The 65374-nt window shown below is 37.2% G+C and overlaps 5 protein-coding genes, 1 long non-coding RNA gene and 1 other non-coding gene across 9 annotated transcripts; 6 read left to right on the top strand and 1 right to left on the bottom strand.

The window, feature by feature from the left end:
• Positions 1-7438: 7438 nt before the first annotated feature.
• On the top strand, positions 7439-8056 carry LOC145158378 (uncharacterized). Its single transcript, XM_079077286.1, has one exon. The coding sequence runs from the start codon at positions 7439-7441 to the stop codon at positions 8054-8056; it is 618 nt and encodes a 205-aa protein (XP_078933412.1).
• A 468-nt stretch (positions 8057-8524) lies between these two features.
• LOC145160693 (uncharacterized) lies at positions 8525-10430 on the top strand. Its single transcript, XR_013738201.1, has 2 exons — positions 8525-9848; positions 10133-10430. It is a non-coding gene; the product is annotated as an uncharacterized LOC145160693 (long non-coding RNA).
• Positions 10431-22015: 11585 nt separating this feature from the next.
• LOC145160692 (BTB/POZ domain-containing protein At3g44820-like) lies at positions 22016-25525 on the top strand. Of its 2 annotated transcripts, XM_079079976.1 has the most exons (6): positions 22016-22392; positions 23179-23312; positions 23432-23501; positions 23599-24205; positions 24294-24838; positions 24908-25525. In XM_079079976.1, exons 2-6 carry the CDS (start codon positions 23263-23265, stop codon positions 25262-25264), a joined length of 1629 nt encoding a protein of 542 aa, XP_078936102.1. In that variant the 5' UTR covers positions 22016-22392; positions 23179-23262; the 3' UTR covers positions 25265-25525. The 2 variants fall into 2 exon arrangements, with proteins under 2 accessions (XP_078936102.1, XP_078936103.1); XM_079079977.1 differs by lacking the exon at positions 22016-22392 and having other exon boundaries at positions 22855-23312.
• Positions 25526-25806: 281 nt separating this feature from the next.
• Positions 25807-30497, bottom strand: LOC145160691 (replication factor-A carboxy-terminal domain protein). 2 transcript variants are annotated; one of them, XM_079079975.1, is made up of 3 exons: positions 28589-30497; positions 28275-28429; positions 25807-26234 (listed from the first exon to the last, which is right to left on the bottom strand). In XM_079079975.1, exons 1-3 carry the CDS (start codon positions 28932-28934, stop codon positions 26226-26228), a joined length of 510 nt encoding a protein of 169 aa, XP_078936101.1. In that variant the 5' UTR covers positions 28935-30497; the 3' UTR covers positions 25807-26225. The 2 variants fall into 2 exon arrangements, with proteins under 2 accessions (XP_078936101.1, XP_078936100.1); XM_079079974.1 differs by lacking the exon at positions 25807-26234 and having other exon boundaries at positions 28257-28429.
• LOC145160690 (serine carboxypeptidase-like) lies at positions 25883-28177 on the top strand. Its single transcript, XM_079079973.1, has 9 exons — positions 25883-26247; positions 26345-26513; positions 26629-26748; positions 26813-26956; positions 27031-27181; positions 27273-27358; positions 27438-27687; positions 27781-27914; positions 28065-28177. Exons 1-9 carry the CDS (start codon positions 25937-25939, stop codon positions 28164-28166), a joined length of 1467 nt encoding a protein of 488 aa, XP_078936099.1. The 5' UTR covers positions 25883-25936; the 3' UTR covers positions 28167-28177.
• On the top strand, positions 29041-29113 carry TRNAF-GAA (transfer RNA phenylalanine (anticodon GAA)). Its single transcript has one exon. It is a non-coding gene; the product is annotated as a tRNA-Phe (tRNA).
• Positions 30498-34717: 4220 nt separating the features above from the next.
• Positions 34718-36682, top strand: LOC145160689 (protein RETICULATA-RELATED 1, chloroplastic-like). The gene is made up of 6 exons (XM_079079972.1): positions 34718-35451; positions 35518-35840; positions 35917-35986; positions 36067-36146; positions 36226-36293; positions 36368-36682. The coding sequence occupies exons 1-6, from the start codon at positions 34954-34956 to the stop codon at positions 36559-36561; spliced, it is 1233 nt and encodes a 410-aa protein (XP_078936098.1). The 5' UTR covers positions 34718-34953; the 3' UTR covers positions 36562-36682.
• Positions 36683-65374: the final 28692 nt, after the last annotated feature.

Below are 65374 nucleotides of genomic sequence, written 5' to 3'. Positions count from 1 at the left end.
ATAGGTTTTTAAATAAATAAGTTAATTTATTACATGAAAATAATGTGTGGTATATGTAGAACATTCTATTAGAATAATGTTATATGTTGTTAGTTTTCAGAAGTTTATACGTAATGAGCTTTTTAAAATATAACACCACTTGATTATATCAACAACAAATATAAATATAGAATATAATACATAACAATAATCAAATCTAGAATATTAGTCATGGTAAGAAAACACATTCAATTACATCATCATTTATAATTGTATATTAGAATATTACACTTATAAATTATTAAAAATAGAATTATACACTTCAATAAGATATCAGTATTATCAATATAGAACATATAATAATAGACTATATCATTAAATATGTGCACTATATCATGTATCATATTCGAAACGAAATATGGAACTAATTGAGTAGTTCAACAAACAAAAATCAAAGTAGACTATAACATACTATATTATAAAGGAAACATTTTTCCTTTCACCACATTCATTTGAAACTCTCATGCATTTTTCCTTTCACCACATTCATTTGAAACTCCCATGACTTTTCAATTTCTTTCTAATAATAATTATAAGTTGGTTAATAAGGTTAAATAAATATCAAATCTAAAGTGTAATTATATATAAACTAAATTTCAATATTAAAATAATATCTTTACTTCTACTTATAAAGTTATGTTTATTAACTTTTAACATATTATACTTAATTTATTAGTTTTAATATATTGTTGGATGTAAACCATTATCATTTTAAAGATACAATTTTGGAACAATTTGTATAAAATATTTAAATTATTAATTTGAATATAACATTACAGGGTCAACTTAAATATAAATTTTAGTTTAACTTAAACAACCCAAAGAATATTTTCTAAATAGTTAAAAGTGATTAAGTGTAGTGTCTTTCTAATAATGATTATTAGTTGGTTGATAAGGTTAAATAAATATCAAACCTAAAGTGTAATCATAAATATACTAAATTTCAATTTTAAAATAATATATTTACTTCTACTTATAAAGTTATGCCGTTAAGTTTTAACATATTATACTTAATTTATTAGATTTAATATGTTGTTGTATGTAAACCATTATCAGTTTAAAGCTACAACTTTTGAACAGTTTGGACAAAATGCTTAAATTGTTAATTTAAATATAACATTACAATGTCAACTTAAATATAAATTTCATTTCCACTTAAAAAACCAAATAATATTTTGTAAATAGTTAAAAGTGATAAATTGTAGTGATAAATGCAAAAACTAAATTGTAATTTCAGTTTAACTAAAATATTTCCTAAAGATATTTTTATAATCGTTAAAAGTTTTCAAATATGTAGCTTAAAATAATTTACAATAAGAATAGTTAAAAATAACTCTATATAAATGATTATACTGTTACCTTTAAAATCAAAAAACAATGTTTGATGTTTTAAATAATTATAATGATAGAAAATTAAAACATTAAGCAAATAAATTTTAAAAAATAAATTAACAATAACAACAACTATAAATAGCATTAAACCATATGTTATATTTAATTTTATTCATGTGTAACTCGCGGATAGAAGTCATTCAAACGATTGAGATTATGCAGTTATAATAGATGTATATATTATCATATAATTAAAAATAATCAATATATTATATCAATTTAGTATACGAATTATTATATCAAATTTAACAACAACGTTATTGCTATATTTAAAAAAACATATATTTGTAAAGATTTCAACTATATAGGTGTTTCTGCGCAACGTGCGGACATTCGCCTAGTTATATATATGTACATGTAGAATATCCAGAATCCAAACTAAATAATCATTAGTTGAAATGAGTTCATTGCTTGAGTGTGATTCTTCAGCGCCATCATTAATTTGACCTACAAAAAAGTATTCCATTAATATTTATTATTGTATAAATATTTACAAAAATGTATTCTAAACTTAATTTTCTGAATAAGTAAGGACGTATGAGTAATGTTTTTCAATTATTCTAATCAGAATAATATACTATGTACTATGTAATGTAATAAAAAAATTATGATGAAATGGGACCAAGTACCACTTCTGCTTCATGCTAAACTGGTCCAAATTCATCATTTACTTCACATGATACTGACAAGGAGGATAGTAAATAATCTAAACCATTCACTCAAATAAACAAAATAATAAAAACAAAGAGGAAACATGTTTCAAGCTTCAAGCTTCAAGCATCAACATGGTCTGAGATTTTCCTACAATGATTACACCAATCTTTCATATATGCACCATTTAGTGTACTTATCTAAATATGATGGAAAAAGAATAACATTTATATCAACAAGAATATGATTTAATCATTTAGAGGCAAATCAAAGGGAAAAAAACTTTTGATAAGTATCCAGTTCCATTTCAAGGTTAGTGAAGGTGCATGATCACTTGATTTGATGTAACGATTTTGTTCTATTGTGCTTATCTTCAACCTATATATGAAAAGTTCACACTTCAGTGCCATAATATTGCTACTAGATAGCAGTTAATTAGGAGCATGTCTAGAGTTTAAATGCATTAGAACTTAAGTTATGATTATTCTCTTAGGCATTTCATCAAACAGTTGGCGTATCAAATAATTACTCCAATTCTTCTGTCCTCAAATAGATGGTACATCAATTGCTACTAATGATGAGTTGTTGAAATTGTTCTATAATGGAGAAATTGTTCCTTATTGATGATGAATTGAAGAAAATCGATCCTTACTTATCCTTCTGTGCTTTGCAATTTGCGATTGAACAAAATTGATTAAGAAAATCATGAATATATTGACCCATTTTTGCAATTACAATTGAACGACTCCAACTCAAACAATCATCAGATGAAGAAGAAATAAGATGAACTAGCAAATCACTAAAATCGTGAATTTAATAGCTGAGATTTTGATAGGAGAGGATAATTGATAAATCAATGAATGTCAATCTCAAAATCACGTTGATATGGTAGAAATACATACCTATTCAAGGCGATGAAGATATTGATTTTGTGAATATGATGATTTTGATATGAAGGATAATTGATCGATCAATGAATATCTATCCTATAGCAACGATGACCAGGCATGAGACTTGAAGATCGAAGGAGATAAAGATCCTGATTACGTGAATATGAAGCTAATTTTTGTAACAAGTATGGTGATGACCTGTTTAACCTAACAATGACTAATCTGCCCTTAATTAACAAATCAGGTACATTAATAAGTCTTAATCACGTTTTTTGATAAGCCATAGGATCAATTTTGATCAAAGGCTAAGATGTTGTCCCTATGTCTCACAAAAAACTATTGGTCTCAAATCAACCTCTACCTATATATATATATATATATATATATATATATATATATATATATATATACTTAATAAAAACCTCCCTTAAACGTCATGTGTCCATCTTATACACAAGCAATATGTCACGTGTCATTCTCTCCACCTATTTACCCAGTTTTTTCCCGCCTATTCAATTAAATTCAATACCAAATCTGTTTCCCTACAATTTAGCAGTTGATTTTGGGGCAGTTTCGGTTTACTCATCTCTATCTCTATTCTTGCATTGAAATGAAAATTGAAAATCAAATCAAATCAATTTAGATATCGAACATGCTTAAATTAACCAATTTTTTTTAATTAATTTATCTTTTTCCATATATATATATATATATATATATATATATATATATATATATATATATATATATATATATATATATAGGGTTAAGTTCAAATGAGAACACTATTTAATGTGAGAACGTGAGAACACTACTTTATGTTACTATTCTACTATGAATTTAATATGTATAGTATTGTAGTAATTATAATATGAATATATTCAATTTTATATTGCTATTCTACTATAAAATTTATATATATATATATATATATATATATATATATATATATATATATATATATAGTAATTTAGTAAATTCTAATGTGAATGTTAAATATGTGATTGTTCATATATTCGGTGATAAATAATGTCATAAAGTTGTACATACAAAATTTTAATGTGAATATTAATGTGTGATTGTTCGTATATTTGTTGATGGATAATGCCATATCGTTGTATATACAAAATTCATAGTAGAATAGTAACATAAAGTAGTGTTCTCACGTTCTCACATTAAATAGTGTTCTCATTTGAACTTAACCATATATATATATATATATATATATATATATATATATATATATATATATATATGATGCATACTAGGAGATCAAATCGATTTCAATATTATCTTCGAATAAACTTTTCACTTATAAATACCAGACACGTAAAATACTTTCCAACATTTGTCGTCTGTCTCAGATCTAAAGAATCTAAACCCTGAAAGACTCGGCATGGTAAATCATCCCCGTTTTTCTATGTGCAAATTTGATAAATCGTGTATTGTTATTTTGATTCTTTATGTTAATATATTTTTCTCCTTCTGTCTCTGTTAACGTTGTTATTATACAATATGTTAAAAACTATTGATTTTCTTAAGTAAAAACCATTGATTATTTTCACAATTTTGCAGAAAAATAAACTATATTGTTTATTTTTACTAAAAGGACGATTATGCGCTTTTGTGTATATGCAAAAGTATCTTCACAAAAACCTATTTACTATTTTCACTTTTTTGCAGGAAAAATAACGATATTGCTTCTTGTGCCATATCATAAAATATATTTAACAGGACTGGGCATTATCCTTTTCTGTTTATAATTCTTAATTTTTCTGTTTATGTGTTATGTAATAATAATAATAAAATATTCCACATATTTTTATTCACAGGACTAGACGATTATGCATATGTTGTGTATATGCAATTATGAGATATCATGTTTTCTACTTTTTAGTTTACATTATTTTTTGCAGGAAAAACAACTGATATTGTTTCTTTTTACTATAAAATGACGGATATGCCGTTTTAGTATATTTAATATATACTAATAAAAAATATTCGATTTTTTTTAACAAAATTGACCTAATAGGCCAACCTACTTTTGCATATGCATATGTTTGTATTATTTTACTTTTCAGTTTATGTGTTATAGAATAATAAAAAGTTAAACATTTTCAAAAAATAGTTATTAACATAACTGGACATTATCTTTTACTGTTTTTAATTCTTAATTTTTCTGTTTATGTGTTATATAATAATAAAAAAATATTGCAAGAAAAACAAAGATATTGTTTCTTTTTATTATAAAATGACGGATATGCCCTTTTAGTATATGTATATACTAATAAAAAATATTCGAACTTTTTTTTAACAAAATTGGCCTAATAGGTCAACCTACTTTTGCATATGCATACGTTTATCACAAAAATCATTCAGATTGCGTGTAACATTTTTGAAAAGTTGACTTCTTTTAACAAAATTGTTATTACAGCCTCTATCTGTTGTAATATTTTTTATTCACAGGACCGGACGATTATGCCCTTTGTGTATAAGGCAACCTACTTTTGCATATGCATATGTTTATCACAAAAACTCATGCCCTTTTCTGTTTTTAGTTCTTAATCTTTCAGCGTCTTACAAAAAATGGTTATCAAGTTTATGTTTTTGTACTTTTTTTTTTGTAGATAAGCATCAAATCTTACCTTGACAGCTGATGTGGATGTAACTAGGGATGACTTGACTTTCAAACTTCGTGTCATAAACCTTTGACATCAAATGTCTTTCTACAACCAGGGGCGGTCCTAGCTAGGTGCCCGGTGTGGCACCGACAACACCTAGCTTCCGTGCATGTAGTAGAAAAAATTTCGTTTTTTTTAAATTTTTACCTATTGTGCCACTACGTAAAAAAAATCGTGCAACTACTAAAAAAATTGTGCAACTACGTAAAAAAATATTGTCACTCTATCGGGAATTACCAAACAAAAAAATAATAATAACGAGCCCAATGTTTTAATCAATTATTGTCTAATAGTCCAATTGCCTAAAGCCCAAAATAAAACTTAATTGGATAAATTAGCAATTGGGCTAATTGCTTGTAAAAAAGATAGCCCAATCCTAATTAATTGAGTGTGTAATTGTTGATCGGTACAAGGAAAAAAAAACACGATTACACAGATATCGACTAGACGACTCACGACTACTCGACTTCCTGGCTCCTGCGTCCAAAATTCATTCGATGGGCGATGGCTACTGTCGACATTCATTGACTCGTGACCTCACAATCCTTGGACCTTGATCGATTTCATTTTTGTATCGATCACAATCCTTGATCGATTTCAACAATAGTCAATCACTCAATCTCTTGAAGCAAGTATCGATCAACTTCTCTCTTCTTTCAATTTCTACTGTTTTGGTTAACAAAATCCACTTCAAAACCCTACACTACAATGAAGCAAGTAAGTTTTACCAATTCATTTAGATATTTGAAATTGATATGTTTTTTTGAAGTTATTGATTGACTTGGGTGAAATTGATTTGTTTTGTTGAAGTTATATTCTTTGCTTAGGTTATATTGTTATGTTTTTTATTGAATTGATTGTTTGATTAGGTGAAATTGATATGTTTTATTGAATTTATTGTTTGATTAGGTGAAAGCAACTTGTTTTATTGAAGTCATTGTTTGATTAGGTGTAATTGTTATGTTTTTATTGAATTTATTGTTTGATTAGGTGAAAGCAACTTGTTTTTATTGAAGTTATTGTTTGATTAGGTGTAATTGTTATGTTTTTATAGGTTAAACTAAGTGGTTTTTTTACCAAAAGACAAAGACCTAATCCTAATGAAAGTGGTGAAGAATGTTCACAAATACCAATGGTTTGAAAGCTTTGATATTACAAGAGAATGACACGCCTTTTTATGTACATTGCTTTGCACACCAACTTCAACTAGTAGTTGTGGCTGTAGCAAAGAAGCATCATGGTGTTAGTGACTTTTTTGAGCAAATTTCGTTGGTGGTTAATGTTGTTTGTGCCTCGTGTAAAAGAAAAGACTCACTACGAGAGCAAGCAAGAGAAAGGGTGCAAAAAGGCTTGTGTAGTGGTGAACTTGAAACCGGAAGAGGGTTAAATCAAGAGACTACACTTGTTCGAGCGGGAGAAACAAGATGGGGTTCACATTTCAACACACTCACAAGTTTGATGAAGTTGTTTGCGGATGTTCTTGTAGTTTTAGATTTTGTGAAAGAGGAGGGAGGGTCATTGGCAAACTGTCAACAAGCATCTGGAATCTTAGCATATTTTAAATCATATGAGTTCGTGTTTTACTTACATATGATGTATGACATTTTACACCTCACGGGTACATTGTCAAAGCAACTTCAAAGAAAAGATCTAGACATTTTGGAAGCGGCTTAGATGGTTAGAGGGACAATGGAGGCATTGCAATCTTTTAGAAACATAGGGTTTGCTAGCATTTTGCCAAAAGTATCCTCTTTTTGTTAAACACACGAAATTGATACTTTAGATATGGAAGAGTTGTATATTGGTGCGAGAAACCGTAGGACTACAAAGACTAATAGGTTTCATTTTGAGGTTGAAATCTTCAACACGGTGGTAGATATGCAACTTACAGAATATCGGGATCGATTTAGTGAAACAAGCACCCAATTACTAGAATACATGGGTGCTTTGAGCCATTGTGATTCATTTGCACAATTTGACAAATCAAAGTTATTGAAGTTGGGTAAGTTATACAAGTATGACTTTGATGATTCAGATATGATAGACCTCGAAGGACAACTTGAGATATTTTATCACTCTTGCATCAAAGATGAGCGCTTCACTAGTTTGAAAGGAATTTCCGACCTTTCTCGTTTGATGGTTAGTACGGGGAAGCATCGGTCTTATCCTTTGGTTTATAAGCTTTTAAAGTTGGCTTTGATATTACCCATAGCGACCGCAAGTGTAGAAAAATATTTTTCAAAGATGAAGCTCTTGAAGACCGACTTGCGTAACAAAATTGGCAATGAATTTTTGAACGACGCATTGCTTTGTAATCTCGAGACGGAAGCACTTGCGAAAGTTGAGAATGAAAAAGTAATGGAGCGGTTTCAAAAGATGTCTGCACGAAAAGGACAAATTTAAATTATAATAGATCTATGTTATATCATGTTTAACCAGAAAAAAAAAATTTGTATTAGATGTTTTATATTATGTTTGACCGGATTTTTTTTTAATGTTCTATATTATGTTTGACCGAAAAAAAAAATTTGTGCAACCTCTACTACTAATTCCTGCGTCCGCCCCTCTATCTACAACAAAGATGAAATTTGGTCAGTTGAGTTGATCTTAATGGATGAACATGCATCTTACAGAACATATAAAACTTTTAATTAGTAAAGATTTTATTATCATTTATCAGTTTTCAATAAATAAGTTACAATTTAATTAAAAAAAAAATTAAATTTCTCATCTGTGGTGCCTACAGGTTATAACCTAATATATATATATATATATATATATATATATATATATATATATATATATATATATATATATATATATATATATATATTATTGTGATATAGTTATCATTCCTCCATACTTATCTCTTTCCTTGTATTTAGGTTTTGTATATATCTATTATGTATTTTATTGTTTTCCCGTGAGGATATGTAATCTCGTGTGTATATATACAACCCTTGAGAGGCATAATAAAAAACAAGATTCTGCAATCACGGTTGTTTTTATGGTATCAGAGCAAGTGATCTCGATCAAAACAGAGTATTCCCCCAGATCTGTTAACAATCTCGTCACTCAACCTTCATCATGACAGGGGATCCAAAATCATCAACGACAAAGGTAACTGCAGTAGATCCAACATCTCCTTTCTATCTACATCCTTCCGATCATCCAGGTTTGTCAATATGCCCTGTGATCTTAAAGGGTGATAATTACCAAGAATGGAGCACAACCATGAAGAACGCCTTCCGAGCCAAGCACAAGATGGGTTTTCTTGATGGCCGTATCACCAAACATGATGATGCATCGGCCGAAATTGATGATTGGTACAGTGTTAACTCGATGCTTATCGGATGGGTTGTCCAATCAATCGATCTCAGTTTACGTTCGTCTATTACTTATACTGAAACTGTACGTGAGCTGTGGAACGATTTGCTTCAACGATTCTCGGTCGGTAACGGACCACGAATCTTGCAAATAAGGTCTGATATCTCTCGTTGTCGTCAAAGTGGTCAATCGGTTGCAGCCTATTATGGAAACTTGAAGAAACTCTGGGATGAACTTGCTACATATGTCCCACCAAAAACCTGCACTTGTGGCAAATGTTCATGTGACTTGAGGAAACACATTACCCAGGAACGCGAAGAAGAATGACTGCATCAATTTCTCTTAGGTCTCGAGGATGATACGTTTGGAACATTGCGTTCTAATGTGATGGCTCAAGACCCACATCCGCCTCTTAATCGTGTCTATGCCCTCTCTATTCAAGAGGAACATCATCAAACCCTTATCAAAGATCGTGATCTTAATAAAACTGATGTTATGGCTTTTTCTGTGCAATTTGGTGGACAGGTAGCCCGACAACAAACATCCTCTCGTCCAAAATGCAACCACTGTGGACGGCTAGGTCATGATATTACTAAATGTTACAAACTTCATGGCTTCCCAGAAGGGTGGGTACCATGAACAAGTGGTCGTGGTTCTTTCACACCGCAAGTAGCCGGACGCGGGCGTGGACGTGGGTCATCAGGTGTTGCTAATGCTGTCCAACACACTTCTGTGAGTCCTTCAATATCTATTACTGATCAAGACAAGGCTGCATTTGGTAATACTCTTACATCTGATCTGTGGAATTCGGTATTGCAAATGTTTCAAACTATTGCTACACAATCAGGCTCCAATGGAAAAGAACCTGGTAAGAATTTGTCTTGGGTTTTGGACACAGGCGCGTCCTATCACATGACAGGAAATCACACTCTTTTACACAATTTGGTCTCTATACCTCCAGTTTCTGTCAAACTACCTGACAGTCGCTTTGTTATCGCTCATCAAGAAGGCTCTTTAGTGATTTCACCATTAGCTAAAATTAACCATGTTTTATACATTCCAACTCTGGATTGTAATTTAATCTCTTCTGCTCAGTTAGCTTCTGATGCAAATTGTCTTGGCATGCTTACTAAAAGACTATGTGTTATTCAGGAACCCATTTCGAGGACGGTGGTTGGTGTGGGTGAGCAACGGGGTGGAGTCTACTGGCTTGGCATGATTGGAGATACTGGTCAAGTTTGTCATACTTCAGCTTCATCTACATCTGCTCTTATTTGGCACCAACGACTTGGACATCCTTCGCCAGCTGTGTTAACATCCTTGTCTTTTTATCCTAGTTCTAGTAATAAGTCATATAGTCATGAACCATGTGATGTTTGCTTCAAAGCAAAACAAACTCGCTCTCATTTTCCTATAAGTCAAAATAAAGCTACTTCATTGTTTCAATTAATACATTGCGATGTTTAGGGGCCTTACAGTGTTCCTTCCACTACAGGAGCATCTTATTTTTTGACTATTCTTGATGATTAATCTCGTGCAACCAGGGTTTACTTAATGACATCAAAAAGCGATGTTGCTACAATAATCAAACAATTTTGTGTTATGGTCAGTACACAATTTCATAAGAAAGTTCAACGTCTTCGTTCTGACAACGGAAGAGAATTCTCATGCCTGCATAGTTTTCTTTCTGATCAAGGCATATTGTTTGAAACCTCTTGTGTATACACGCCACAACAAAACGGTCGCGTTGAACGCAAACACCGTCATCTTCTTAATGTGGCGCGTGCTTTACGATTTCAAGCATTTCTTCCGATTAAATTTTGGGGTGAATGTGTTCTTACTGCCTGTTATTTGATCAATAGAACCCCTACACCGCTTCTAAATAACAAAACCCCGTATCAATATTTATATGGTCATGAGCCGTCCTATCAACATCTCAAGGTGTTTGGATGTCTTTGCTTTGCATCCAAGTTACCTAGATCGAAAGACAAATTTGATGCTCGTGGACTAAAATGCATCTTTCTAGGATTCCCACCTGGAAAACGTGGTTGGAGGGTGTATGATATTGCATCTGGTAATATTTTTATATCTCGCGATGTGGTTTTTTTCGAGGACAAATTCCCGTCTAACGACGCGACACCTACCTTGTCATCCGCTGCCCAACCTGATCTCTTGCCTCCAACCGCTTATGAGGATGTGCCAACCCCCTCAACTTCGCCTCCTGTTTCAAAAAACTCACCTACCCAAAATTCTTTACCTCCCGTTACTGAGGATAGGGGAGCTCTCTAGATGCACCAGAAGCACGTCGAGGTACACGTACTCGGCAACCATCTGTTATACTTCGTGACTATGTTTGTAACACTATGCAAGCCAGCTCTACCCCATGTCATCTCACATCCACACCGCCCTCAGGTAAACCTTATCCTATTGCAGCTTATGTCTCAAATTCTAAATTTTCTAACACACATGTCAAGTATTTAGCATCTGTAACTAGAGGGCATGAACCCCGGTCCTTCTCAGAGGCTATTAAATCAACTGAATGGCGGGATGCGATTAATGACGAGCTCACAGCCCTTGGACGAAACAATACTTGGGTCTTTACTACTCTTCCTGCTGATAAACGTGCTATTGGGTGTAAATCGGTTTACCGTATCAAATACAAATCGAATGGAGACATAGAGCGCTACAAGGCTCGTCTGGTTGTCCTCGGCAATAAACAACTCGCTGGTATTGATTTCACAGAGACCTTCGCTCCTGTTGCGAAAATGGTGTCAGTTCGTGTTTTTCTTTCGGTAGCTGCCATTAAAGGTTGGGAATTACATCAAATGGACGTTCATAATGCTTTTCTCCATGACGACTTGGAGGAAGATGTATATATGACACCTCCCGCTGGGTATACTAATGCATCGGCCGGAATGGTTTGCAAACTTCAAAAGTCTTTATATGGACTTCGTTAGGCTCCTCGCAACTGGTTCTCTAAACTAGCAGCTGCACTTCGTATTTTTGGTTTTCAACAAAGCAAAGCTGATTATTCTCTATTTTCTCTCTCTCGACATGGCAATATTTTGCATGTTCTTGTCTATGTTGATAATTTGATTATCGCAGGGAACAATTCATCAGCCATTTCAGCCTTCAAGTCATATTTAAGCAAGTGCTTTCACATGAAGGACCTAGGAATTCTCAAATATTTTCTCGGTCTTGAAATTTCTCGGAACTCATCTGACATCTTCCTTTCGCAGCGGAAATATGCTCTAGAAATCATTGCCAAGACTGGTCTTCTTGGATCTAAACCTTGTGATTCTCCTATGGAACACAACCATCGTCTAGCACTAGCAAATGGCGATGATTATGAACGACCTGATAGTTATCGCCGATTAATTGGTCGTCTTATTTATTTAACCATAACTCGACCTGAGCTCAGCTTTGTTGTACACACATTATCACAATTCATGCAACAACCCAAAACTGAACATTGGTTTGCTGCTCTTCGTGTTGTTCGATATTTGAAAGGCCATCCAGGTCAAGGACTTCATCTTTCAAGTGATAGTTCATTGCGTCTATATGCTTATTGTGACTCTGACTGGGATGCGTGTCCTCTTACTCGTCGTTCTGTTACTGGTTATTTCATTACACTAGGTCAATCTCCTATCTCTTGGAAAACGAAAAAGCAAGCAACTGTCTCCCGTTCTTCTGCCGAAGCCGAATATCGATCGATGGCAGCCACATGTTGTGAAATACTTTGGCTAAAAGCATTACTTAAATCTCTCGGTGTTTCTCATTCTGCCCCCGTTCGTCTTTACTGTGATAACACAGCAGCCTTACACATTGCTGCTAATCCCGTGTTCCATGAACGCACAAAACACATAGAGATTGACTGTCATTTTATCCGTGATCTGATTATCGCAGGCAAAGTTGTTACTGCTCATGTTTCCTCAACTCAACAACCAGCAGACATCTTCACCAAAGCTCTCGTTACACCACAGTTCTGTCATCTTTTATCTAAGTTGGGCATTCTCGATCCCCATGCTCCAACTTGAGGGGGAGTATTGTGATATAGTTATCATTCCTCCATACTTATCGCTTTCCTTGTATTTAGGTTTTGTATATATCTATTATGTATTTTATTGTTTTCCCGTGAGGATATGTAATCTCGTGTGTATATATACAACCCTTGAGAGGCATAATAAAGAACAAGATTCTGCAATCACAGTTGTTTATATATATATATATATATATATATATATATATATATATATATATATATTGTAGTAAATAATTGAATGACAACATTTTCTAATGTCAAATGTGTAAGAGTTATTTTCAACTCTTATGACAAATATGTCAAATATGTGTAAGAACTCATTAATTATGTCTAGTGATTTAACTAGTATAAATAGCACCATCACTGTAACATCCCGAAAAATACCAGCTAAAAATTTCATTTTTAAATTAGGTTAATACATAAAAACATCGTTACAAAACTTTCATAATATTAATTTATGTCTGAAAACCGGTAACATCATAGTTAAATATTCAGAGTACATCCCAGAAAATCCATAGTGCGGAAACAAGAGTGTGTGTGATATGCCGCTACCGCGCCAGCTCCTTTTCCCTAGCTGAAGAGATACCTGAAAACAAAACTATAAAACCTAAGCACAAAGCTTAGTGAGTTCCCCCATAATGTCACATACCATACAATCATATAACGAGTAACTAAGGGATACGGGTCTCGCCCACACCCATAGAGATACGGGCCTCGCCCACACTTTACTTTCTGAGAGGTACGGGCCTCGCCCACACTCTGCTATCCATGGAGATACGGGCCTCGCCCACACTCCGCTACTAAACCATAACATACAAGTATCACACAGACAACAAGTATAAGCAATTCTAGCATACTGGCATATAACACAATCAAACTCAGCTATGAGATACGGGCTCCGCCCACACTCTGATACTAACATATCGTCTATACGGGCCGGCCTTGGTGCCTTAGACCCGTCCCTACTGGAAGGAAACTCACCTCGAGAGTAGCTGCCGAAAACCTGCTCAGACTACGCCTGGCTGCCGCACCGGTAATCCCTCCGGCTATAAATCCGTGAACATGGATTAGGTACTCATAAATACCCCTAAGGTCAAATGACCGGTCAAAGTCAACTCCTTGGTCAAAGTCAACCTTCTGATTGACTGGACTCGCCGAGTCCATATGACGACTCGCCGAGTCCTTCTATGTCTAGCCCGACTCTGCCTCATCGGGTCCCTGTTCCCACTCACTGAGTCAGCCTGACTCGCTAGACGGGGACAACTAACAAACCCGCGACTGGACTCGCCGAGTCCAAGGGGGTGACTCGCCGACTCCGACGAACAGATCCCACAATTCGCTCCAATCTTCCATCAGAACATCAACCTTGGAGATTTGGAGATTCTGGGACTATAGTTACACGTTAAATTGCTAATTCCACGTGCGACTACGGAGGGTTGGACCTTCTACACTTAAACCCTTCTTATCCTAGTGACAGTTCATATGACTCGCCGAGTTGGAAGAACAACTCGTCGAGTTCAAGGCTATAATCAAGGGACTCGCCGAGTTTGGAGAACGACTCGCCGAGTACCAGACAATCTTCATAGGACTCGCCGAGTTGTTTATCCAACTCGCCGAGTCTAAGGCCATCTTCATGGAACTCGCCGAGTGCACTTTGGCACTCGCCGAGTACCCTTCGACTCTTCACCCATTCTGGCCAAATTTGAGACATGCAACTGATCCAACTCATGGGTCTCAGTTCCTAGGGTCTGGTTATCACATATACACACGAAATCTGGGGGTTTTAAGGCTTGAAGATCAACCATTGGGGACAAAACGAACCTAAGAGCTAATGAGCAAAGTGAGGGATTTATTACCTGATTTGATGCCTTCCCCAGAGTAGATTTCGGATCTACCTTCAGTTCTGGAACACTCCAACCTCCTCCTCCTTCTTCTAAGCTCCAAAACCTTCTTCGGAAGATCAAAATCACTCAAGAACACTAAAGGAGCTAGAGTTGTTCTCTACTGCTCTCTGGGAGGAAAATGGGATGAAATGGGTGTTTTAGAATGGGTAAAATAGGGTGAAATATCTGAAAATAGAGTTTCATCCAGACAGGTGGACTCGCCGAGTCTATGCATCGACTCGCCGAGTTCACCGCTCAAATCCCATGTCCACCCTGCTGCTACTCGGCGAGTCGGGACGCAGACTCGCCGAGTTCGTGGCAAAATTAAAATAGCAACTTAAATAAAATCATACCATGAACCCGGTGTTACAATCACATATGTAAAAGACACACCAATTTGAATACTTTATATAAGTTATCAAATTCTCTCCAAATCTCCTTTCTTCTTTCTTAAAGGTTCTTAGTTTAGTTTTACTAATCTTGTTTTAATTACATCAAATTTATAACACGTTATCAGCACGAAAGCTCAAATCAAGGTTATTTAACAAGTGGAAATCACATCTATCTTAATCAAGGTATGTATTACTAAGTAAAAACATTATTAATTATAATAACCTTCATCATATTAAAATAATAATAATACTAATGAATTAATAAAACTTATACATTATGGACATTATGGACATTATGGACTACTAACGATTTTTATTTCTTATACTAACATTTCTTTATGTATTCTAATTTTTATGCATACTAACATTTACATTATGCAACTAACTTTTATTTATGCATACTAACATTTAAATTATGCAACTAGTCTTCATTTATATATACTAACATTTATTTATAAGTGTCAATGTTTATTCATATTTTTCAAAATTTTATAAACATTTACTAATATTTATTTATGTTTCTAATTACTAAATTATACCTAGTAAAATTATGTATTAATTATAAGTCTTATTAAATGACTTATAAAATACATATACATATATGCACAACGGATATATATATATATATATATATATATATGCAACGGTTATAAACAGCAAAAACAACGGCTATATTTTTTACTATAAATAAACACCTTTACCCTGCTTATTTTACCCACAACAAATATTTCTCTCTTCTATCAAACAAATCAATTTCAAAAAATCAAGCTTTAAGATGATTCATCCGTTTGTTATAATCATGACTATAATAGTCATATTACTTTTCATCCCAATTCTTAACGTCGAAGATAATATGGAATTTCAACTACTTTTAGGCTTGTATGCAATGTTAGCTTTACCGCTTCTTTTTTGTGTAATATTTATTGAAATAAATGGATTTTAACTTTTATTTTGTCTAAAATTACAATATGTCCAACATTCCAAAGCTCGAGTTTGCAGCACTTGAAGTTAGTGGGAAAAATTATGTGCCATGGATGATAGATGTAAAAATGCATCTTGAGTCCATGGGAATCTCAAATGCTATAAATGAATTTAATAATTGCTTGGCACAAGACAAAGCAAGAGCACAAGTTTTCCTTCGTAAGCATATTGATGAAATGTTGAGATTTGAATATCTTGATGTTACTGATCCAAGTATTCTCTGGAATCTTTTAAAAGAAAGATTTGATCATCAAAAGGAAGTTATACTTCCAAATGCTAGAGATGAATGGAGAACACTGAGGTTTCAAGACTTCAAGAAAGTAAATGAATACAACTCAGCTTTGTTCAGAATATGTTCACAACTCAAGTATTGTGGACAAGAAGTTACTAATGAAGATATGTTGGAGAAAACTTACTCCAAATTTCATGCAACAAACATTACCTTGATGCAACAATATCGGATGCAAAAGTTCACAAGATATTCTGAACTAAATGCATGTCTGTTTGTTGCAGAGCAAAACAATGAGCTCTTGATGAAAAACCATGAATATCGTCCAACGGGATCAGTAGCACTTCCTGAAGCAAATGCTACAAATATTGATGGTCATCGGAACAATACACGTGGACGAGGGCGTGGTCGTGGTCGAGGACGAGGCCGTGACTATTTTAATCGAAATCAAAGCCATAATCAGAACCATAATTTTGGTCGTGGACAAGGTAATAATCGTGGTCGTGGCCAGAAAAAGAATAATTACCAATCTTCACAAAGAAACAATGTCCATACACAAGATAAGACCAAAGTAGCAAGGCATGATACTGGGACATCACAAAAATCTGATGGTTCATGTTATAGATGTGGTAGCACAGGCCATTGGTCAAGGACCTGTCGCACACATGCACATCTTTGTCAACTTTATCAAGAGTCCATTAAAGGAAAAGGAAAAGAAGCAAACCTCGTTGATAATGTTGAATTCACTCCGCTAACTTTTGATGAATTCTGCAATGAGATGGAAGACATAAACTAAAATTTTCTATTATTGTTCTAATAAACTTGTTTTTCCTTTATTTGTTTTTCATGTAATGTCTTTCCTACAATAAATGAACTTTCTTTATAATAATTATTATGATTATGTTTATTCGCTTATTATTTTTTTTATATGTGAAGTTTAATATGAGTCCAACTGGAGCACAACACCAAGAAAAGGTTGGGGATCTTTGTATAGCAGATAGTGGTAGTACGCATACTATTCTGAAATCAAAGAAATATTTTTCAAAATTAGTACCAACAAAATCGGTCATACATACAATATCAGGTCCTGCAGACTTGATAGAGGGAACTGGGAAAACCCATTTTATATTACCAAATGGTACAAGTTTTTCTGTAGAAAATGCCTTATTTTCTCCAAAGTCTAATAGAAACTTACTAAGTTTCAATGACATATATTTCAAAGCATATGACACAAAAACTGTTACCATTGAAAATAAGAAATATATGTATATTATAGACAAAAACCATGTGCTTGAAAAACTACCAACACTTGATTCCGATTTGCATTATACATATATACATATGATTGAATCAAATATGGTAATCAAAGGAAAACATTGTGATCCTGGGACATTCAATTTATGGCATGATAGGTTAGGCCATCCAGGATTAACAATGATGCGAAGGATAATTGAAAATGCGCATGGGCATCCATTGAAAGACCAAAAGTTCCCTCAATCCAACAACATAAAACCATGTGCATCTTGTTCCCTTGGAAAGTTAATTATAAAACATTCTCCAATGAAAGTTGAAAGGGAGTCACCTAGATTTCTAGAAAGAATTCAAGGTGATATATGTGGACCGATTCACCCACCATCCGGACCATTTAGATACTTTATGGTCTTAATAGATGCATCCAGCAAATGGTCTCATGTTTGCCTATTATCAACTCGTAATATGACATTTGCAAAGTTTCTTGCCCAAATTATTAAACTAATGGCACATTTCCCTGATTATACTATCAAAAGAGTGAGACTTGATAATGCTGGTGAATTTACTTCACAAGCATTTAATGACTATTGTATGTCTGTAGGAATTGTTGTTGAGCATCCAGTTGCTCATGTACACACACAAAATGGTTTAGCTGAATCGTTGATTAAACGTCTCCAGCTAATAGCTAGACCATTGATAATGAGGACCAAACTTCCTGTGTATGTTTGGGGTCATGCAATCTTACATGCTGGATCATTGATACGTATGAGACCAAGTTCATATCATGTATATTCTCCTTTACAACTTGCTTTTGGTCAAGAGCCAAATATATCCCATTTGAGAATTTTTGGGTGTGCAGTATATGTCCCTGTTGCACCACCTCAACAGACAAAAATGGGTCCTCAAAGAAGGTTGGGAATATATGTTGGTTATGAGTCAGTCTCTATTATAAGATATCTTGAACCATTAACAGGTGATGTTTTTACAGCGCGCCTAGCAGATTGCCAATTTGATGAGGCAAAGTTCCCATCATTAGGGGGAGAAAAGAAGATTCTGGAAAAGGATGTGTCATGGCATGAGCCTTCTTTATCATATCTTGACCCCTGCACAAAGCAATGTGACATGGAAGTTCAAAAGATAATGCATTTCCAAGAAATGGCAAATCAATTGCCTGATGCATTTACTGACACAAAAAGGGTGACTAAATCATATATACCAGCTATCAATGTTCCAGCTCGAATTGAAATTCCACAGGGACAATCTGATGATAAAATCACTCAAGAGTCTAAAACACGCCTGAAGCGTGGAAGGCCATTTGGTTCTAAGGATAAGAACCCACGAAAAAGAAGAGGATCAGAAAATGCACTGGATCATGAGGAAAGTGTTCCTGTAGAGACACAAATTATTCAAATTCCCCCAGGAAAAGAGGATGATGCACAAAATCATGGTCAAACAAATAGAATACGTGACCACAATGAAACTGGCAATATAAGTGTAATATTTTCTTATTCAGTTGCATGTGATATTATGAATGATGATCCCGAACCACAATCTGTCATTGAATGTCAAAAAAGAAATGATTGGGCTAAATGGAAGGAAGCTATGCAAGTTGAGTTAAATTCTCTTAACAAGAGAAAGGTTTTTGGGACCATTATCCTCACACCTGGAGTTGTTAAACCATTAGGGTATAGATGGATCTTCGTACGAAAAAGAAATGAGAAAGACGAAATTGTAAGATACAAGGCTAGGCTTGTTGCTCAAGGTTTCTCTCAAAGACCTGGAATTGATTATGAGGAAACTTATTCACCTGTAATGGATGCAACTACCTTTAGATATTTAATCAGCTTGGCAGTCTCTAAAAATTTAGAGATGCGTCTTATGGATGTTGTTACAGCTTACTTGTATGGATCACTTGATAGTGACATCTATATGAAAATCCCTGAAGGATTTAAAATGCCTGAAGCAGTAAGTGCAAAACCCAAAGAAATGTACTCTATAAAATTACAAAGATCTTTGTATGGGTTAAAGCAATCTGGACGCATGTGGTACAATCGTTTAAGCGATTATTTGACAATCAAAGGTTATAAAAATAACACTATTTGTCCATGTGTATTTATTAAGAAAACAACATCTGGGTATGTGATCATAGCAGTCTATGTTGATGATCTAAACATCATTGGAACGAATAAACAAATCCTTGAAGTGATTGAACTTTTAAAGAAAGAATTTGAAATGAAAGATCTTGGAAAAACGAAATATTGCCTTGGTTTACAGATTGAGCATATGCCTAACGGAATACTTGTGCATCAATCAAATTACACAGAAAGAGTCTTGAGACGTTTCAATATGGACAATGCCAATCCTTTAAGCACTCCAATGGTTGTTAGGTCATTAAATATTGACAAGGATCCATTTCGTCCATGCGAAGAAAATGAAGAAGTCCTTGGTCCAGAAGTACCATACCTTAATGCAATTGGAGCTCTTATGTATCTTACCAATTGTACTAGACCTGACATTTCTTTCGCTGTAAACTTGCTAGCAAGATTTAGTTCATCCCCAACAAAAAGACATTGGAATGGAATCAAACATATTTTTCGATACCTTCGAGGAACTAGTGATTTAGGGTTATTTTATCCTAACAATTCAAAAGAAAGCTTGATTGGTTATGCAGATGCAGGTTATTTGTCTGATCCTCATAAAGCTAGATCTCAAAATGGATACGTATTTATGAATGGAGGTACCGCAATTTCCTGGCGTTCTCAAAAGCAAACACTTGTTGTCACATCCTCAAATCATGCTGAAGTAATTGCACTAAATGAAGCTAGTAGAGAATGTACATGGTTGAGATCAATGACACAACTAGTTTTAACTTCATGTGGACTTGAAATAGATATAGGTCCAACTTTAATATATGAAGATAACTCAGCATGTGTCACTCAAATGAAAGAAGGATATATCAAGAGCGACAAGACAAAACATATACCTCCAAAGTTTTTTGAGTACACTCAAGAGCTTTTAAAGAACCATCAAGTTGAAATCAAATATGTTCAATCCAGTAACAATGCAGCAGACCTTTTTACGAAGGCACTTCCTACTGCAATATTCAGGAAACATGTCCATGGCATCGGAATGCGACATGTGCATAGAATATAATGTGACAGATGTCTAAATAAGGGAGAGTCAACTATACACTGCACTCTTTTTCCCTTCGCTAAAGTTTTTTCCCACTGGGTTTTCTTTAGCAAGGTTTTTAATGAGGCACTACTTCAAGGTTGAACTCTAATTTGAAATGATGTCATCCAAAGGGGAGTGTTGTAAATAATTGAATGACAACATTTCCTAATGTCAAATGTGTAAGAGTTATTTTCAACTCTTATGACAAATATGTCAAATATGTGTAAGAACTCATTAATTATGTCTAGTGATTTAACTAGTATAAATAGCATCATCACATATGTAAAAGACACACCAATTTGAATACTTTATATAAGTTATCAAATTCTCTCCAAATCTCCTTTCTTCTTTCTTAAAGGTTCTTAGTTTAGTTTTACTAATGTTGTTTTAATTACATCAAAAAAAATATATATATATATATATATATATATATATATATATATATATATATATATATATATATATAGACACACACTGTTGGGCTAAGAACCTTTGATAACAAAGCCTTAAATGGTTTGATAATCCAATCTTATAACTAAAACGTTAAAACGACATCACGTTTAGCATAAAAATAATATTAATTTTTCAAAGCCAATAAACTATTATAAATTTCATATTGCAATAACCAAATGAATTTTAAAAATATAGTTTTATTTATTTACTCTCACATAAAATACGGACATATTTAAATATAATTTTGGACATACATTAAAAAAAGTCTCCTAACTCTCAATATTTACTAAGAAAAATTCTTATATAAGTGTATTTCTATGGTAGGAGATTCTATTTAGGGGGTGCTTGGGTACTTTTCAATTAATTTATTGATTTTTTAGAAAATTTAGAAATTTTTTACATTAAAAATTTGATGTTTATAAACGCCTTTTAATTTATTGACTTTTTCACAAATCAATAAATACATAAATAATTTTGAAAAACACTCCCAAACACCACCTTTGAAACTAATACACAAGCCTTTTAAATTATCTATTTTGAACTACATAACAGTAAATTTTTAACTAATAATACATCAGTATATTGTTAAATTTATACAAAATTGCATAATTTTGTGAAATAATTGAATGTGCTTGCCCACGAAAGATGTTGAAGTGCTTCGCCACCTTTTCTCAAAGAAAAAAAGTGCTTGCCCACCTAGCTTACAATGGAAAGTAGAATTCACTTTGAATATTCAGTTCTACAAACGCCTTTGGGCAATTCACTTTTGAAGTAATCAATTTAAGATGTGATTTACTTTATTGATGGGATTCACGTGGAACGCAGAAAATCGGGGCAAACATGGGCGGGGATCGACTCGTGAACCATGATCAGTAACAGGGGATCCTTCAATTCAATTTGAAATTTCAAGTTGGTAAAGTTAGCGACTGCGTCATCTGCAGCCATTAAAGTCGATTTGAACTTTTAAGTTGGTGTGGGAGTATCATCAGTGTTTATAAAAAGCGAAGGTAAAGATCGAATGTTTGAATAAACAAACCAAAAGCACGTCTTGCTATTTCGTCCATGCCTTCTTGATTATAGCACCCAACCTGTTCGACAAAATGCCAGGCTATCATTGGCCATGTCTTTATGTCTTCACTACTCATTCTGATGCTAGCTAATTGCTATCACCCCAAGCCCAAAATCCCAATAACTTTATACCAATTTAAAATCATACGAAAAAAATTATTGATAACTGATAAGTCCATTAGGCTAATAAAAGCCATATAATTCACGTTTGAGTGGATGTGAAATTCATGTGATGCACTCCCATTTATTATAATGGTACCAGATCAGATATGAAATATCACTATCAGTCATTATAAAAATAAAAAATAAAAAACTTAAAAACACATATGTATTATGTAGGGTCATTGTTCTTTGGTAAACAGATCTAAGACACGAAGCCGAAAGTAGGCAACTTGAAAGCGTTTCCATAATTTCTTCATTCTTACTTTAATTTCTTTCCATTTTCTTTCGGATATTCATAGTTTAAATTATACAGTATATCGGACCAAATTGATGTCCGGTTGTGATGGTTGCTGAATGACAATGGGTTGTCCTGTGGCACTCAAAGTTTACCTTTTTTATGGGGGAAAAAGCCCCACAGATAATAATGTTGTAGGAGACACAATTATCACCTTTTTGTCTATAATCAAGCAATGGTCCAAAAAGACGACCTAATTTGACTCAGTCTCTTGTTTATATATGTTTTCCCGACTATATTTTTATGGGTCTTCTTGTTTAAATTATAGTTCGCAATCAGACAAGGAGGCATGGTCATAGACTCATAGATGATAAGTTTTTGATCTTTTGAATTGGAAAAGAAAGGATCATCCATGGCTCCTACAGGAAAAGCTTTGGAATTTTATAATGAAGACAATGACTGGTAAACTCTTTCTCTTTTACTCCTCTTAACATTATATGATTTCCAAATTCACTTGCTTTTTTAATCATTTGGTAATCAGTATCTGAGTCTCTTAAAGAAGTTACATATTTGTGTGCCAGGTTTTGTAATGCAGGTTTGCCAAGTGATCTCACCATTGTCATAGATGGAGTAAACTTCCATCTTCACAAGGTGTACTTTTTCTTCTAACTTTCAATGTTTAATTTCACCCTGTGTAAACTGGTGTCAATCATTAATACCAAATTTTTTAAACTGCATATTTCTTCAGTTTCCCTTACTATCAAGATGTGGGAAAATAGAAAAGTTGATGAAAGAAACTGAAAATAACAATAAAGGTACTTCCACCATCATCCTGGAGGACATTCCTGGTGGTGCCACCTCATTTCTGGCTGCATCTAAGTTCTGTTATGGTGTTCATATTGAACTTACACCTACAAATATAGTTATGGTGTATCATGTGTCAGACTATCTTGAAATGACTGATGAATATGGAGATGATAACTTATTCTCAAAAACAGAGACTTACTTCCATAAAAATATACTAAAAAACTGGAAGGATTGCATGGTTGCTCTTCAAAGTTGTGAAACCATAACAAGAGCTGACAATCTCCAAATAATTAGTAAATGTTTGAATGCCATGTCAGCAATGGTTTGCACAGACCCGAGTTTGTTTGGATGGCCAATGATGATGATGTATGGTTGCTTACAAAGCCCTGGAGGTAGCATTCTCTGGAATGGAATCGACACAGGTGCAAGAATCCAAACATCGGAATCGGAATGGTGGTTTGAAGATGTTTCACTTCTTAGTGTTGTTTTGTTCAAAAGGCTTATCAAGACAATGGAATCTAAAGGCATCCAACCCGAAAAGTTAACAGGTGAAATAATTCAATTCGTCAATTCCACATTTTTTCTTGTATGATCATCATACATTCCATTATTTACAACTTTGCCACTGATTTGCAGGTGCTATTATGTACTATTCGGGGAAATGTCTCCATGGTTTAGGCAGATGGCAAAGTGGGCAGTTTAGTAAAACTAAATTTAGCACAAAATATGACATAGTTGATCAAAGGGTAGTATTGGAAAGCATTGTGGATATTCTCCCACAAATAAAGGGGGAGTCTTTTTGTCGTTTCTTATTGGGACTTTTACGTGTTGGTTTAATGTTGGGTGTTAGTGATAAATGTCAAGAATCACTTGAAAGGAGGATAGGAATGCAACTAGAATTTGCTACATTAGATGGAATCATGATTCCTAGTTATATTGATTCTGATACATTATATAATACGGATACTGTTGAAAGGATGATTAACTATTTTATAACTTGTGAAGAAATGGGTTTTACAACATTAGCAAATGTTTCTAAGCTTGTGGATAGTTATGTAGCAGAGATTGCATCTGATGTGAACTTGAAACCTGACAAGATACATTCACTTGCAAAGTCTCTTCCAGAATCTTCAAGATCTTTGCATGATGGACTATACAGAGCTTTGGATATTTATTTTGAGGTCTATTTCTTATATACTCAAAAAAGGGGGTTTTTTTTTTCTTTTAAGTAAATGATTTTTTTAATTCAGGCTCATTCGTGGTTGCATGAGAAAGAAAAAGAAGGTCTATGCAAAATCATTGAGTGGGAGAAACTATCCATTGATGCTTGTGCTCATGCTTCTCAAAATGTACGCCTACCACTTAGAGTTGTCTTCCAAGTGTTGTTTTTTGAACAAATGCATATAAAAACAGCTTTAGCGGGTTGCCTTCATGTGTTGGATGACGAAAATAACCCTACATATCATCCATTGGGCCTTGTGCATGAGAATGAGCTACTAAGAGTTGGCATGGAGAAGATGAGAAGTAGAGTGAGTGAACTTGAACAAGAGTTCGATAAACTGAGGCAAGAGATGACAAGGATGAGTGGGGCCCATTTGTGTAAGTAGTGATTTGGTTAAGAAAACCTATCCGAGAAACATTAATTATGGATCTTGGATGTGTTTTCTTGATTCTTTTTATCTTTCTTTTTTCATCAATGGTTGTAGCTTTAATGCTAGTAGAGTAAGAGAGGTTTGCCTTCAACTCTATATCACAATGTCACTTGGATTTTTGTAGCAAATGAGCACTATACTTTACAATTGGCCAATTTTGTATAAATTATTACAATGTAAATGCAAAGATTAAAAAAACAAAACATTGAAGGAAGACTCAAAATTGTAGCTTTTTGAGATGAACAACTCATGGTAGCATGTTGTGTATGTAAATTTTAATTGTTTAAACAATGGAGGATTGTTCATGGAGAGCGACCCACAACAATAATGTGGACTATTTCTAACATTTTGCCTTTATGGGATTATGTATTTCCATTGAAGGTTTTACCTTGTAAAACAACAAGATCTCATTCTGAGAAAAATATAGCCTAATATTATCACATTTACACATAACTAGTAATGCAAGATGTTAGCAATGAATCTTCAAATATAGAAATTAGAAACTAAAACCAATCATGTGCAATTGGGATTTCGAGTAGAAATCTCTTTTAAACCCTATATAAATCTCAAAAACCCATACCCCTTCACATAAACATAAACACAAACACAAAGCAAGATTTAACCACAATGGATCTTGTCATTTACCTTATGCTCATTTTCCTTATCAGTCATTCTCCCTTTGCATCTTTTGCATCTCAGATACATGATCCTTCCTCAAGAACAGGATATGAACTCATTAAGGAGTTGAATTTGAACCCAAAACTCGATCTTAACATCATTAAGCCAAACATATCCGATTCTTCTTCAGTCAGCATTACGGGTTCCAGAATAGTTGAAAAGCCATTAAAGCTCCAAGTTCTTGGGAATTCAGGTGCTTCAGTTCATGACCTTGCTCATCTTGCTGGATATGTTCGAATCAAACACGCTGTAGGCGCAAGGTATCTTTTGTCATCACCACAACATGTAGAATGAAATATATATACATAAACAAATATCAAATAGTAACTAAATGAAATATATTAACTATGTTTGAAGGATGTTCTACTACTTCTTTGAATCAAGAAACAACAAGGATGATCCTGTGGTCATATGGTTGACTGGAGGACCTGGATGTAGCAGTGCAATAGCTCTTTTTTATGAAAATGGTCCTTTTCAACTCACCAATAACTTGTCACTTGTGTGGAATGACCATGGTTGGGATAAGGTCAGGTCTTTTAACTCACCTAAATGCCTAAATCCATTTTACCATATATTATGATATAACCATTGAATGAAAAAAAAAAAAAAAAGCAACTATAACATGCATATTGATTTTCTAGGTTGCAAACATGATATACATTGATCAACCTATTGGAACTGGTTTCAGTTACAGTTCAAGTGAAAAAGACATTCGACATGATGAAAAAGGTGTAGGAGATGACCTTTATGACTTCCTTCAGGTAATTTGAATAATTATCTGATCTCAAAATCCCCACTAAAGTTGAAATTTTTAATGAATGACAGGAGTTCTTTAAGGTGCACCCTGAGTATGTGAAAAACGACCTCTATATAACTGGAGAATCATATGGAGGACACTACATTCCAGCTTTTGCTACCCGTATAAACCAGGGGAACAAGAACAAAGATGGAATTCATATAAACTTGAAGGTGGTGTTGATTACAATCTTCCAACAGTTTTAAGATTTTCAATTTTGCTCATGAAATTGTGATTAACTGGATAGGGATTTGCAATTGGAAATGGACTCACTGAACCTGGAATCCAATTCAAGGCGGATGTTGATTTCGCTTTGGAAAATCAATTAATTACAAAAAAAGATTACAATGAATTGATTCAAATAGTACCAAAGTGTGAAGAAGCAGCAAACAAATGTGGTAATTTTCTTATCTCTCTATAATTTCATTATTTAACCTTGTTATATTTTTGTTAATGTTGTATATATACTTGAGGTGTTCTATTTTTCAGGGACAAATGGTAAAGCCAGTTGCCTTGATGCCTGGAAAATATGTGGGGAAATTCACTCCAAGATTTTGTATGCTAGCAATATATGTGTAAGTAAGCAAATAAATATCCTACAATCATAACTGGAAGTGCAATTCATATGTAATAGAAACAATTGTTTTATAACAGCCTTATGATTTGAGGAAGCAAAGATGTGATGACTTGTCAAGGATAGATGAATTCTTGAACTTGGAATCAGTGAAAAAGGCATTAGGGGTACCAGAGGAAATACATTTTGGGGCGTGTAATGGTAAGGTGTATGGAGCACTGAAGGAAGACATTATGAGAAACCTTGAAGTTGGGATTCCAGTGCTTTTGGAAGATGGTATTCAGATGCTTGTTTATGCTGGAGAATATGATTTTATTTGCAATTGGCTAGGTAAGATACAGATGAAATAATGAAAATAAGCAATGTTTTTATTTTTATTTTTTTCCATTTTCTGAAAGGACTTGGTTTTCTCTGAATAAACAGGGAACTATAGATGGGTCAAAGGCATGGAATGGTCTGGTCAAACAGATTTTGTTGCATCTACAGCCTATCAATTTATAGTAGATGGGAAAGAAGCTGGATTGGCAAAAAACTATGGCCCTCTCACTTTCCTAAAGGTTTGTGCATGAACATATATATATATATATATATATATATATATATATATATATATATATATATATAAATTGTTTTTTTTTTGTAATATATGTATGTATCCAATGAGCTTTTATGGTTAAATAAAAATTGTTTTTTTTTTTGTAAATCAGGTGCATGATGCTGGGCATATGGTTCCACAGGATCAACCAAAGGCGTCATTGCAGATGTTAAAGATGTGGATGGATGGAGAACTTACCTTACCACAAATATAAAAAATAAAACTTTGTTGTAATGTTGGGAGTATTAAGAAATAATGTAAACAATAAAAGTGAGAATGTTTAAGCATGAAGAACATTGGGTATTTAACAATCAGGTCTTACTCCGTGTAATTCCCTCAATGTATCCATTACAGGACGAAAGCCAGATTTCAAAGGAACAACTGATACAACTCGTTGATGTTGTGCATTGCCATTCTTGGGTTTTGAAAGTGTCACCTTTAACATCTCTCCCTCCAGAATCTTACTTGCAGTCTCACCTGAGAAAACATAACATTTTCAATCTGTTAGGAGTTAGGACACACGATAATGGTAGCAGTGATGAACTAGTTGCCAACGTATTTACACAAAGATTCAAAGAACATCAAATGAAAATAATGAAAGTTTATAGATAAGATATTCTTTAAAATGATACTAACCGGAAAAGGGATGAAGCTTGGCGAAATCAACGAAATCTTGAGCAGAGCAACCAAAGAGAACCCTAGCAGCCCTGTCAAACATGACCACCTCAAACACCTTCGTCTCTGTCGCTACGGACATAAGGACGCGAAATAAGCGTTTAGAAGTAGAGCCGCCACCGCCGCGGTGAGGAACAGCACTAGTATTTCTAGTGAAATTGCAGTGATCACAGTGAGTTACGGACGGCGGCGCGGTGTTGGTTTCGGGGAGAGTTCTCTCACAGAAGGAACACACTGTGTAATACAAGGCGGTGTGATCAATGGCGACGACTGTGCATATGGTGGTAGTCCGTTTGTCCACATCCATTGCGGTTGCCGAAGGCCGGGGAACAACAAACTATGTTGACCAGAAGATACATATGAATCTTTTCCCTAAACGTATAATTTAGAAATGCTTCAACAATATTCATCAAGCGGGGATAGCTCAGTTGGGAGAGCGTCAGACTGAAGATCTGAAGGTCAGGTGTTCGATCCACCTTCACCGCATCTTAGTTTTCAAAATTTACATGGACTTTTTGGTGATTAATCTGTTATTCATAACTAAAAACTTGAGTTAAGGGACCTAGGTCATCTAGATTCTTGGGTTTTTGGCCTATAGCACAACAAAGTTTAGGGAATTTACACATTTAGTCTTTTTTTTGCGCAGTTGTTCCTTAAAATTGGTTTTTACCTGTTAAATAGGGGCTTGACCCCCCAAACTAACAGGTTTCCGGTTAACTCCACTTATTTGGAGTCCTACATGGCAAAATAGGTTTATATTAATGCCACATGTTGCATATGTGGTGTCCATATAGATTACCATTTACTTAAATAAACATTTAACTTGTTCTCTTTCTTTTACTCCCTCCAGTGAATCGAAGCTAGCATCCTCTTTTTCTTCTCTTCAATCGATCGCATGTCGCATCTCTCCCTTCCTATCTTCAATCGATTGCATGAAATAAAATCACACCCATTCTCTTTCTTTTACTCCCTCCACTAAATCTTCGAGTCTCACTCCTCCTTCGTGTTTTTTAATTTCACTCAAAGCAACAGATGAACAGGTGGTATTTGGTGGTTTGATTTGTGGTGAACAGGGGCTGATTTCCTTGGATGTTGCAGATGGGTATGGATTTTCCCTCTTCTCCCTCTTGATGTGTTCTTTTTGAATTACAGGTGTTGTATGGTTGATGCGATGATGGAGGGTGAAGATGGTGATGATAAATATCATCTGTGGCATTGAATGAAGGATTGTTGATGAACAAAGCAAGGAGTGTAAATATCGATGTTGGTCAAGGCGATGGGGGATGAAGGCGATGGCGATGACGCTCCTCCAATTTCATGAGAAATGCTTTAAGATAGTTTCCGGGATTTCCCCAATCAGTTCATTCTTGTATATGTTCAACAATTTCCGATGGGATTTCACAAAATAATGAATTTTAGGATGTCAACAACTTGAAGATGTATCAACGGAGAAAGTAAGAGCACCATAGATGCTTCCAGTCAGCTTATTCCCTCAAAATAAAATACTTTGTAGCCCTAACTGAAATACCCAGGTAGGAAGAAACCTTGTGAATGAGTTCCGACTTACATCCAAGCTCTGAAGATTCTGGCATGAGATATCAACGATCGGGACTTGCAGATTTAGAATCCATGTCTGCAGATCTATGTTTTCTGGTTGACTGGTTTACCTAATGCAAACGAATTTCTAGGGTTTTCGGATTCAAATGGTTTTTGGAATCGAAATTTTCAGGTTTGGAATCGATATTTGCATATCCCATGTTCGATATTGTAAAAGTCAGTCTTCTTGAAAATCTCCATTGATGCCGAAAATGTACCTTGTCTCCAAATTTTGTTGTGGATGGAGACGGTGGATAGTGGTGGTGGTGGGAGATTATTTTTGTTCTTATTTTTAGTTTAGGATATGTGCCAAAAGAAGTATTTCATACGTGGATTAGTGAGAAAGTGTTTTTTTGTTATTTTTTAATTTCCAGGTCAACAAATATACCGGTTCATCAGGTTGCTTAGCTAAAAATGGTATAATTGAAACAATTTTTTTAAGTTTAATGACTAATTGTGCAACAAAAAAAGCTTGAGAGACTAAATGTGTAAATTCGTGCTACAGTGCCAAAAACCCTACATTCTTCTAAAGAGACATAAGTTTAATAATTACAAATATACGGTATCACAATAATAGAAAAGTTATCTTTTTTTGTCAATTAGGACATACGGTGGTTGTCCTATCTCTCTTATGCATAGTTGATGTTGCTTTACATAATTGCTTAAGTTTCTTTATAATTGATATTTTGTAATGTTCTAGGTCATCTACATTCTTCTAAAGAGACATAAGTTTAATAATTACAAATATACGGTATCACAATAATATAAAAAGTTATCTTTTTTTGTCAATTAGGACATACGGTGGTTGTCCTATCTCTCTTATGCATAGTTGATGTTGCTTTACATAATTGCTTAAGTTTCTTTATAATTGATATTTTGTAATGTTCGTGTAATAATATTATTTCTCTCTCATTCCACAATACATGTATTCATCTCTTACAACGCAATTAACTCTAGTCCAATACTTTTTTATCTCGCTTCATCTCTAGAATTTCTGCATATTCTAGCCTTCAGCTTCACATCCATTGTCATAGCTAGCATTCTTTCCCAAAACATCCACGCTCACACATTCGCAAACATAATGTGACGCCGACTCTTTCATCCACAAAATAACCCCATACATATTCCACTTAACAAAAAATCACCGCCCCTCACGTGTAACATGCTTTTGTTCCTCAACAAGGAATGTGACAAGAGGTTTGAATATGTTCCCTCATGAGTCCCACTGAGGACATATATAATTAGTGTGTTCCCATGTCGTAACTAATTTTGAATCCTCTAAATCCCATGTTAAGTTAGTCATCTCTAGTTGAAACTCAAATCCAAGGAAAGCATGGTCAAAGTACTTGGTGTATTTTCAATATCCAAGGAAAGAAATTATGTTCTCGTTGTAACTGATAAGGTCCATTAAGAATGAGACAAGGATGTATGAGTTTATCAAATAAATAGTATGTTCGATAGAAACTACCCAATTTGTATTGTTTATTCCAAATAAATTGCATTGTTTGTGTGGAGATTTCCTTCATTTGCATAAAACTCATGTGTGCATGTTTGATAGAAATTGTTTTGTTTTGCTTGTGCGCCATTTGTAGACACTATACTGATAAGGGTCATACAAGTCTTCATGTGTTGACATTTTTATCGTAAGAAATCTCAAAACATGTTGCTTAGATCATTGATCATTATAACAACCATATGATTTATTTTTGGTTTCGGTCTTATACCCGATGGATGTTCATGAATTTTATAACATTTATGAATAGTTCTTGTTGTTATTTGAGTTCTTTTTTTCTCTTTTCTACAACTAGTGAGAAAAAAACAATTAACAAGTGGAGACAATTGATCCATATTTAAGACTTCACCTACGGTATTAGAAAATGATATATTCAATCCCATGATAAAAATGCATAATATATTCATCTTGAAAGTACTTTTCGATTTCTTGAACTCCATTGCAACTGTAGTTGCCACATGTGCATCTAGGACGAAAATTATCGACTTCTTCTGGTAACGACTTCAACCGTATGAAATAAACTCCAACAACATCTTGATTTTGATTGAGGTCGACTATATATGTGTATTTGAAGTCAAATGTGGTCTATTGATTTGTTGGTAACAATCTTTGAGATTGTTCCATATTTCAAATGCAGAATCGACGACACCTGAGTAATAATGGTTAATAATGGGCGTCGACAGATAGAAAGATGTGGGGTTAAAGCGGTTGTTGAAAGAATGGAATGGAGGAGGCCAAAATACTATATATATATATATATATATATATATATATATATATATATATATATATATATATATATATATATATATATGATAATGCTACTTCCACTCAAAATGACATTAAATGGAGAAGAATTATGTCAAATAATTATCTAAGATTACATTCATTTCATTAACATGTCATTTCATACTTGCTTAAAATAACTTGGGAAAATGACACAAATGGCCTACAAAGTTTCTAGGATTGGTCTATTTAGTCCTTAAACTATTTGTGTTGCTTTATGAGGGCATAAGGTGAGCTATGACCTTTTCTTTTGGTCCCTTTAACCTCTAACTACCCATAACTCATTTAATAAATTGATAAAATTCAGTAAATTGTGCACGTGTCCCTCCCTCCCTCCATCTCTCACTTACTCACACACACACATAGTTTGCACCACAATTACTTTTCTTGATAAAGAACTCCTTCAACCTCGTTGGAAAATTTATTCCCCTTACCGATATTTTTCTAGGAGTCCAACCATGCTTCATCCCTTTCGATCGTGAAGTCTTCCACTGAGGATCCTCCTTCTAAGCATGTCACTCTGATGTTGACTGGTCAAATACTGATGCAACAAATGTTGACCCTCTCGTTTATCTTGATTTACAAGGCCTTCGTGATCCTATATCAAGCCATTTGTATTCAAATACTTTTTACCCTTTGGATTCTTAGATGCATTTGGAGTTTGAATCTTCATATTGTTGGAATAATCTGGAATATCCAATTGTTAGAGTTATGTGTTTTTTTATTTTTCCTAGCTTTATCATTTCCTGCAATTTAAAGATAAAATCAATTAGTTAGTTTGTTTTTTTCTTGTATATACATGATCTTTGTTTAATGTTTACTATGATGAGTTTTTGAGTTCAATAAAAGTCCCAGCAGAAAGTTTGACAAAAATACCCTCCATTGTTTTTCTTGATTTATGTTTTCTCCTGTTCTTCTTTATTGCAGCTTGAATCAAGCAGTTCATAAATTACACATACCTGGGTAACCCTACATTTGATATCTCTAAAGGGAAAAATGATCCATGATTCATATGGTAATCCCACTACAATTCCCTAAATTAATCAAATTTTGATTCGTTAAACACTTAAACTCAATAATCAGGCATTAACTGAGGAATCTTGGCTTCTTGTTCATCAGCTCTCTTCTGTTCAACCGATCTTAACCATTGGCGGATCTAGTGTATAACAAGTGGGGTGTATGGCCCCACTTAAAACTAGCTTCCATTGGAAATTTTAGCAAAAAACAAGTTTTTGTTATGTAATTGAACAATTGGCACCCAATTAAGTTTTCTTTGGCATCCAAAAAACCCAAGAAACACTAACAAAAGTTCATATTTTGTTATTAATTTTCGTTACATTTATCCCTTATATATTTTGGCCCCCTGTTAGTTTTGGTTTTGGATCCGCCACTGATCTTAACCAAATACAAACCACCGTAAAACTCAAAACCAAGCTCAAAATCCCACTTCCCAATCCGATTCTGACAATCACCACCACCGATAACCCTTTACTGTTCATCAGACCTAATGGGTACCCATAAAGATCCTCGTTACCAGAGAAGGAACTCGCGTTTAGCCGTGGCAAGCTCCCCGTCCGGCTACCCAGGCTCGTCGGAATTCATATAACGACTTCATTAGCGTCTCGATGGTTAATTGATGAAAATATTTTTGGGTTCTTTCAATGGTTCTTTCAATGGTTCTTGAAAGAAGACGGACTTTCGAATTATATTGACTGGTTTTGTTTGGTTTTGAGTTTCGAATCGATGGAAGATGAAGATGTGTCAAAGTTATTTTATGTTGATGAACCTGATTCGAGGAGACGATGAACATATCGAAATTGATTTTGAAAGGAGAAGAGATCAAAATTGATTTTGGTGGTTGCTTTGAATCAAATGGGGTCATTGAAGGAGAAGTTGTTCAAGGAAGTGGGCCAAGAGAATTGTCTGCGTGGCAAGGTGTGACCGGCTTACCCCTTCAAAACTTCAAAAAGGATGTAATCGACTCGACAAGAACGAGTTCGTTCCCTCATAAAACAACAAAAATACTTTAGGGACTAAATGAATCAACCCTAAAAACTTCGTAGGGCATTTATGTCATTTTCCTAAGAAAAAACTTTTAGTGGCTAACATACAAAAACAATAGTTTAATTACCCTTAGTTACTTGGGAGCCCAATTATCAATTATCAATTTCAAGGAAGCCCAATTACTTTGCAAACAAATTTTTAGGGTTTATCGTTTGTAGCACCGCGGATTGCAGAAGATGACAAGATCATCAGATTTTAGCTGGTAGTTGTATATTGTACTGTTTGATCACTTCATTTTCTGCGGAGTCGTGTGCAAGTTGATATTTGACTTAAGTTTTCAGCAGGTGTTTAAAAGAATTATCTTCTAATCATACACTCTGCAAATTTGCGATTGTTCTGTGTTGCGTTTGTGGTGAGAAGCAAAACCATGGCGATTTCTTCACCAGGTTTCGTCGTTGCACGACTCCGTGATTCATCGAGCATAAGTGAATCGCCAATGCTTTCCATGAAATTGAAATCGGTACTTAAAAATGGGGTTTCTAATTTTATGCAAAACCCTATTTTAAGAACCCGTGGCAGGAATGCACTTACAGCCAAGTTAAAATCTGCTACATCTGACAATTTAGGGAAAACAGTCACTGTTACTGAGGTTTTCGACTCAAAACCTGATCGAGAAAGCGGTGGTGGAGATGACGGAAATGGAAATTCTCCACCTGGTAACGGCGGCAATGGAGGCGGTGATAACGGTGGCGGTGGTGGCAACGAGGACGATCACGAGGAGAAAGAGTTTGGACCGTTAATGAAATTCGATGAGGTGATGAAGGTGGCTGAAACACAAGGCGTGAATCTTCCTCCCGATATGTTAGAAGCTGCAAAAGCTACCGGACTTCGCAAACTTATTCTTACACGATACATGGATTTACAGGTAAAGCAAGTTATTTCAATTAGAGTATGATACAAAGCTTAAGTTGGTTTACAATCTGTTGTTCAGGGCTCTGGGTGGGCTCTAGGTTTCTTGATGAAGTATTGTGCAGTTCTTCGAAACAGAATGCTTGCTGATCCATCATTTTTGTTCAAAGTTGGAACAGAGATAGTGATTGATTCTTGCTGTGCGACATTTGCTGAAGTCCAAAAAAGAGGAAAAGATTTTTGGGCAGAGTTTGAGTTGTATGCTGCAGATCTTCTGGTAGGCATAGTTGTTGACATTGCTTTGGTTGGCATGTTAGCACCATATGCTCGAATTGGAAAGCGAACAGTAGCAAGTGGTGGTCTTTTTAGTGGCCTAAAGAACTCTGTTGCAGCTCTTCCAAGCAGGTTATTTCAAAACTTCCCTTTTCTTTAAAAAATCAGATGATTTTGTAGTAACTTTTGAATCATATTGCTTGTCCAGTGTCTTTGAGTTTGAGAGACCAGGGTGTAGATTTTCAGCTCAACAACGACTTGCAACATACTTTTACAAGGTATTTATTAATTTTGCTCAATCTTTACCTAGTGATGACAATTGACATGACATGTGTTTTGGTGATAATAATGGATACAGGGCCTCTTGTATGGTTCAGTTGGATTTGGGTGTGGTATAATCGGTCAAGGAATTGCAAACATGATTATGAATGCCAAACGGTATGCTTCTCACATGACAATATGGGAATGTTACTAATGAAATGTCTAAAATACCCTTTAAATCTGTTTGTAATTTCAGGAGGATGCATACTTCAGATGAAAATTTACCACGGGTGCCTCCTTTGGTGAAAAGCGCTGTTCTTTGGGGTATGTTATGTTTTGTTTATATAATAATTGGCATGCAGATATTTAGGTTTTTTATTGAATAAACATAAACACAGGTGTTTTTCTTGCGGTGTCTTCTAATACGCGTTATCAAGTTATCAATGGATTGGAAAGTGTGGTGGAAGCTTTACCTTTGGCGAAACAGGTCCCTGTAGTTGCAATGGCATTTACAGTTGGAGTGCGTTTTGCAAACAATATTTATGGTGGAATGCAGTTTGTAGACTGGGCTAGATGGAGTGGTGTTCAGTAGTTGGATGTAGAATTTTGGTATTTTGGCAGTTGCCTCCTGCTCCTTTTACTAGGTTGATTACTTATCCAACCTAGTTCTTTTTTTGTTCTAGTTTGAAATAAGAAAAATTAATGTTATTGTATCTTTGGTATTTCTTTAATTAGTATTATTGAACAAAATCTAATTAAATTAGGGTGAATGAAATAATAGATATGGATAATGACTTGAAAAGGTTAACTTTCAACTTTGTTCATATTTAGTCACTCAACTTTTTTTTCATGTTTGATTTACTCATAAATTATTTGAAACTATTCAAATAATCCAGGGGTTAATCAGTCATGAAAAAAAGTTCAGTGATTAAATATGAAAAAAATTTGAAAGTTCGTTACGCTTTCAAGTCACCTTTTTTTTGTAATCCTACCTTAGTTTATTTTGTTTATTGGTAGCAATTACTTAGATTAATAAATTTGATTTCAGTGACTATGTTTGTTTTATGTTGTGTTTGTAAGGAGTGTTACATAATAGAATACGTACCACATAACCATGTTCTAGTTTATGACTTTAATCCTAATCAATGAGATAAACTTTAGAGTTTCTTAATTCATTTCACGTTTTATGCTTCTATTTATAGTTAAAGTTTTATAAGTTATAATGGTAAATCATTTATCCAACCACACATACAATAATTTGTGTACTTTATATATATTACAAATTATTACGCTATTTATGATGAAGTGTTGTGAATGCAACACTACTTGTGTGGAATATATACAAAATATTTGTTTCAAACTATATCAAGAGATATAAGGACATTAGAGTTCCAACTAAGCATTATCAATGTCATATTAGATGTAGCATGTCACAACTAAAGTTAATTGTGACAACACTTGGTATCTTTATTGGCGACATATATCGCCTATTATTTCCTTAAATCTTGTAGTGAAAGCAAATATGCTTTTTAAATCTTAAACATTAAACGATACACTCATATAAAATAATATAATGAAATTTATTAAGAAGTCCTAAAATGGAGAACATAACAGTTTGATTTACCAATATAAAAGAATTTATTTATGTGATAATGACTTGAAAGGGAACAAACTTTCAATTATGTTCACATTTAGTCATTGAACTTTTTCGTGCTTGATTTAGCCCTGAATTATTTGAAATTGTTCACATTTTATCTTGTACCGGTCATAAGGGTAAAATGTGAACAATTTCAAATAATTCAGAAGTAAGTAAATCACGCACGGAAAAATGTTCAGTGACTATGTGAACAAAATTGAAATTTCGGTACCCTTTCAAGTCATTCTTACATAGAAGATATGACGTCTATGGTTTTTTGAGATAGAATTGGGTTTGATTATAATAATAAGTAGATGTGTGCAAATAGACCTTTTATAGACTAGTCCCCTAAAAAAACCGATATCAAAACGGTCACAGGTCCTAAAAATGACCCGACTATCCCAAACCATAAAAGAAACTTGTTTAATTTAATTCAAAGCATCTTTATTATGTGTACCATTATTTCCCCCTTTTTTTGGATTATAGTAAATGTATACATAAATATTTTTATACTTTACATCCTTATTTTGGGCCTATACCTTTTACCCTTTTAATGGATTTTTTTTATAAATATAATAAAATAAAAATAAATGTACTGAATTCAAATAAATAAATAAAAATATTAAATAAAAAATAATCAAACCATTAATAATAATAAGTAATAATAGTAAAATATTTGATAGTTTTGTGAATATTATACTAGAGAAATCTTCGGCTGTTGTGGCATGCCTTTCTTTGCAACGTGAAAAATAAGATTTTTTTTTTATTCTCATTAGAAAAAGGGCTTCTCAGAAGAAAGAATTGAATTAGCTAAGTCAGTAAGAATGACTAGGACCTAACACAATATGTTCTTTGATTTGACATTCCCTGTCAAAGCATTGATTTTAAGCCTTTCGTTAGCTCGTTACTTCAGGGTATTCTCAAAAACTTTTTGGTAGGAGAACTCTTCCTATTACGTACGGATAGTACTACTACTCTTTGTTATACACGTAGTATCTTCGTAACAACCACAGAGGGAAAGAGCCTAATCTTAGGTTGAGTCAGTGTCCTGAGGGAGGAGTTTAGAGGCCTTATAGTAGCACGGACTTCTTTTTATTTCTAGGTCATGCGAAGGGGGCTAATCCAAGATCGTATTGTTCATCTACAAAGACAACAGACGCTCTCAATGGCTAGACGCACTCTCTTTGTGAGTTATTCCAGCTTCTTCCTGATTTCGTGCCGCGGTGAACAAACAAAACAAAAATGAGGGTCATCTCAGCGGAAGGAGAAGGACCTGCAACGGTAGTGACCCTATTCTTGTTCCTGCCCGTCTTTTACGAGTCCGGAAAGTCTCCTCAGAGGGATCCTAAAAATAGAATAAAGAAAGGCGGGCAGGGCTTCCGCAAGAGCTTCCCCCCTCTTCTCGGTCAAGATAGATGGGAACGAGCCCTATCAAGGCCATAACCAATCTCTTTATTTATGTACGTACACCTTTGTTTCAGGATGGGTTCGCCCTTCCTCCTGCTAATCCGGCCATTTCCGAACCTGTCTTTCTCATCCCATTCAATGGACTTTTCAATTCTTGTGATCCCCAGCCCCCTTAGCTTATTATTATTATTATTATTATTATTATTATTATTATTATTATTATATATATATATATATATATATATATATATATATAATTTGAAAAGGGTTCCACTCAGCTAAATAGGCTCAATGATCTCTTTCTTCGCTTCATTCGATAGGTTGGTACGGCACTCCGCGTGGTTATATGCATATATGTTCCGACTTGCCGGTCATTATGGATCTAGTGGCATGGCGGGACAAAAGAAAAAAAAAGGGAGGGGGGGGAAGCAACTACGAAGCTTCGTAGACTCGACAAGTCGCTCCGCTTATAGAATATATAATGAAGCAAGCTAGCGACTCTCCTAGTAGCGAAGGAAAGGGGCATTCGGGAAGCGACTAGTAGCTTCTGGCGAAGCTTCTAGAAGGCCGACCACTACATAGAGAGATCCATATACCGGTCATGAGCGATAGCGAAGCCTAGAGAGGCGCAGGGCAGGATCCAAGAGCTTAGAAAGGGTCAGGAAAGGAGGAAAAGAGCAGAGAAAGGGTTGGATTTTACCTATGATCAGATCAGTGGGCAACCATAGTTTACTTTTTTCATAGTGTTGTTAACGTTGTTGAAAGCTCATTACTTATTTAAGTAGGTCTCGCTTTTCGAAGCTACTCCCAGCTCACACTATGGTGGAGGAGGTGCCGTGAAGATCTAGGAGCGTGAGCAGTACGAGCTAAAAGGCTCCCAAACTGTTTGGAGGGTAGGGGGCATAGATGCCAAACAAACCTGACCCTATCTATCGTCGTAGAAGCTATCTCAGAGTATCCATTCACGCGAAACTAATATGCTTATATTTCTACTTTCCGTAAGTGAGCCCGGGATTTTTCCAGCTGTTCGATGGCCCCCTCGGGCAATTCTTCTACAGACGACCGAGAAAGAAAGACATCTGAGCTAGAGAAATTAATGGATATTAATTCTTCAATTATTTTTATAAAGTCTAACTCTTTCATTTCTAACCATTTAAAACCCTAATTCATTGGAGAGCCTTGAGAGAGACAGTCGTCTTCCCCATCTCGTTCTACCTCCGATCGCCTCTCATATGTCACCTCTCACCCATCGGTGCCTAATTTGCAGGTTATCTCCGATGTCATTTGTACGGCAGACTCAAGCTTTTCTCAGACGTCATCTGCCTACTCAATCACACTCAAGAATCCTTCGAGGTCAGCAATGGAGGTCCGTTCACCTTAAAACCCATTATATTTTTACTAGTTTCTTATATTTTTATTAATTTTTATTAGTTTTCATTTATTTTAATCACTAGTTTCTTATATTTTCATTAGTTTTCATTTATTTAAAAAATTTTATTTAACAAAAGTTGTAGGATGGGAGGGAGGTAAACCATGACGCCCCTCACCCTAAGTGGTTGTAAATCAGTGGATTTTTCAGGTGATTCAAACGGCAACAGTTAATATATATCAAAATAGACAAATAAAATCAGGATGTAAGGAAAAAGTTAATGAATCAATAAATGAAAAAGAAAACTGTTACTAAATCAATACAATAAAAAATGGTAAGCGATAAAAAGAACCAAACCGGTCAATATATGACCATTAGAATAGGGATCCGTGAATTAGTCGAAGAACCGAACCGGAATCAGAACCGAATCAGAATTAGAACCGAACCCAACCGTATTGAGATGTTTGTTTCGGTTCTTAGTTCCTTGGATTTCAATTTTTAGAATCGAATTGATCCCATGATCTCCTACCTACTTTAAATGATAAATGATAACATATATAGTGGATCTAGAAACTATCCGGCACATGTGACTATTTATTCGTATAAGGGAAAACGACACAATAGCCCAATGATGTATTTTGAATTTGTTCATTCAGTCCTTTAACTTATTTTCATGTGTTATAAGGAAATAAACTTTGAAATGACATGCCTTTTTAACCTACCTATATTAGTCTGTTTAAACATTTTCTATTTAAAAGTCAAAATCACATTTTCGAAGGTGGTTTGCTTAAAAGTCAAAAAGAATGCAGGTGGTTCACTACATGCCTGAATCATGCACCTGCAACAAAATGGATCCCTTGTAATAATCGGAAATCAATCTAATACAAATCTGCAATCATGTCATTACTGAGATGTTTTGAGTATAAATAACATTCAGAAAAAATTAGTCTCTGATTACATCGAAGATCATCTGGGGATAAAAAAATCTGCGATCTACAACAAATCGTAACCAAATTAAGGAAAAGATGGTAACCTTCAATCATAAATCAAATGAAAATCACTGCTCAAATTAGCAAACTCAACATCGAAAAAACTTAAATTTGTAACGTCGCCATAGATGAAGCTTGGAAATGAAAATTAAAAGGCAAAATCAGCTAAAACTGATCAAATCAACACAAGAGAAGAAGAAAGAAAATACAAGGATTTTAAATTACATATGCACAAAACCCGATATCTTGATGGAATTGATAGAAATATCGATGAGAAAGTTGAGCTAATTTCTCTCACCTGTTGAGCAAGAAAAGAAAATCGGAGCTAAAATCTCCTCTCGGAAGTGAAAAAATACAGAAGAAAATATAAATATAAGTGGGAACTTAGGTCAAGAAATTAGGAAGAGACGAAGACGAGGAAACGAAGTAACGGGGTTGGTTCATATATACAGATGAACCTGGTGCAACTGTTAATGACCTGGCTCACCACGCATATTATCATCTTCAACATACAGTAGATGCAAGGTATCATATTCATATGTTAACACATTTTTTTTTTCAATCATTCTGTTCAATGTAAGATATTTTTCCATCTTATTCAATGCAAAAGAGGCGGGTTTCTTTTTTCCTTATAAGTCGTCGTTTCTTATAAAAAGAATTCCAAGATATCATTTTTCTTCATGGGTTTTGATTTTTTAATTGGGGAATTTACCTACCCATGGGAAAAAAAATCTTTATGGTTAGGAAAATTTGGATTCTTGAGGTATTCGGTGCAGAGGTGACAGTCTTTTTATTCTATTGGTAGAGACTTTAAAGTATGGAATCTTTGAAGGACATGTGGGTTGTGTCAAAATGTCCAAAACCACATTCTAATGATGCCCAAACAAGGGCACTACTGTCTTATTCTCTACTTTTAGTATTGCCCATACGTTTTGGAGATCAAGATTCAAGATTCACTTGTTGCCTATCTTTTTTACAAAAAGATCAAAATCCATTCATTTGGCGCATTTTTCTTCTACAAAGAACATGACCCACAAAATGAAATCAAGAAAGTGATGGATTTGGTTTTGTAGAGGGACTAAAAATGTTAAAGATAATGTTTGCAGGTTTTTCTTTGAATCAAGGAAAGCCAAAGCTGGACCCTGTGGTCATATGGCTAACAGGAGGACCAGGGTGCAGCAGTGAACTGGCTCTGTTTTACGAAAATGGTCCTTTCAAGATCACCACCAACATGTCTCTTGTCTGGAATGATTATGGTAACTCTCTGTTTAACTTCTTTAAAGAGTTGTACAGTACAACTCCAACTCCAACTCCAACTCATCTATTTTGTTTGACTTTGACTCAGGTTTCAAACATGTTATATGTTGACCAACCTACTGGAACTGGTTTTAGTTATAGTTCCAGTGGTGAGATGAAACTGGTGTTAGCAATGACCTCTACAACTTCTTACAGGTCTGTTATTTATTCATGGCAACACTGGAATCAGCAATTCCATTGTTGAATCTAACTTTGTAATGGCAATTGACAGGCGCCCATCCAGATTATGTCAATATGCAGGACATTACATTCCATCTTTCGCTTCAAGAATAAACCAAGGAAACAAGAACAAAGAAGGAATTCATATAAACTTGAAAGGATTCACAATTGGAAATGGGCTAACTGATCCAGGAATCCAATATCAATACGCTTTAGCCAATAATTTAATTTCAAAATCAGATTATAACCAAATAAGCCAATGAATCCCAACTTGTGAACAAGCAACCAAACTATGTGGTAAATGTATCACATGTCTCTTAATTTGAAGACTGAAGATCTTCCGTTTGCTAAATGAAATTTTATATTTGTTAACTGAAAGTTATGTGTCCATTAATTCAAAAATAAATAACATTATTGCAATGTCTAAGGAATTTGTTAACTCTACTATAATTGTTATGATTGTTGATGAGAAAAAAATTGAATAACAAACGAATCTAATGAAATTATTATGGATTAAATAATCATTAAAACTAAAATTATAATTCCAAACATATGGTTGTAACATTCCAGCCAAAAACATGTACTCATCGCCATTTTATCAGCAAAAATCATAAGAAAACATACATCTGATTCAACGTAAGGGTACACGCGGAAGCGTCAGGCGAATTGAAGATCCATCATCGTCGTCATCAGACTCCAACAAGCCTCCATGATCGACATGGAAAGGATAAGGAAGGTCTTCTTCAATAATCTCTCCTTTAACCAAATCAAACTTTCTAACTATTTTACGGATCGTGACCTTGACCTTCCCGGTGTCCATATCGGCTTCGACTAGCCCTTTATCCATCTTAACCGTCACCTTCTTGTTAGGTTTATCAGCAGTCAGTACCCCTTTGCCAATATTCAATACCCGTTTCCCCTCTCCATCAATTCCAGCACCCCCATCGACAGCAGCGGAGGCCTCTTCATCTACTTTCGATTTCTATATTGACTCGGTATCTGCGTCTTGGGCAGTTTGCTTTCGCTTACGTGATTCTTCGTTGCTATTCAGCTCCGGTTGCTGCCCTTCCATGGCTTTTTTAAAATCGCTACGTGATACAATACAAGCCAACAGGCAACAGCAACCACTATGGATCCCAAGAGTAACAGCCCGTCAAGCAAGGGAGAGAGGCCCAAAAGGGTAATTCGGAAGCCCAAACGACTCTTGGACTAATCAGTAACAGATGTAGAAGCAACAAAGGACTCAGTCTTCATTTGACCGGTTCCTTCGTGAAGGTGGGGAGTAGTACCTGAAGTTTTCCACTTATTTAGCATATTGCTAGTTTTTAGTTGTTTTTCCTATTATTTAAGTTGACGTATTTTCCTTAATTGGGAGAATTATCATCTCAAATCGGTATTTATCAACTGGTGCTTTCATTCCCGACCTCTTCACTATGCCTCCTCGGAAAGACACTACAGTTGACATACCACCCAAACCATAAACTAATGAACCACCGGCAGACAACGTTCAGACACTGCTTCATCTTGACACTGCTACCAACACTCAACTCGATACCCTCTCCAACAACATCCACACCCTCATTAACACCCTCACCAATAATCAAAATCTAAATCAACCGCCATCACCTCAACCACATCTACCTCTACCACCCCCTAATACCCCCCCACCCCCCGCCAAAAAAATCCTCCTGGCAATTTCGATGGGACTAATCCCCTCGATTGGTTGTTCCAAGTGAACAACTACTTTAACTATTATTCTATCACCAACGATCAACGATTCGCCCTCTCTGTTTTATACTTTATTGGCGATGCACTCAGCTGGTACAAACATTTATCCACCAATCAATTGTTGGGTACTTGGCCGGAATTCTCGCGTGCTTTGGAACTACGATCCAGGCCTTCCTCATACGAGAATCACCAAACCACTCTTTTCAAATTGAAACAGCAAGTACCGTTACCGCCTACAAAGCCGAATTTGAAAAGATTAGCAATTGTGTAGATGGTCTTTCAGCTACAGCCCTATGCAATTGCTTCATTTCTGGACTCTGACAGGACATTCTAAACGAGATCGTCATCCAAAACCCCACTAGTCTTCACCAAACGTACCTAGCTAAGTTAATTGAGGACAAACTTAGCTTCAACAAACCTCGTTACTCCACTCCTCTTTCTTACATACCCTCATTTTCCAACACAACCACAACGCATACTTCACCCACCAACCCGAATGCCACTGTACCACCGCTTCTACCCATGCCACCAAACCATTCTACCTTACCTTTACTAGATTATCCCCAGAAGCTCTCCAGAAACGCCGATCAGAGGAATTGTGTTTTCGCTGCCCTGAGAAGTATTCATTGGGTCATAAGTGCATCCCGCCTCAGTTCTTAATGATTGTTGATAATGAAGACGAGATAGAAGGGGAACTTGAGCAACCGAACACCACCACCATCGATACTACCACCGAGGATATCACGAACTACTTTCTTGCGCTCGAATACCACTGCTTTCTTTGGCTTGACCTCACCCCAGGCTTTATGAGTTACCGGCTACATCAACAATCAACCCATCAGAATCGTGATTGATTCAAGTATTACTCACAACATTATCCAACCCCGAACTGTCAACACCCTCAATCTCCCTCAAGATACGATTCCATCTTTCCCGGTCATGGTCGGCAGCGGCCACTACTTACACTGTAACAGATTTTGCCCCATATCGATCTCCATATCCAAAAAACTCACTTCTGTTGGTGATTTTGTATCATCAATGTGTATTTAAGTGTAATGAATTGATTTGTTGACCAAAAATCAATCTTGATGAAATTTAAACAAGTAAGGAAGGTGCGGAGTGCACACTTGTTTAAGTTCATTCAAGGTTTAAAGTAGACTGTTATTTAGGGGCGAAGCCCCTAAACAAACGGAGGTCCGAGGACAGCGCCCCTGGGAGCGGGGTCCAAGGGGCAGAGCCCCTGGATGGGGTCAGAATTTGGGTCATATTGTTATATTAAAAATGCATCATAAATCTGAATTTTTGGAAATAAACCCGGTTTTTTACTTTGTTTTGACCCTTATAAATAACCCGTATTAGTGACAGGTTTCAGACATCAAACTGTTTTTTGTGACAGTTTTCAGACATACAACTGTCTGGTGACAGTTTTCTGATGGAAATGTTACTTAACTAATTTTTGGTCTTCATTTGTTGGTACACTTCTTCTTCATAACATCTTGAACATTCTATCTTCTGTTTTCTCAATTCTGAGTCTTATGCGATTAAAGATTGGGAGTACCACCCAAATACTTTAATCTGAAAGTGAAAACCACAATTCTCAGAATTTCCAAGCCTTTTCTATACCCCAATTCTAACAACTTCACTGTTTCATTTTATGTTTTACATGTTGAAGGGGTTGAAGTCATCCTATGGTTAGCTTGGTTGAGTACCTTAGGTCCAATACTAGCGGACTTCTCAATACCTAAAATCACTTTTAATGTTTGGCCCAACAAGTTACCCTAACTGGAGAGCCACTATCCACGCCCGTTTCATCCAACCATATACCATCCATCATCGAAAAACAAGGCGTTGCTTCCCTTCATGCACTTTATTTCCAATTTGAAGCCACCACAACCGACCCACCTCCAGATACCCTTTATCACTCTGATACCACAATTCACCAACTACTCTACCACTAAAGACACCTCTTCGACAAACCCAATTCCTTATCCCCCATCACGCTATCACTACCACCATATACCAACCATTCCCTATGTTAACCCATTGAATGTAAAACCTTATCGTTATCCCTACTACCAAAAATAGGTCATGACGAAACTCATCTCTGAGATGCTCACAGACCGGATTATCAAACCCAGCAATAGCCCATACTCACCACCGGTCCTCCTGGTAAAAAAAAATGGGACATGGCGAATTTGCGTAGAACTATCGCGCCTTGAACGTTATCAAAGTCAAAGACCGTTTTCCTATACCAATAGTGGATAAACTCCTTGATGAGTTACACGGTGCTGCCGTCTTCTCCAAAATCGACCTTTGCGCGGGTGATCACCAAATTTATGTAGCCACAGAAGATACCCACAAGACAACATTCTGCGAAATTGATGGACATTACGAATTTCTCGTAATGCCCTTCGGCTTATCCAATGCCCCTTCCTCATTCCAAGCTACAACGAACGACTTATTTCAACACGTTTTACGCTAGTACGTTCTCGTTTTCTTAGAGGACATATTGGTTTACAACAAATCCCTCGAGCAACACTACCACCATCTCGAACAAGTTTTCTACATCCTATCCCAACACAAATTTCATGACAAGCTGGCCAAATGTACTTTTGTTGCACAAATAATTCAATATTTAGGACACATGATTTCAGCTTCCGGTGTACAAGCCGATCCAGATAAACTCAGTGTCATCCAAACATGGCCGACTCCAACAAGTTTTACAACCTTACGTGGCTTCTTAGGGACCAAGTTTCAATGGACTTCCGCAGCCACTGACTCCTTTTCTCACCTAAAAACTGTCATGGCTGCGTTAGTGACACTCACTCTTCCAGACTTCACAAGCTCCTTCGATGTCACAACCGATGCATCACTCTTCGTCATTGGCTTTGTCCTGTCCTAAAGTGACAGAACCATCGCATTCTTCGACAAATGGTTATGCAATCGTATACAGTCCGCATCGACTTATGTACGTGAGCTATTCACAATCACTGAATCAGTAAAAAAAGTGGTGACAATACCTGATTGGTCGGAGATTCTAAATTTTTACTGACCAATGGATCTTAAAGCATCTTCTTTCCCAGGTAGTGTAAACACTAGAACATTATTAGTGGGCAACCAAACTCATCGGCTATGACGTAAATATTTACAAGTCTGGGAAGGATAATATTTTAGCAGATGCACTTAGTTGTGTTGAGACCCCGTCTCTTTTCGCTCTCTCCACAACAAACCCCAAATGGCTAACCGAATTACGAGTCTTCTACAAGACAACACCAGGAAAAACATTGGTTCAAAATTTATTGACCGCTACAGGTGACACCGACAAATTCTCATTCTGTGACGGGTTACTTTACAATTAAACTCGTCTCTACATGCACCTTCACCAAAAACTACTCCAAGAATATCATTTTATTCCCCTTCGGGGTGACTCTGGAATTCTAACCACCATCAAACGCATCTCTGCGACATTTTTGTGGTCCAAAGTCAAAAGGGATGTCACTCAGTTCATCCGAAAGTGTGAAACCTATCAACAGATTAAAGCTCCCACCCACAAACCCTACGGGCTCCTACAACCTCTACACATCCCTACAACCGTGTGGAATGACATATCGATGGACTTCATCACCCATCTGCCCCTCTCGAATGGAAAAACTGATATATGGGTAATTGTAGATCGATTCTCTAAATATTCTCATTTTATTGATTTACCTCCCAATTTTGATGCAGTTTCATTGGCTTCGCTGTTTTTACACAACGTATATTGGCTTCATGACATTCCCCAGATTAGATTCTCGGATCGAGACCCCATATTCTTGAGCTCCTTCTAGCGTGAACTTTTCAAATAATTCGTGACATAGCTCTGGTACTTGTCTACCTACCATCCTCAATCATATGGTCAGACTGAAGTTGTCAATAGGTGCCTTCAAAACTTCTTAAGAGCTTTCACTAGTGATGAACCTCGTTGGTGGAACAAGTACTTGTACTTAGCTGAGCTTTGATATAATACGACATACCACAATTCCATTCAAATGTCTCCATTTCAAGCCTTATACGGGAGACTGAATCCAGATATTAAACACTACACAGTAGGAAGATCATCCACAACTTCTACCGACTTTACACTTTGGGAACAACAACGAATACACTCCACCATTAAAGAAAACTTACGTCAAGAAAAACAACGTATTACCACCTTAGCTAATTCCCACCGACTTGACAAGGAATTCTAGGTGGGCGACATGGTCTACCTACACCTGCGTGAATATCGACAAAAAATATGTTCATCCTTAGGGAGACAAGGAAACTCAGATAACGTTATTATGGGCCATTTCGAATCAGTGAACAGGTGGGTGCTATTGCGTATCGCCTACAATTACCAGTCAACTCCCACATTCATGATGTCTTCCATATCTCCCTGCTTCGCCAAGCTAATGGTAACCCCAACCCCATTCCCTTGCCACCATCGGCTTTCCAATAAGTTCAAACACCAAAACCTACTATGGTCCTGATGGGTTTTCTATGTTATAGAAAAACTCATGTGGCGGAAAAGCACGTAAACCCTTAAGTTCACATGCAACCTAGAAAGGTTCTATATTGTCTATTTTGATAACAATAAAATATGAATATCAAGAAACCCTAAAGAGAGGCTATAAAAATCAAAAATCACATAAAGATTAGGGTTACATACCTCTTAGTTATTATAGGAAATAATCAATTAGAATCCTCTTGTAGTTCCTTGTAAAGCAAGCACCAAAAGCTTCAATGCCTCTAATGGCTTGTACCTAAAACCCTAATAACTAGAAGACTTGATGATAGGGAAGGCTTAGAGAAAAATTTCGTCTCTTAGAAGGTTCTTAGGAGTAGACGAAAACTAGAGACCCTAGGGTCCTATTTATAGCTGATAAGGAAGCCTTGGATAACCTAATTTGAATATAATAATAATATTTTGAATTAGGTAATTATTCAGCTCCTTATTTATCTAATATGATTAATATAGAAACGCTAATATACATAGCTAAAACCAGCCATGCATAGAAGATTCTAGAAACCATATTTTGCTCAACTATTGAATAATTACAACTTAGCCCCTACACTTCCAATTAATTCTAATTAACCCAAAATTAATTCCAATTAATTTCTGATTAATTCTTAATTGATTATAACTATTTCAAATGAATATATTAATCATATAATATATTAATAAATCATTTATTTCATTTCTAATTAATTTATCAATCATATAATAACTTAATAAATCAGCCTCTTTCTCCAAAAGTTATTATACTCAGTTACGGGTTATGAGGGAAACCCAAAAAGGATGTTGCTTTTATTTCAAGAATATAGCAATTTAGTTATTGGCCTAAACACCTTAATTCAACAGTCTCCTACTTGGATAAGTTTGTAACTACAATTGCAAGTATAGACCTTGAATTAAACAGCTAAGTGTGTTTTCCAAAGCCACTGTCAAACTTTGATTCAAATAAGCTATTGATCCTAAGATAAGTGATCAGTTATTCCTTCGTTCTTCAAGATATCGTATGGACACGATACATGGATCAGGATCAATCTCATTGTCCAAAATTTTGTTTCCCGAATTGTAAAGACTTTATTGGACTTCAAATTGAACACATCAATTAGTCCTGGTTGGCCCCAACACTATAATGTCAACATCAAATCATCGAGGGGCCCAAATGATATCACTTTTCATGTTAGGGAAAAAGGAACGAATAAATTTTGACTACATAACTGTAACTTTTACTAATCAAATCATATATGATACTGCGTTTTATAACATCAAGTTATTGATACATTTACGCAACACCAATACACAACTGATTTATAAATTACAAATTATGTATCTCCGTTTGAAGAATAGTAGATATTATCATCTTAGAGTTACTCGTGATAAAATCCATAAAGTTATCTTTAAGCGCGGTTTTATCCAATACTTAAAATCTCTATTTTCAAAGTACTCATGAATATTATAGCAATTCCAGTTGCAATGTCTTAACCTCAATCAACAATCTAAAATCAATTTATGACAGTCATAATTCACTACTTACTTCCAAAAGTATGAACGACCGTGGAAGTTTGAATAATTCAAATTACTCAGGACGTAAAAACATACAAAATGAAACATAGGAATAAATAATTGAATAAGTTAGTACTTTACTCGTAAATAATTTTTTATTCATTCACGAAAACAATTTCATTTATCTTGTTACAAGTTTCAAAATATCACCTAACTACTAGAAATAACATCAAGCCTATACTCCTAGCATGTTGGTAGTGTTTGACTCTTCTTAGAGCCTTTGTAAAAGGATCTGAAACATTATCCTCCAATGATACTCTCTTCACCAAAGGTATCCTTCTTCAACCCGATGTCGAATATAGTAGTACTTTCTGTTAATATGCTTGGATCTACCATGATCCTTTGGTTCGTTTGTCAAAGCAACCGCATTTTCATTATCACAAAAGAGTTTCATTGGTTATTGAGTAGTTGGAACAAATCCAAGATCTCCGATAAAGTTCTTTAGCCAGGCTGCTTCCTTCGATGCTTCACTCACTACAATGTACTCCGACTCATAGGTGGAGTCAGCCACCGTGGCTTTCTTGGAAGTCTTCCAAGTAACCGATCCCCCATTCAATAAGAATACCCAACCAGACTGCAAACAAAAGTTGTCTCGATCCGTTTGAAGGCCGGCGTAACTGTAACCACTCACTCTTAACGTATCACTTCCGCCAAGAACTAGAAACATGTCTTTTGTTCTTCGCATATACTTAAGAATATTTTTTACCGCAATCCAATAGGATATGCCAGGATTTCCCTAAAATCGACTAACAATGCTCAAAGCATAAAACACATCAGGTCGAGTACATGTTATTGCATATATGATCGATCCTACAACCGAATCATATGGGACTCGACTCATGTCAACAATCTCCATCCGTACTGGGACTTTGAGTCTTACTCAACTTAACAGTACTATGAATAGGCAGCTCTCCTTTCTTTTAATTTTACATACTGAAACGCTTTAGTTTCTTATCTAAATATGTACTCTGTATATGACCAATAAGGAGATTCTTTCTATCCCGATGAATCCTGATTCAAAGAATATAGGCCGCTTCCCCTAGATCCTTCATAGCGAAACACCTTTCAAGCCAAGACTTAACTTCTTGAAAAGTAGGAATGTTGTTTCATATAAGGAGTATGCCATCAAAATGCAACACTAGGAAGGTCTGTATACTCCCACTAGCTTTGACATATCCACAAGACTCATCTTCACTTCTAGAGAACCCAAACTCTTTGACTTTCTCATGGAAGCAAAGATTCAATCTGCGAGATGCTTGTTTCAATCCATAAATGGATTTCTCAAGCTTACACACTCTATCAGGAAACTTGGCATCTACAAAACCCTTTGGCTGACTCATGTAGACATCCTCATATAACTTCCCATTGAGGAAAGCGGTTTTAAAATCCATCTACCAAATTTCATTGTCATGAAACAAAACTATAGAAAACATTATCCTGATAGAGTTTATCTTAGCTACTGTTGAAAAGGTCTCATCATAGTTAACCCTTTGGGTTGTAGTAAATCCCTTTGCAAATAGCCTATCCTTGAAAGTGTGTAATTTTCCATCCATGTTGGTCTTCTTCTTAAAGATCCATTTGCACCCAACTGTCTTCCGACCACGTACATGATCAACCAAGTTCCATAATTGGTTATCATACATGGACTGAATCTCACTCTCCATTGTTTCCTTCCATTTAGCAGCCTCAGGGCCTGCAATCTATTTCTTATAGTTAGCTGGCTTATCCAAATTCACCAGTGTATGATCACTGACATTCATATCACCATCCGAAGTTATATGGAAACCATAGAACTCAGGCGGCATGCTAACTCTACTGGATCGACGAAGAGGTAATGAGTTGTCAACTGGATCAACTGGAATTTCTTCCTCATGTTGAGTGTTAGTGTTGTTTGAGATTCCTTCATTGGATGACTCTTCAATCTCTTCAAGATCAATAACATTCCCACTGTCATCTTTGAATACGAGCTCACTGTCGCCAAAGACTCATCTTCAAGCTACAAAGACCACATTCTCACTAGGTTTGTAGAACAAGTATCCAAAGGACTTATGTGGGTAGCCAACGAAATAATACTTATCGGCTCTAGGTTCAAGTTTGATGTGAGTCTCTCATCTTACGAGTCCTTTACAACCCAGACCTTGATATGTGTGAGTGGGGGAACTTTCCATGTCCACATCTCATGAAGTGTTTTAGCAACCTTCTTTGTTGGAACAAGATCCATGATATGGGTGGCTGTCTCTAAGGCATACCCCCAATTGAAGCTAAATTGAAAGATACATTTATGTTGAATTTTAATTTGACCGATCAATTGATTGGAAGATTGTAACACCTGTTCCAGGTATTATTTAATTTTATAATTTTTAGGTTTTTGTATTGGGACTCGACGAGTTGGGGAGCTCCAACTCGTCGAGTAGAGATCGTATGAGGACGCGGATTTTAAATCCTAATCAACGAGTCGGAAGGCCCCGACTCGACGAGTAGGTGTTGTAAAGGAAAACCCTAATTTTTAGGGTTTGCACCCTATTTAAAGAACATAATCCGCCTCTTGTGGCCTCCTTTTCCACTTCATTAGCTAGAGAAAACCCTAGTTGAACCTTGCACCTTCTAGAGTGAGAGAGAGAGAGCTTTTGTGAGCAATTTTGGTGTAGTTGTGAAGGATTTTGGAGCTTGAGGAAGAAGGAGCAAGGAGAGAAGTAGTAGATCCGACATATACTATGTATTGGCAACCATCTTGAGGTATAAAGTCATTACCTTGATCTTTAGTTGCTTAGATCCCTTTTCTTTGATGTAAATGGCAACTTTTGGTGCAAAATGGGGTCATACTCGGATTTGGACTTATCACAAGGATATGGTTCTTGATCTGGACCTCTCTAGGTCCCCAATGCATAAAGTTTCTCAATTTATCCAACTTAGACCCTTTCCATGCGCTAAAACCTTATAGGGAGCTTAGTTTTGATGTTTTCCTTGTGAGGCCTTGCATGCACGTAAAGTTTGAAACTTTACGTGGTAACTACACTAGGGGAGGTTGGATCTGAAGTTTGGGACCTTAGATCCCACTGAAAAGGGTTAAACACAAAAGGGACTGAAGGAACTCGTCGAGTCCCTTAGCTGACTCGACGAGTTGGGTAGGGTTTACCCGTTTTTGAGTTTCTGAATGAGTGCAGTGGAGGATTAGGGTTTTGGGACTGCATGAACTTTTAGTTTTCTGGACGTTTGATGAACTCGACGAGTCACTTAGGCGACTCGGCGAGTTGACATGGATTCAGTGGAATGGACTCGGGAGGAACTCGACGAGTTGCTAGAATGCACTCAACAAGTTGAGGTCAACATGGATTGTTGACCTTGACTTTGACCAGGGCTGACTTTGAGGGTACTTATGGTATTTCGGGATTGTGACAAGTTAATCACATGATGATTATAGACAGTTGAGTTGGAGCAGTGCCTGGGATTTCCTGATCTTAGCTTGTCTGTTCATCATTCGAGAGGTGAGTCTCCTCACCATACCAATAGGTCTAAGGCACCAAGGCAGACCCATTTTGTAGTATATGGTACACTAGCTGTAGTATAGATATGTGGTATGATAGTTAGTTATATGCTAAGTGGTATGCTAGTGATTATATGATACTTGCAGGGAAGACCATGGGGGGAGCCCATGGCACTTGGATAAGACCATGTGGGGGAGCCCATAGCTTGTTAGATAAAGACCATGGAGGAAGCCCATGACAGTCGTATGAAAGACCATGTGGGGGAGCCCATGACACTTTGGTATAAGACCATGTGGGGGAGCCCATGACATCCTTATATGTTTGTATGCATGGCTTATGTGATATATGTAGCTTTTATAGCTAATATGATATGTGTTATGTGGATTGTGTGTGGGGTATGCTCTGTGAAACTCACTAAGCATTAGCTTACAGTTTGTGGATTTTTTTTCAAGTACATCTGAGCCCAAGGGCAAGGGCAAGGATTGATGGCGTGGCGTGCACTCTCTCTTAGGCGTTTTCATGGGCAATCTGATGATTTGAATTAAAATTGTATTTGATATGAATTTTGAAAACAATTGTATTTGGGAATTTATGGTTTGTGGAAAGTCTTTTGGTTAATCAAAAATGAAAATTTTCTTTTGAAAATTGGGCTGTTACAAGTTGGTATCAGAGCCTTGGTTTGAGGGATTCAGGCACACCCTCGGGTGTGTCGGGACTCAAACTAAGGAGATGGTAAAATTGTTTTTAAAAATAAAAATAAAAGTTAACTTTTAAAGAATGGAAAAGAGGAGAGTGCAACGCGCGTGATCGGCCGAGCCAAGTAAGTAGTTCCCCAATATGTTAGCCATGTTATACTGATTTTTGAGCTATGATAATCGTATGGATCTTGCTATGTGTATGCTTTTAAAATTGTATACGGTTAGGAGCTTATAGTCTTAGAATGATTGATTTGGCCTTATTTCATGTTCCTTGTCTGATTGTGATCCTAGGGTAGAATCTTTTATTCAAAAGTCTATTTGATCCTTTTCTTTGTATAATTTGCATGCATAAAGGTAACCTATTATGATTGGTCTGATTGATGTGGGAAGAGCAAATCTTACGATAGCCTAGGATTTGAGATATGCGATAGTCTGTGGGATATGATTTATTTTGGGATGAATTGGAGTTATCAGGTAGAGCCTTGGGGAAGGTACAGGTAGGTGTGGAAGGTAATATTGGGCCCGTACTACTGAAAGCACAGGACTTGTACCCGAACCAATGTTAGATCTGAAAGCTCTGAGGAGGACCGGTGTGGGAAGATCCCCTATATGGATATCCTGATCATTATGATTTATGAGATTTCAGTTCAGCATGGTGGTGGCACGATTGGGAGCATGGGGATCAGGATCGGGATCTGGATCCGAATCGGGCAGCGGTACTGAGCCCGTTGATGAGAGTTTGTGCGAGCTTATTGTAGCCGAGGTGACGAGGGGCATCCTTGACGCTACCCCAGTGATCTTTGGGACGGTCATGGAGGGTATGATGGAGATTATGGAAGAGAGGCTCAGGTCATTCATAGCCGAGATTTATGCGGGCCAGGTAGGAGCCCGAACTCCCTGATGCGGCAAAGGTAGGTTTTGCTTCATGTATGCAGAGAGACAGAGCCCGAGACTGGTGGGGAGAGGTGACTAGTCAGGTGGGAGCAGCCGGTGTGGCTGAGATGACATGGGTCGACTTTGTTCGGCAATTTGATTTGGAGTTTACACCACCTATTGAGGTGCAACGGCTTGTGAGGGAGTTTCATGACCTCCAACAGACCACCGAGACTGTGGCGGGGATCACCGCCAAGTTTCGGGAACGAGCACTGTTGATCCCACAGTATGCTACAGACGAGGATATGAGGCGGACGATGTATCATTCCATGTTGAGGGATGATATCAAAGAGTGTGTAAGCTTTATAGGGTGTAAAACCCTGATTGAGATGGTAGAGAAGGCCCGTGAGCGGGAGATGGAGTTGGACTTACGCACCAAGCAGAAGCCGGAGCAGGCACAATCAACAATAGGTCAGGCTAAAAAGCCTAAGACCTTAGATTCTTCCAGTAGGGGCCAGCAGGGTCGTGGCCGGTGTGCTAAGTGCGGTAAACCGCACAGTGGGGCTTGTCGGAGAGCGGGTTCAGGGTGTTACGCATGTGGCCAGCCGGGTCACTTGAGCAGGGATTGCCCCAAGAAAGGACTGATTTGTTTCCACTGCAACCAGACTGACCATAAAAAGGTCGATTGTCCGAGGTTGCAGGGAGGGGGATGAGCAGTGACGGCGCTTGCGCCCGCCACAATGAGGATTACAGATGGCCGCCCTGTTAAGGTGAATGCTCCAGCGGTGAAGAGTCGTGCATTTCAGTTGACTACCGAGGAGGCTCGGGCAGCGCCAGACGTTGTGGTTGGTACGTGTTTATTCTTTCCTGCTCTAGATTTATTGCATTGGTTATGTGTATACTGTGCTTGTGTATAGGGACCTTTTTGGTTAATGGTATGTCGGCTCACGTTTTATTCGATTCGGGAGCTACCCGATCGTTTGTGTCTCTTGCGCTTAGCAAGAAGTTTCGGGATGCACCGGGAACTTTGGATTCCCCGCTCAAGGTGGAGATTGCGGATGATCGCACTGTGATTGTTGCGAGGATGTATCAGGATTGTGTCCTGAATGTGCTTGGGGAAAGGTTTCATGTTGATCTAGTCCTGATACCGTTGCGAGGGCTGAAAGTGATTGTCGGGATTGACTGGTTGGGGGCCAATGGGGCCATGATCGATTGCGAGTGCCAGTTGGTGAGGGTTCGAACCCCAAGTGAGGGAGAACTGATTATTCATGGTGAGAGGGCCTCGCAGGGGCCAACCCTCTGTTCAGCTGCGAGAGCTAGGAGTTTTCTGCAGCAGGGTTGTACGGGATTTCTGGCATATATCTCGGATACGATGGTTGAGACCACGACAGATGTGGGCAGTGTGCCGGTTGTATAGGAGTTTCGGGATGTCTTTCCCGAGGAGTTACCGGGAGTTCCTCCGGAGAGGCCAGTGGAGTTTCGCATTGATTTAGTGTCGGGTGCGGCTCCAATAGCGAAGGCACCGTACCGGCTAGCACCGCCCGAGATGCAGGAGCTATCTACACAGCTTTAGGAGCTGCTAGACCAGGGGTTTATCCATCCGAGCAGTTCCCCGTGGGGAGCACCAATCCTGTTCGTGAAAAAGAAGGACGGGTCACACAGGATGTGTATTGATTATCGAGAGATGAACAAACTAACGGTGAAGAACCGTTATCCGTTACCGAGGATCGATGATTTGTTCGATCAGTTGCAGGGTGCGTCTTGGTTTTCCAAGATTGATCTTCAGTCGGGATACCATCAGATAAGGATATACCGAAGACAGCTTTCAGGACTCGGTACGGGCACTATGAGTTTGTGGTGATGCCATTTGGGCTCACTAATGCCCCAGTAACATTCATGTATCTCATGAACAGAGTGTGTAGACCGATGCTGGACCGGTCAGTAATCATTTTTATTGATGATATCCTGGTCTATTCTAAGACCAAGGAGCAGCATGAGCAGCATCTGAGGGAGGTATTGGAGACATTGAGGGCGGAGAAGCTTTTTGAAAAGTTCTCCAAGTGTGATTTCTGGCTGCGAGGGGTACAATTTTTGGGGCACATCATCAATCAGGAGGGTATTTCTATTGATCCAGCCAAGGTTGAGGCAAGATGCGGTGGGAAGTACCGAAGAACGCATCCGAGATCCGTAGCTTCTTGGGTTTAGCGAGCTATTATCGGAAATTCATCCAGGATTTCTCCAAGATTGTTGTGCCTTTGACCCGCTTGACCAAGAAGAATGTGACATTTCGATGGGGCACGGATCAGCAGTTGGCTTTTGAGACCCTGAGACGGAAGTTATGTGAGGCTCCGATTCTAGTACTACCTGAGGGGTTAGATTATTTGGTGGTGTACTGTGATGCATCGATCTCAGGGTTAGGCGCGGTACTGATACAGAGGGGGCATGTGATAGCCTACGCCTCAAGGCAGTTAAAGCCTCATGAGGCAAATTACCCCACTCACGACCTGGAATTAGGGGCAGTGATGTTTGCCCTCAAGATTTGGAGGCACTAATTGTATGGAGTACGGTGCATTGTTTATACTGATCACAAGAGTTTGAAGTATTTGATGGATCAGCAGAACCTCAACATGCGGCAGAGGAGGTGGTTGGACATGCTGAAAGACTATGATTATGAGATCTTATACCACCCAGGGAAGGACAACGTGGTGGCCGATGCTTTGAGCCGCAACGCGGTCGGTTCCCCGATTGGGAACGTTTGTTTGAGGATGACGGTGATCTCTCCATTTTTGGATATGATCAAGGAGGCTCAGGTCGAGGGTGTGAAGAAAGATAATTGGAATATATAGCGGATTCGGGTCAGTATCCCTTGTTTTTTCAGGATAGCCGAGGTCTTCTGACACAGTGTGGCCGAGTGTGGGTACCGGTGATCGGAGGAGTGAGACAGAAGATATTGGAGGAGGCACACAGGTCCAAGTTCTCTATACATCCGGGGGCTACAAAAATGTATAGGGATTTGAGATTGAGTTACTAGTGGCCCTGCATGAAGTGGGAGGTCGTCTGGTTCGTGGAGTGGTGCTTGACCTGCAGGAAGGTCAAGGCCAAACATCAGCGGCCGCATGGCAAGGTTCAACTGCTACCCATTCCCACGTGGAAGTGGGATGAGATCACTATGGACTTCATCATGAAGTTACCGAGGACAGCGAAGGATGTGGACGCCATATGAGTGATTGTGGACAGGTTGACGAAGAGTACCTACTTTATGCCGATCTCTGAGAGTATATCCGCGGAGAAGCTGGTGGATATTTATGTGCGAGAGATGGTGGCTAGACACGGGGTGCCAGTGTCAGTAGTCTCTGACAGAGATGTTCGATTTACATCTAGATTCTGGAAAAAGTTCCACGAGGAACTGGGCACTCAGCTGCATTTTAGCACGGCGTACCACCCCCAGACAGATGACCAGAGTGAGAGGACGATCAAGACACTTGAGGATAGGCTTTGGGCATGCGTGTTGGATTTTGGAGGGAGTTGGGATACATACCTCCCTTTGGCAGAGTTTTCATACAACAACAGTTACTATGCCAGTATTGACTGACCCCCCGTTTGAGATGTTGTATGGTAGGAGATGTAGGAACCCGGTTTGTTGGGGTGAGGTTGGACATCGGGTAATGGGGAGCACTGAGGTAGTGTTCAAGACTACCGGGCTGATTCAACAGGTGCGCGACCGGATGCGGTTCGCGCAGAGCCGTCAGAAAAGCTATGCTGACCGGCGGAGATCGGATCTCGAGTTCCAGGTGGAGGACTTTGTGTTACTAAAGGTGTCGCCATGGAAGGGAGTCATCAGGTTTCGGAAGAGGGGCAAGCTAGGGCCCCGATATATTGAACCGTTCAGGATTTCGGTCCGAGTGGGAAAGGTGGCCTATCGCTTGCATCTCTCGGATGAGCTTAGTCAGATTCACAACACCTTCATGTGTCACTGCTTCGGAAGTGTGTCACCGACGTGACCGCAGTCGTTTCTTTGGACGACATTCAGGTGGATGAGAGCCTGAACTACATTGAGAGGCATGTTGTGATTCTAGATAGGAAGACCAAGGTTCTGCGGAAAAAAGAAGTGAAGCTGGTAAAGGTGTTATGGCAGCACCGAAGGGGCTCCGAATGGACATGGGAGCCGGAGGAGGATATGCGAGATTAGTATCCGGACTTATTTGGGTCATCAGACTTCGAGGACGAAGTCTAATTCAAGTGGGGGAGTTTTGTAACACATGTTCTTCCAGGTATTATTTAATTTTATAATTTTTTAGGGTTTTGTATTGGGACTCGACAAGTTGGGGAGCTCCAAATCGTCGAGTAGAGATCGTATGAGGACTCGGATTTTAAATCCTACTCGACGAGTCGGAAGGCCCCGACTCGACGAGTAGGTGCTGTAAAGGAAAACCCTAATTTTTAGGGTTTGCACCCTATGTAAAGAACATAATCCGCCTCTTGTGGCCTCCCTTACCACTTCATTAGCCAGAGAAAACCCTAGTTGAACCTTGCACCTTCTAGAGTGAGAGAGAAAGCTTGTGTGAGCAATTTTGGTGTAGTTGTGAAGGATTTTGGAGCTTGAAGAAGAAGGAGCAAGGAGAGAAACAGTAGATCCGACATCTACTCTGTATTGGTAACCATCTTGTGGTATAAAGTCATTACCTTGATCTTTAGTTGCTTAGATCCCTTTTCTTTGATGTAAATGGTCACTTTTGGTGCAAAATGGGGTCACACTCGGATTTGGACTTATCACAAGGATATGGTTCCAGATCTAGACCTCTCTAGGTCCCCAATGACATAAAGTTGCTCACTTTATCCAGCTTAGACCCTTTCCATGCACTAAAACCTTGTAGGGAGCTTAGTTTTGATGTTTTAGCCTTATGAGGCCTTGCATGCACGTAAAGTTTGCAACTTTACGTGGTAACTGCACTAGGGGAGGTTGGATCTGAAGTTTGGGACCTTAGATCCCACTGAAAAGGTCTGATGTGACATCCCCTAATTTCTCGGCCAGAAAAGACCGATTTAATTTATGCTTTTTAAAATAAAATCAGAGAAATCTTTTCAAAAGATGTTGCGGAATTGGTCCCCAAACAACATATGATAAAAGTCTATCAAAACCCTTCTTTAAAAAGGTGTATATATATATATATATATATATATGTATATATCAAAACTCGGGATGTCATGTTCCGATACAGATCAAAAGCATAAACAAGACATTATAAGCCTTTCAACAGTTATTTACAACTACTGGCCTATAATCAAAAATCTATCATCGTCCTCCGACTATGCTCGGGGTCCACTACCTGTAATCATAAAAAGCTGAGTGGGTCAGGCTTGGGAGCCTGGTGAGCATATAGGGTTTTCAACCCACAATAATAATAACATATTAAGTTCACCAATCAACAATAACCCTGATTACCCATTCCCGTTGTCCTCACTTTACGTCCCTAAACACCTAACACAAGGGACTTAGCCTAAGGAATATCATCGGGTTGGACACTACTGCTAAGGGGACTCCTCAGCCATACATGTCCTAAAGGAAACCATGAGGGGGATTGGAGTACACCAATGAACATTTAGTTCATCAACACCTACAAGTTGCGAACTTGCTAGTGTACCATTGGACTGTCTAGAAAGGTCCGTGATCGTCATCTATACTCCGCTAGACGACTACAACGATAACACCAACAACAACACCGACACCGAGGCCTCTCATCATTTTTAGCACCCACCGACTATTTTGTCTGCCCATGTTTTACCCAACATATTTGTAGATAAAATACATATACAGTTTAAAACTTGTATAAAACATCAATTCAACAGTCACCTCAAATAAACAATTAACATATTTACACATAACACGTATTTTAAGGTAAATACTTCATATATATGTGTAAATTGAAAGTAACTACACACTCACATGATTTGATGATAATCGGGCAGCAATTCGTTTCCTAAAACGTTCGTTTCTAATAAAACCGAGAGTTTTATTGAGAAACCAGGCTCTGCAAAAGTCGGGCTTCGAAACCGAAAAGATAAATTTTCCGGGCTTCACGGGCACTTCGTGGCGTATTCCGGGGCTTATAATTGATACTGGGGCTTCGGGGGATGATAATATGAAAGAAATATGGAGAAAGGGGTTAAAAATGACAAGTTTTCAAAATACCCCCTGGAGGTCTCGCACCCCCTATTTATAGGGGCCGAAGCTCCTGATCTAACCGCTGAGAAGAGGCCACGCGTTGCTGATCCGGAGTTTGCAGGGGAAGGCTCGCACGAGGCTCGCACCTGCGAAGGCTTGCTGGCAGCCTCCTACTGGACCGAGGTCTACTGGTCCGAAATCGGTTCTGGTGGTGGGGTCCGCAGGCGAGGGTGCGCAGATGGCAGCACGTGCGAGGGCCTCGGTGGCGGTTGCTGATTGGACCGCGGACTCGCAGTCCATGTGCGAGGCTCGGAGTCGTGGCGTGCGAGGTTCGGATTGGGCCTCCCTTCGGTCAAATCAGAATCCTACACGTGGCTTCGCATGACTCACCATTTCGGACACGTGGCACATGCGAGGCGAGGGTGACGTGGCAACTCGTGACTATGCGAATTTTCTCGGTTTTTGTGCAAAAACTTCTAAAATCCACAACTTTCGCATACGAGCTCCGTTTTTGATGTTCTTTATATGCACGCGTAGGTAAAATTACTCTCTACAACTTCCGTTTAGACTTCGTCGGCTAATTTTGACATTAATTTTTATATTATTATTTTTAACAGACCGGGACAGGAAATCCGTTAAAAATTCATAACTTCTTCATCCGACGTCCGTTTTCGTCAGACTTTTTACCGTTGTGCTACTATTTACGAGACCTTCGATTCTCGTTTAGGTCGTGTCGGCTAAAAATCACTCGATCTAAAATTCGAGTTTTTAGCTGTCTATTGCTAAGCTGAAACTTTGAAAAATCATAACTTCCTCATACGAAGTCAGATTTGGGCGTTCTTTTTATCGAACTTCTAGGTTTAACGAACACTACGATTTTCGTTTAGATCACCAAGGCTAAAAAGTAGTTTATCGAAAACTCACTTTTTACGACATTCAGCACCGAGCCGGTTTTGTCGTGAAACTTCGACAGGTCATAACTTCTTCGTTATAACTCGGATTTCGGCATTCTTTATATATCCGTAATCCTTGTCACGACCCCTATAACTTTCTTAATAGATATCGGCTTTATCTAAAATTTAATTTTGACGCTCATTTTTATTCTTAATTAATTAACTCCTAGTAATTAAGCATAAAACACATAAAATTCACATAATTCCTTTTTCATTTCTTCAAAATGAGTTACAAAGGTTAACCTAGACTATCACCTTAATATTAATGCCTAGGCTAGAAACACGAGTGTTACAATTCTCTCCCCCTTAGGATGATTCCGTCCCCGGAATCACACATCACCAAACAACTGCGGGTAGCGACTCATCATGTCACTCTCCGTTTCCCAGGTGAGATTTGGTCCATTCGTATGTTTCCAGCGCACAAGCACTAAATCAACCATCTTGCGTCGCAACTTCATAGTCTTACGGTCAACTATTGCCTTAGGTTCTTCAATCAACCTTTTGTTTTCATCCACCTTTAACTCAGAAATCGGAATTATGTCGGGCACATCTCCCGTGAATTTCCTCAAATAACACACATGAAATGTGTTATGAATACCCTCCAGTTCTTTCGGTAATTCTAGCTTGTAAGCTTGATTCCCGATCCTCTGAAGAACTTTAAATGGTCCAATAAACCTTGGACTCAACTTTCCCCTTTTACCAAATCTTATAAGTCCCTTCCACGGTGAGACTTTAAGTAAAACCGAATCTCCAACTTCGAAGGATATCGGTTGTCTTTTCTTGTCAGCATAACTCTTTTGTCGATCTTGAGCAGCTAACATCCTCTCCCTTATCACTTTCAACTTTTCAGCAGTTTGATGGACTATTTCAGGTCCCATAAACTGCTTTTCCCCAGCTTCCAGCCAACATGATGGCGTTCGACACTTTTCCCCATACAAAGCGTGATAAGGTGCCATCTTAATGCTTGAGTGGAAACTATTATTATAGGAAAATTCTACTAGAGGTAAGTGTTCATCCCAGTTACCTTGGAATTCTAGGGTACATGCTCTCAGCATATCCTCCAATGTTTGAATCGTTCGTTCGCTCTGACCATCGGTTTGTGGATGGTAAGCTGTACTCAAACACAACTTGGTACCCAATTCCTCTTGTAGACTCCTCCAAAACCTTGAGGTAAAACGGCTGTCACGATCGGATACAATCGTTAACGGAACACCGTGTAGCCTCACAATTTCCTTCACATAAGAATTTGCAAGTTTATCCATAGACCATTTCTCGTTAGCGGCTATGAAATGCGCACTCTTAGTGAAGCGATCAAGGACCACCCAAATCATGTCGTGACCGTTCCTTGTTCTGGGCAGTTTAGTCACAAAATCCATGGTAATGTCCTCCCATTTACCCATGGGCACAGGTAAAGGTTCTAAACTCCCATACGGTTTCTGATGTTGTGCCTTAACCCTAGCACAAGTTACACACTCAGCCACATACTTAGCAACATCGAGCTTCATCGTCGGCCACCAGTAATAGGGTTTTAGGTCCCTATACATTTTCGTACTGCCGGGATGAATCGAGTACATGGTTTTGTGAGCTTCTTCCATCAGAAGACCTCTTACTCCTCCCATCTTAGGTACCCAAATCCTATCTTTGAATACCTTCAATCCTTGACCGTTTGTATCAAACACCAACGTTTTACCCAAACGTTCCTCCTTCCGGTCATTTTTCTCTAAAGCTTCCTCCTGAGCTTTCTTTATACTTTCCATAATTGTAGAGACAACTTCAATCTTCAGCGCTCTTGGCCTTCTCTTTTCAAGATTTACCTTCCGACTGAGAGCATCAGCAACAATATTTGCTTTACCAGGGTGGTAAAGTATCTCACAGTCGTAGTCCTTGAGTAGTTCCAGCCAGCGCCGCTGTCTCATGTTCAATTCCTTCTGATTAAAGAGATATTGAAGACTCTTATGATCAGTGAAAAGTTTACACTTAGTACCATAAAGATAATGCCTCCATATCTTTAAGGCGAATACTACCGCTGCCAACTCTAGATCATGAGTTGGGTAGTTCTTTTCATGCTCTTTCAACTGCCTCGATGCATACGCTATCACTTTATCCCTTTGGGTCAGAACACATCCTAACCCAACTCCAGAGGCATCACTATAGACTGCAAAGTCATCAACTCCTTCAGGTAACGAAAGAATCGGTGCTTCACACACTTCTTTAACTTCTCAAAGGCTTCCTTATGCTTCTCATTCCAAGCATAAGTAGCTCCTTTGTGGGTCAAAGCTGTTAATGGAGTAGCGATCGAAGAAAAGCATTGGATAAATCGGCGATAATATCCGGCTAATCCTAAAAAGCTTCGAATCTCCGTGGGACTTTTTGGTTGTTCCCACTTCATCACAGCTTCAATCTTTGCTGGGTCAACCATTATTCCATCTTGGTTAACCACATGACCCAAAAATTGGACTTCTTGAATCCAAAATTCACATTTGGAGAACTTTGCGTACAGCTTCTCCTTTTTCAGAACTTCTAGTACTTCACGCAGA

Source organism: Lactuca virosa, chromosome 2 (genome assembly GCF_052849685.1).
Source record: "Lactuca virosa cultivar CGN04683 chromosome 2, Lactuca_virosa_CGN04683_v6, whole genome shotgun sequence".
Taxonomy (NCBI): Eukaryota; Viridiplantae; Streptophyta; class Magnoliopsida; order Asterales; family Asteraceae; genus Lactuca; species Lactuca virosa.
This window is presented reverse-complemented; position numbering and strand designations above follow the sequence as displayed.

Bases quoted from the DNA above. Each gene is read 5' to 3' on its own strand.
- LOC145158378 (XM_079077286.1), top strand. From the start codon at position 7,439: ATGGAAGAGTTGTATATTGGTGCGAGAAACCGTAGGACTACAAAGACT.
- LOC145160692 (XM_079079976.1), top strand. From the start codon at position 23,263: ATGGCTCCTACAGGAAAAGCTTTGGAATTTTATAATGAAGACAATGAC. The intron at 23,502-23,598 runs GTGTACTTTTTC...ATATTTCTTCAG, and splicing joins TAAACTTCCATCTTCACAAG to TTTCCCTTACTATCAAGATG. The intron at 24,206-24,293 runs GTGAAATAATTC...ACTGATTTGCAG, and splicing joins CCAACCCGAAAAGTTAACAG to GTGCTATTATGTACTATTCG.
- LOC145160690 (XM_079079973.1), top strand. From the start codon at position 25,937: ATGGATCTTGTCATTTACCTTATGCTCATTTTCCTTATCAGTCATTCT. The intron at 26,514-26,628 runs GTCAGGTCTTTT...TTGATTTTCTAG, and splicing joins ATGACCATGGTTGGGATAAG to GTTGCAAACATGATATACAT. The intron at 27,915-28,064 runs GTTTGTGCATGA...TTTGTAAATCAG, and splicing joins GCCCTCTCACTTTCCTAAAG to GTGCATGATGCTGGGCATAT.
- LOC145160691 (XM_079079974.1), bottom strand. From the start codon at position 28,934: ATGGATGTGGACAAACGGACTACCACCATATGCACAGTCGTCGCCATT. The intron at 28,430-28,588 runs GTTAGTATCATT...ATGTTTTCTCAG, and splicing joins CAAGCTTCATCCCTTTTCCG to GTGAGACTGCAAGTAAGATT.
- LOC145160689 (XM_079079972.1), top strand. From the start codon at position 34,954: ATGGCGATTTCTTCACCAGGTTTCGTCGTTGCACGACTCCGTGATTCA. The intron at 35,841-35,916 runs GTTATTTCAAAA...TTGCTTGTCCAG, and splicing joins GTTGCAGCTCTTCCAAGCAG to TGTCTTTGAGTTTGAGAGAC. The intron at 36,294-36,367 runs GTATGTTATGTT...ACATAAACACAG, and splicing joins GAAAAGCGCTGTTCTTTGGG to GTGTTTTTCTTGCGGTGTCT.